Source organism: Leptosomus discolor, chromosome 1 (genome assembly GCF_034619465.1).
Source record: "Leptosomus discolor isolate bLepDis1 chromosome 1, bLepDis1.hap2, whole genome shotgun sequence".
NCBI lineage: Eukaryota > Metazoa > Chordata > Aves > Leptosomiformes > Leptosomidae > Leptosomus > Leptosomus discolor.
In genome coordinates, this window is record NC_141391.1 from 193,393,701 (window position 1) to 193,465,789 (window position 72,089).

The window sequence follows — 72,089 nt, forward strand, 5'->3', positions numbered from 1 at the left end:
AAACCTAACTGCTATTTCATCTCTTTCAACTTGTTTCCTTTCCTTCCTGTATTGTCACTGTGCATTTGAAAAGGGTCTGGATCCATCTTGTCTGTGCCTTCCAATCAGATATTTGTAGATAGAATTTAGGTGTCCTTTCAGCCTTTTCCGCTTAAGACTGAACAAACCCTGTTCTTTCATTTTCTTCTCATCATTATCCTGTCCTCCACCTCCCAATGACCTTGGTGGCCTTTTGCTGGACTTGCTCCAGTATGTCACTGCTTTTCTTGCACAGAGGACCCTAAAGCTGAACACAGTTCTCCAGATGTGATCTCACAAGTGCCAACAGAGGGGAATAACTATTCTCCTTGATCTGTTCACTATCTATTAAATAAAACTCAGTACTCAGTTGGGCCGTCTTCATGGAAAGGGACACCACTGCTCACTTATGTTAACCTTGTTGTCCACCACAATTTGCAGTTCTTTTTATGCAAAGCAATTTTCTACCCAGTTGGTGTCCAGCCTGTACTGTTGCGTGAGGTAGCTACTAGACATGAGACTCTGCACATGTGTTTGTTGAAACTGGAAGCTCTGCTCAATCACTTTCCATGAGACAAAGAAAACAGCAAACATGATTCTCAAATCTAGTTGTTTCGTTGTTCATTTAGAAGAAAGGACTCTTGCTCCCATTCTGGAGTGCAGGGAAAGCTTAAATATAAAAAAGACTTAAGGATTGGACTGAAAATCATCTCTTCTCTCTGTTAGGTGAATACTGTAACTGCTAGACTATAGAACTCTATTATCTGTATGGCTCAGTGAAACATGGGATGGGGCAGGAAGGAAAGAGAGAGTTTAATTCTAAGATACTTTATAACTTAAAGATGAAAGCTGTCTTACACAATAATCGGATTCAAAGCTGTTTAGGAAAAGGAAGAAATCAAACCTAATTCTACTATTACCTGGACAAAGTCAGCAGCCACTGAGCCACATGATAAGAATAGAATTATTCATCCTATAGTATTTTGTAAGAAAGGGCTGATTCACTCACTTATCTCCAGAAGAAGTTTGAAGACTATACACCATAATTCAAGATAGGCATATTTTTGTAATCAAGGTTCATGTGATTAATCCTGGTGGTTTTAGTGAGCTCCTCCCTTCACTGCTATTGATGTGCTTAGTTGCTAGCTTAGAGTCCTTCCGTTCAGCATGACAGGTTCTATGGAGTAATGTTTTATCTCACTCTCCTTGTCCATGTGTCAGGCAGCAACTTTATGTATAACTCCATTGTGGGCTCCATTAGGTACCAAAGTCCAGTTCCATGTCAGATACTTTTAGGATTTTAATTGTGATTCAGACTATCGGGATGCAACAGCCAATGGAGAGAAAGGTCCAGACAGTGGTTCTTCCCAGAAATCTTCTGGACAGCCCTTTGGAGGGTGCCTGGTTTTCCCCGTTGGCTGTCAAGGGAGCATACAATTCCTAGCTGTCTCAGGAAAATGTCTAAACTTAGCTGAGTTGATTCAGAGCCCTACTGTTCAAAGTCTCCTGTGTAGATGCAGCCCTAGTCTTAATGACTGGAATGGCTCATGGCAAGTGAGAAGGCCCTCAGGGAGGATGCAGACCATTTGGGGTTTTTGTGCTCAAAATTATTGTAGCTGAAAATAAATATTACAAATTGGATGACGTGGGACTTCTTTCATTTTGTGTGTTTAGAAAGATCCGTGTTGGATAAAAAAAGTTCCCAGCTGATGGACAATATGCAAAGCTGTATTTCAAAAGCACTACCCGTAAGACGCACAGTAACATTCTTAAGGTTCTTGGGACTTCAGAAGAAATGGTAGACAACATTACAAGAATCCTCTGATATAACTGTTGGGTGAGTTTACGTCAACCCAGTTTGCCTGTCTAAAATGCACTTTGATCACCACCCACATGGCAATAAAGAACACTAAAAATAATATACTTTTTATTCAGCAAATAAATCTATTTAAAATTGTGTTAAAGTGAGACCTGTTTCTTATAGAAAATAAAACATGGAAATGCACTAAGTGCATGTTATCCAAATTTTAATCCTGTGGAACTAGGGACCATCCTTTGACTCCAAGAGCAAGTGTTGTCATGCTGCTTGAATTCATGTAACTAAACAGTTGTGTACACTTTCCTTCCATAGCCAAGGTGGTCTCTTTCACACTTCCACTTCTGAACAGTCCCTGCCTTGTGCTAGTACTGTGCACAGCACCTGAAATGGATCACAGTTGTTCCCAGGAACACCAAGTAATTAAACCGTGTGGACAATCATCAGTAGAGCTCTTTACTTTAGTATGTATGGACTCCTCCATGGATTATTCAGAAATCCATTCCTTGAGCAAACTGGATCTGAGTCTTGACCTTATCTTGAATATTAATAATGAAAGTATTAAATTTAATATAAACATTAATAATACTTGCTAATATTTGGTACTGAGGGCAAGTGTCCCCTTAATTCAGGAAGACACCAGATAATAAACTTTTTCTCTTTTTCACAAATAGTTATTTGTGTCTTGTTTAGGACTGCTAAGTGCTAACGAGTCTCTGATCAGTGTTTTTGTGTTGAAAATAAGTAAATCTTTTTTACGGTTGTTTTAAGCAGTTTCCATCCTCCTTTTCCCCCTGCAGCTTATTCCTGTCCCATCAGCTAGAACAAGGCCATTTGATTCTGCACGGCTGAGAGGGTAGAGATTTCTGGAAATGAAGCAGTGCAGAATAAGGGATGGGAAATCCTATCAGTGACTGTCAGGTCCCTGAGATGTGCAGCTGAATGTCAAATCAACTGTCTGCCTGGCTGCCTTTTAATCTCTGGTTTGGGAGCGGTCAATAGGAAAAAGAGGTTTTTAATCTTTTTTTTATTCCATATCACTTTGCAACTGAGCTTTGCGGGCAAAATTAATAGTCACGTTTCAACTCACAGATGGAATTGTTGCTGAAGCTTTGGCTTATGTAGAGACCAGTTTTGATACCATGTTGGTAAAACTGTTGCTGGGAGAAAGATCAGGGTTGGCATGCTGCCTGGATCACACTGTCATCAGCAGAAAGGTTTCCATTCACACCAGCTGCACTAAAGCTCACCACAGAATCCTTAAAATTTCATGGTCTGAAAGTTATTATATACCTCTTTTTGTGAATAATTTATCTGTACTCAGAGTTCACTCAGCCTTCAGGACAGAAAAGTATATAGGAGCTAAGTGGGAGTTTAAGGCTCCAGGGCTATGATTTTGTATCACCAAAATCCAATTAAAAAGTCATTCTTGAGTAAAAGTGGCAAAGTAATCTTCCTTCTCAGGAAATTGGGACAGACAAGAGTGTTACATTAATTGAGGGTGAAGGTTAGAATTTCTTCACAATTTCAATACAGCAAATGCATCCCATTCTGCGAATGTTTGAATGTCAGCAACAGTATTGTGCTAAAGCACTTTAGAGATTAATAATTTCACTTTCCACACAGCACCCAGCCTCTAATACTTTTGCTCCATGTACCAGTAGTACAATGTTTATAAGAGTCTTAAGGAGCAGTTCATGTAAAAGATGTAGCTCACAGTGACAACATATTCCTGTTCTCATGCATGTGATGCTGCAGAGGTTTTTAAATCGTTCTTCTCTTGGTTTAGAGAAGTAAGTCCCAAAGAGGCTGGGAGCCTTTTCTTGCTCAGAACAGTGCTCTGTTTCTGCCTGTCACTGCTGGGTCTCTACATGACTACTTGTGCTGGGTGTCCATGGCAAGCATAGGAGCTGCTAAAAGTAAGGAGTAGCGTGTCTACATCAGGGAAAGGCCTGTGGCAGAGGAGCCTTGGTGTGCATGACCACAGCTCTGAGAAAGATTGACTTAGCTGGAGAGGGAGATTTCAGTTGCCCTCCAGCTTCTGATCGCCAAGGATGCATCCAAAGACACAGGATTGCCATATGTGCACTGCTCTGAGCCTCCTCTTTCAAAAGGATCTCCAACACACCATTTCATACTGCCAGTTGTGTTAAGGCTATTAACAATGTCATTTTCCAGAGCAGCAACATGCCTGCATCCAGAAGCAGTCCATCCCAGCGGAGTCAGCAAGTGGCAGCTGCCAGAGGCAATCTATATCCACCAGTGAACCATTGCATACCCCACTGTACATCCCACAGCTGACACCTACTACAGACAAAAACTACTTGTGGGTCTAAAAGTGGGTGGGCATGTTCTTCTGGTCACGACAAACTCCTACAGACCTGAGGTATAGTGGTTTAGTGCTGGCAAGTGTATGCTGATAATGGTGTATGCTGATTGCTGTGGTAACTAGGGGTCTTACTGTGCCCATATATGGCCAAGGTGTACATTGACACTCAGTGCCTTTGAGAGCAACGTTCTTATTGTAACCATAGGAGGGACTACCCAGCCCGTCCCAGCACATCCCAGGACCACACAAATTAGTATAGACAACAAATGTGGAATGGGATTAGTTGTGCCCATGCTGTATGCCAGGACAGGTGCCCTCAGCCTATCCCCCAGGAGTTTGTGCTGGCCCTGGTGAGACCTTTCTAGCGTTTGCACCACTGCTGACTTTTCTGCAGCTTCTACACTCTGTTATTTTACTGTGCAGTTGCACTTAATGGGTTGCACTGCATCTTGGTGCCTACCACGATCTCTCTGTGCCATTCTAACATGCTCTTACTTCTGATACTGAGACCATTGTGAGGACAAAAATGTGTTTATTTTGAGAGTAAAATATTCTATTTCCAGAAAAATATTTTTAAAATAATTGTTTGTTATTAGCAGATGATGGGAGTGAGACAAAAATTAATTTCAACCTTTGCTATTAAACTATATCATGAAACAAGAAATTTTTCTGATCCATTGAATGTAAGACAGCCACTGTTTACACATAGCTATGTACATGTATTTCTAAAAATCCTCATGGACATTTAATAGAATTAAAAAAAATGACTGAAGGAAGGAAACAATAAAGTCTTCAATCTATACAAAACAAATGAAGACGTATAAGGATCTTTGCAGGATAATTAGATGATGCTTGAGAAAATTAGCCATTATTCTGAGAGGTGCATTTGAAATAAAGATGTCAGCCTTATTCTGGGAGGTGTTGAATAGTAGCTGGACATCACACATCAGGATTTGATCAGGATAAAGCCCTAAATAATGATGTCAAGTTAGACGAACCTTCTTTAGTGTGCTGTTTGAATAAACATTGGCAAATAAAAGTATTACACTGTCTGGAACAACTAAGAAAACATACACTAGTGCAAATAAAGGAAGGGAGTGAGTAGCTGGTAAAACTACAGATTTGGGTCATCTGCTGAATTTTGGTCAGTCTAGAAGCATAAGAGGTTTGGACATCATCAGCAATGATTTACTCTTTTTAAACATTTTCTGAACCAGAATCTGGAATAATTTACCAGACATACCAGAAAGATTTTTTACAATGCAGATTCATTTTAGTTTGCAGTGAAATTCAGTATCTGTTGAAATATTGGTGACTGGATGTTGGCACAAAGAAAGCTGAAATAAATTATTCATAACAATTAGCATAGAAGTGCAAAATTTCACAGGAGGGATTAAACTGGAGTGACTCATTCAGTCTATTTTGCTGTTTACAGAGGTTTCAGTAATCTAGTGAGGGTGGAAAAATTGCCATGTGACTAAGGTCAGGTAAAGAGATGTTTTGAATAAGTTATGAGTAATGTTTTGTCTGAAATATTGTTGAAAGGTACTAACAACTTCCATGAAGTGGGTCTTTTGCTTAATGCAGAATAGAAGACTAATTTACAGATGGTGGATACGTTAGGTCAATGGAATGAACAATTACTCTCTATCCACAGAGTAACTCAAAACACCACTCAAGGCAACAGTCGTGAAAAGACCTGATCAGGATCACAACATTGCTGGATACCCACATGCATTTGAGGCAGAAGGCAGCAGTACAATCCATCAGAAAATGAAAAGGTTTCAAGAAGCAGCAAAAAATTAGATCTTTTCTGGCTCAGAACTGACAGAAGGTTCAGATACGGCACTTGAAAGCAAAGAAATTTCCTGTTTCTTATGTTCAAGAAAACACCTTCATGTACACCCCTTGTAAACAAGCAGAATTGCAGTGAAAGAAATCTACCTCTCACCATTTGTACACCTGTCACAGTTAATCTTGCAAGTGCCTGATCATGAATTCACAGCTCAGATTAATGGGGCAAAAATATATTTAGAAACAAAACAGATGATAAGAAAGATGACATGTTTTGTAGTTCTGTAAGGGCCTTAAACATGTGTCTGTATCTGCCTATGTTAGTCTGAGGTCCTTTCTGAGATCGTCTAATATCTTTCTGTGATGTCACATAGTTTTTTAGAGGAATTTGAAAGGATGGCAAGATTTTGACTGGAAGACAGTTGTGAAAGAACATTCTAGGACATAAGTCAAGCTGAAGAGCAAAGTTAAAGGGGAATTCATGTGATCGAAAGGCTATAGAAAGATGAAACTGCTAGTAAGTATTTGTAATTTGTCATGTAGCTGGAAGAGCATTCTCCCTGGAGCTGTGAAATAGCTCATAGTTAAAGTGCAATCTAATGAAGAGGTGACAAGAAAAATTAAATTTCTCCAAGACTTGATTCTTGGCTGTGATCTCTGTAAACATATGCTCATTTTTTAAATTAACATAATTAGAAGGGTGTTTTATGCAACAAATATATTTTGGTCATATCCTTTTAAAACTAGTAGGTAGTTTAAAATTAGTTGAATGTCTCTGTTGCATTCTCAGCATTCATTCATTGTCTTGGATGATTTCTGCTGGTTGCAATGATGTCAAACGATGAGTTTACTAAAGAGCAGCAGAGTAGCCATCTCTGTGTAAGCAAGTCCACTTGTCAATGGCACAGTGTTTGTAGGTCTTGAAGCGCAGTGAGATTCACGTGCAAATCTTCCAAGCCATAATTCTGCTATAAAGAGGAAGAGAGGAGGAATATGATTGGAGAACGAATTATAGGAAGTACAGTGCTGACATAATTAAACATAATTAAAATCTCTCACAGAAAATATAAAAAGGAAGAAAAAATATAAAAGGGAACAATGCAGCTTTTAATTTCCCCCGTATACAGTAGATCTATTGGCCTTAACAACTGAAATGAGTTCAGTTTTTCTTCAGCTCAAGTTTTTATGAGTTAGAGGAATTTCACCAGAATATGGAATTTTCTCTTGATTCCCGTTTCAAACATTATATTGCTGAAATACCAAAGAAAAAATGTAGCACCATGTATGTCTAGTTTTGAGCATTCAGCATTGGATCGTACTGATGTGTGAACATAAGCATTGTTTTTAACATGTAATAAGAGTTTGAAGTCTTATTTAAATCTCTTAGCACTGCTGAATCAGACTCATTTTATACGAGTCTCCTTTTGCTACATATGCAGGTTCTCCTGACATGCTTAAAATATTTTATTACAGAGTGTTCAGGCAACCCTTATCCTAACACTGCATACACGGGGAGGGAAAAAGATGTTGATGGTGTTTGAAGAGCTGAAATATTGAAAGTAGGAAAGCTCCTGTGACTCTGAAGTGACTTGTCTGAAACATGCTACAGCAGAAGCGGGATGGATAGAAAAGGCTTCTGATAACATCCATGTTAAGTGGACTCTTGAGTGCAAACTGGGGAAATGAAACTAATTAGGAGGTTGCATAGTATGCTCCTAACATTTATAATCTTCCAAGCAACTGTATCTATTTATCTTCTTGTACTGCAGAGAAAATCAAGGAAGAGGGTTGGTTTGGGAAGAGAGTAAGATTTTTGAAGAGCACGTTACCAGTGTGCATAAGGGATGATTTCAGCGGTGACTGTGGAACATCCTGCTCGCTTCTATGTGTCTGTGGGTCAGGGGAAGTCCTGAACATACTGTTCAGCTTTGCCTTCCCTTGGCTCCCTCCTACACTGTCTTACAGTAGAAGTGCACCCACACAGGAGATAATAACCTGTACTTAATCAACTGTCTTGTTAGTACTGTTCTAAATAGTGCAGAGCAGTTTAGGCTTCATAGAGAGAATGAGGTCCAGAATAATATTATTATTCTACTTAGTGAGGGCCTGAGTCTTCTTACCATTACAAAAATCTAGATCAATACAAATTAAATAAGTCATATCACCTGAGGCATGAGATTGGAGAGGAATACACTTTGTCCCACTGTTGAAGGACACCCTTAATCAGTTAGAGCTAGGTTGTGCTACCTAAACGTGTTTGCAGAGATGCTTACTCCCTCGGGTATTCTTGGCAGGACTGGACGTAACCAAGAAAGAAAGGGTGCTACAGTGCCTTAGCAGCACTGCTGAGTGTTACAGGATGAGAAGATGGCTTTTTGGTATTGCTTACCTGCCGCCTCCTCTCAGTTAACACTTTGACTATATCCCCACCTACACTGTTATCACATTGTGTAGACAATAAACCTGGCTGTTAACTTTTTGTCAGTATGAAAAACTAGCCCACGTTGATTATGTATGTGTTGAGAAACACAACACTTCTTGCCAGCTCTCAAGGTTCTGTGTACCTGTAGGCAGATTTTCACTGGGACTTCATGGGTACATTCCCAAGAATGAGTGAAACTCCAATTTTAATTACTTGTCCCAAAGCATTGGAATGCAGGCAATTTGCAGGTAAAAATGACATTACAGTTTTCTGAACTCACTTTTGGAAATGACTGAACCCCTCAAACTGACATTAGAAATAATCGCTTTAGGTAGCCGTCAGGACTGGACACATGCTTAAAGGTTTCAGATTTGGCAATTGGAGAAAGGATCATATAACCAAAAGCAGTAGTGTGAATTACAGGCATCATTAAGAGTGCTGCCTATAGTGAAACTGGACCATTCATTAAACTATAGTTCTTAGCCAATTACAGCTTTAAACATGGTGTATTATAAAAATTATAGCAATCACCATGATAATTAAATGAGTCGTCTATAATTACACATGAGCTTAATGTCATGCTTAAGGCAAGAGGTGCACTTTATGCTTTAAAATGTTAACTGGCCTTTAGGAAAAAAAAAAATAGATAGACTTAATATGAACCACTAGATGGTACCTTGGATTGTGTTCCTAAGTAGAAGAGTATAGGATAATAGCAACCTTCCCTATGTGTCTCCGTTACCTCCTTGGACTTATGTAAAGAAATTTTACATGTAGGCTTAAAAATCCATCAATTTTGAGACTTTTTGTATTAAACAAGACAATTGCTCCTTATTTTTCTGTTCCAATTTTCAGGAATTTAAATATTTTAATAATAACAGTGCTGACTTTGTTGGTGGACACTCCTGGAAGTGTCAACCATTACTGACTGGCATGCGAGCCTGTGGTATTTAAAGTTTCATGTTAACAGTAAAAACAAATTAATAAAGCACAGAGCTTTCAGGGAACAACAGATGTTAACTAGTACTTGGGAGTAACATAGCACTCCTGCATTGTACAGGGTGTACAGGATCAGGTTGCCTATATTCACAAGGCCTGCGCAGCCCAAAGGAGAGAGACTTGCAAAGCGTTGCACCCATCTGCCAATCAAAAGGTAAGTGAAATGTTTCATTTCATTCCTCCTCCTTCTGATGGCCCATGACTGCTGTGAAAGTGTCACTTCAGTGTTGTGTCCTCACCATCTGTAATATTCCCATATGTTCCCTTCAGCTCCTTATTTTTCTTCACCTCTAGCTCCCCATGCATGCAGAGCTAATGCTGGGATGTCTATGTGGCTAAAAGGGTTGTATTACAATAATGGGTGTTTTTACCTTGGAGCCTTTCATTCCTTTTTTTTTTTTTTTTTACTGTTTGTTACCTCATCTTACAAAGCACATTGAAAATATCTTTGGTTTCAGCCCTAAGTGCAGTTGTACTACCTAAGAGAGTCCTAATTTTTGTCAAAAATCTCTTTAACTCAAGCAAATAATTTGGTACACAGTGTTCTTTCCTTAGCTTCAGACTCCAGTATGAGGGTCACTAGGCCACTAAACTTGCTTGCAGGAAGAAGTGATGGGCACAAAGCACTCATTGTCTCCCTTCTTAAATCTGTGGTCTAAGTAGGCCTCATATGACATAAAAGAAGCAAATGAAACTAGCTTACTCCCCAGTCCTGTCTGCCCCATGGAGTAGAAAGACAACAAACTCCATGGGTTTGGTTCAGATGCCCACGTCACTCAAAATCACAAGCTATTTCAGATACTCTCTGGTAGCCCACATTGCCATTAGCTGATGATCCAGAAAGGCATGGATCTTTCACAGGTTTTCAGTAGCTGTGTTTTGCTCAAGTCTATTAAGCACCTCTCATCTGTTCCAGAGACAAGTATCTTACTGGTAATTTCAGGGAAAAAACCTGTGTTAGCTTTTCCCTCATGCACTTTTTCTTTTCTCTGATGGCAGAGGAATGTCGCTTTTCTGTAGAGACCAAAATTCCCCTAAGTCCATTAAGACAGGACCTGCAGCCACACCCCTCAGTGGCTGCTGAATGAGTCTCCTCCAAAATGCAGTCTTCTTCCTACAGAGAGTGAGGTGGGGACAGGACAGGGTTAGTGTTTGTAGGATTAGGAATTCTTCAGAAATGTGGATAAGCTTCCCTACCTTTGGAAAAGACTATCCAAATAAAAGACTGTCCAAATCTCATCATCTAAGGACCTGAATGAGGGCATTCATACTCAAATGACTCCAGACCAACTTGGAATTTAGATGAAAACCGTCTGCCAAGGGGAGCTGAAGATTGCTCCCACATCCCTCTTTTTCACTTGGGGAATTCTGGGAGACAGGATGCCTATACAGTTGGCAACCCTGAATGTCTCTTAAAGGAATCACCTTTTTAACACCCTCTTTCCCTCCTATGCTTTTGTTGCTTTGTAATTTTAGCAGCTGCTCAGAAAAGACTTCAGACTCACAGTCAGGTCACTCAAGTGGGTGTCCTTTAAGTTTACTTCCCTGTTCACCCTGAGCCAAATTAATTTTTTGCTCCGGCATTGTACTGTTTGCCTCTGGACTGAAAAAAACCTAGAAAGCTTAGTCAGAGAGGCAGAACATTAGTAAGAGAGAGATGGCTGACAAAAAAAAAAAATACTTCGGCAAACACTCTGCTCTTATCCACAGAGCTGTGCTGAGTAAGAAAGTGATAGACAGCAGCATTCACGTTAGGTGCTTTCAGGGTCAGGAATGTTAGAGAAGTGGTAAACAACACAAGCATGGATAATTTAGCACGCACAACATGAAGCAGAACCTCTGGGGAATAATACAGTTAAACCTGAATTTGTTCTCTGCTTCTAATATGTGCTGTGAGATCTGTCCTCCATTCCTCTGAGGAAATTGAACATTACAAGTAGCTATGCACAGACTTATGGCTATTTTTGCTGCAGTCTTAAGGCCCTCTAGGTCTTAGCTCTCTTAGGATCCCCTGTCCTGTACAATCGATGATGATCTGAAACTCTGACTATGTAGGAGCCAAGGAAACTGTATGACAGGTAGCAGTAAAAGGCACAAGTTCCAAAGATCCTCTTCAGCACCCTGATATGACACTGTATCAGGATACAAACATCAGCTATCACGGAGGCTGTTTGGAAGTTGCTCACATTTTCAATTATTCCTTGCTTAGCCTTCTTTTTGTTTCCATATTTCAACCTCTTGAGGGAATATACCAGTCCAGTTAATAGATCAGCTGCATCAGTTTCTACCTGTTTGTTTCTTGTTGTGGATTTCTGATCTCTCAAACCCAACATACTGTGAGGTGCAGGCTATGGACATGCAGCAAGCCCTACATCTGATTTTGCTGCCTTGACAGCCACAGAAACATTGTAGTCGCAGCTTACAAGGCTGGACTAGTGCCAGCTAAATATTGCTTTAATGGGATCACTTTCTCTGGTGACTGATGAGGTTTAGCTGCCATATGGTCTCTTTAGGCTTCTTTTCCACTAGTGCCATGGAAGTGAATTGCTCTGCCACAAGCTGTAGAAGGGGAGATCAAGAACCAATGTTAAGAAAGAGAAGGTGAAAGTACAAGATGTCAGGCAGGTTTAGTGGAGGAGTCATTCATCATGAAGACTAAGTCCTAGTGAAAGATGGCAGCAAATGAAGGGGCAGAAGACATGAAGTTCATTGTTGTGTAGGACATTTCCCTTCTAACGTGGAATCTGTCAGCAGGTTATCTGCTTGTGCTTCTTTAGTGTTTTCCAAACTCCTAAGAACTACTTGTTTTATATAACAAAGATGAGCCTGTAGAAAGTATCCAGCAGTGTTCAGATAACAGGCTTTGGCAACTCCATAGGAATACTGGGGAAAATAGTCCTAGCAAGGACCAGGGGTGTCCTGATGAAAATAGCTATTGACTTTTCAGCACATCCTTGAACTGATGATTAAACCAAATAAGATGAAGAACAAAGTAAGTGGTATTAAAATGTAATCAGAGAGTGATAAATGCAAATGTCAATAATTGAATTAGTGCTATTCTTGCTTGAGAGGCAGCAAGTAAAAAAAACAGGAAGATTACAGTCTAGGACCAAGTCTACATGTCAGGACTGCCTGCAGTATAGCAGAAACTCTGTTGCAAAAGCAGTTATACTCTTATAGCTGTCCTCCCGCCACCATGTCTATGTCTTCATGGGAGATGTGGTTTTACTCCAGTGATACAAAGCATACGAAGTACTGAGGCTGTTGGAGAAACTGACTGGCAAAGACCTCGTGCTTTGATACTGATGGGACAGACTTACCCTAAGTAACTCCACTGGCATAGTCTGAGCAACTAAGGCCCTTAGTTTTAGTTTGTTGTTGTTCAGAGTCAATATCCATACATCAGAGCTCTTTCTGACTGATCCCCCCGAGGAAAGCACAGGCAGTGCCCAGAGAAAGAGGTTTTTCCATGTTGAGTGAGACACACCATCATACTTAGTGATGTTAACCTTGCCAATGAAAGTACGCCTCCGTCAGCCTGTTTCCACATACATAAGCAGTTTTGCTGGCATAAACACGTGAAACAGAGGATTTGATTTGCTCACATTCCCTATGATGGCAATATTTAATGCAGCTGAACCCTCTGTCAGTGTAACTTGAGGATCTTAAGCCAAATGCATACAAGTTTTCACCAGGATAGCAAGTGCTGGCTAAGACAGCATCCTCCCCAAGCAATTTGATTACACCACCAAATACCACTTGCAGACCAGTCAAATGAAGAGTGGGGATTTTTTTCACTTTGTTTACCTCTTTGAGGAAAACTATGCAATCTGCATGATTAGAAAAAAACCCAACCTCCTACTGCTGCTCCACATTGCATCTCCACGAGAGGGCTCTGCTGGCATACCTACATGGGTCCAGCTGGAGCAGGATCCGGAGCCACCTCCCACAGGTTCCTCTGATCTTTATGAACTGCATGATCTCTCGAGCACAGTCCTTCGTAAACCTTCAGACTGGCTGAAAAAAAAAAAACATACAAAAAACTAAAAACCAAAAAAAAAAAATCAAATACACCAAATCAAATGTCCACCATTTTTTCAGCCAGTGATGGCAGTTACAAAGGTCTTGACCCAATGTGTCACGGACCTGTTCACAAGTTACGGGCCAAAGTTTGCAGTGAGAAGCTGAACACTGTCGTAGAACAAAAGACACACCCAATATGTCACGAACTTTGCTCTCCAGTGTTTTGAATTTTTCATACACCTTATAACATCGTTAGGCTTGATCTACTCTGTGGCTGCTGTGTTTCCCTCAGCAGTGTAAATCCAGGTAAACAGAGTTAATCTCTCTAATCTGGACAGTGCAGTGTTTACCCACTTTATATGAGGCCAAAACCAGTGAAATCATTTCTTGTTTGCCACCTTACAACTGACCTCATACTCCCTCATAAATGAAGAAGTTCGGTCTGTGTAGGGGAGCATGGGTGAAAGGAAAATCGAGGCTAGGGCTTTCACTAGTGTACTCCACATAAAATCTTCCTGAACTGAATGATGAGATTTCTAAAACAGAAGTTGACTCTGATGTGCACAATATCAGGAAAGCAGAACTAGGTCACTCTCACGTTTAGAAATAAATTGCATGTTTCACCATGGCAAGTGGTTGGCTTTATATATTGGAAAGTTGTGGAATATTATTAATTTTCTAATAATATAACTAATTTCTACTTTTCTAATTGCAGAGGTTTTACATGACTAAGACTGACAACATGTGAGGTTTTTCTCTATTTTTACATATATGTATGGAATACTGGCATATTCTGCAAACTGTGTTTTCAAGACATTCTTGCAAAAAGAGCTTCAGCAATGTGAAATATCTGCAAGTCTAAAATCACATTTTTTAAATGTCTTTTATGAATTTGAGACCTCTACAATTTTATTCAAGTCTCTTGGATATCACCCAGGTGAAGAAAGCTGTGAATATGGCTAAAGACATTTCTGCAGGGATCAGGAACAATAATGACGTAAAATACTCAACTCTGGTGGAGCTGACTACTGTCATCTTAGTTCATGGCCTGAGCTCTCATGTGAGCGTAGAGCCCACACACCAGTTCATACTCTGACCCACATCTGGAATGAGACAACTGGCTTTCTAGGCAAGTAAACTCATGCCCAGACTAGATCTGCCTCACACACTGGTTTTGCCCCTCTAGGCAGAATGGGTACATCCAGCTCAAACTCTAGCCCAGCAGACAGAGACAGTATGAAAGTAGCCACCGAATGTCTCTTATGCTTTAAATACACTGGGGAACAAAGCCGTTTTCCTGGCTCAGTGACTGTATTTGAAGGCTATTCACAAATTTCAGCTGGTTCAAAATGCAGAAGACTGCTGCCTGCTCTTTCCTCAGCATATCTCCAAAGACATGTAGCACACTGTATTGTGCAGAGCACCCTGGCTCCCAGGTTGTTTGTAACCCATTGTCAGCCATAGCCCATGGAGTGACACACGCCTTTGTCTCTGGTGGTTTTAGAATTTGTTGCTACTTGCTCTGAGGTTAATGATGAAGCTCATTTTGGCATCAGTGGTTGAACAATAGCTCTGAAAGAGGGACTCAAATTACAGTATAAAAGTCTCACATAAAATTGGATCAAAAATGTGTGCACTTTCCAACACACATAGGGCTTTTTGGTCTCCACTATAACTACTGAGTTCATCTGAGAGGCCTAACTGAACCCTACATCAGTTGAAACTTCTGAGTCTTGGTGGCATGGTGGCCTCAAGGAAGGGCATTTGATTAGCACTTGCCTTAACCCTTCATAAGTGGCCTCCAGCTCTTAATTTCCAGACCACGCTGAAACACTTTCCACTTCATTTGGCTCCTGATGAAGGATGTTGATGATGAAGAGCAACATTTTAGGCAAAGATGTTAAAATCTGATGTTTGGTTTTATAAAGTTTATGTTGTGTCACTCTGGATTTGATTGACTTTTAACATGCGTTTTGTCCCAAATGCTGAGAGGCATAATTTAATGAACTGTAAAATAAAGGAATTAATTGTCAGCATGACTGCTTAGAGATTGGATTGCTTAGTCACTCTCAAGTCTTTGACATTTTTAAAGGTTGCATGGGATTTTTGTTGCATGAGTTCTGCTAAAGTCCTATCAAATCAGACACCTTTACCTCTCCTCTCTCAGAAACTGATAGGAGGAGAGCAGTCATTAGAATTAAAAGACCACACATGAATTTGAAAAGGTAGTGCGTAAAGGTTTTTTGGAAAACCTAGAATGGATTAAAAACTTGGTAGTCAGTCTGAAACTGTGAAGTAATGCATTTTTCATTTTGCAGGCATCATTCCAGCACAAAGAGACTTGCCGCTAGAAACGAGTCTAGCCAACGTATCTATCAGTCTAGGTGTGTGTACTGCTTAGGGAATATCTGGAATTGTGTAAATCCTTTCTTTGTGCAGTTGTCTCACAGCTGTAATATATGCCTATTCCGTTCTTGTTTCAGACTGCAGTCTGAAGTCCATTTTTTCAGGATTTCAAACAGCTTTCTACAACCAGGTAGCGAGACACTGGAAAGTCCCACTTATTTGCTAGAGCAGTGTGCTTAGCTTTGAAATTATGATCTCTGTAACATAGCACGTGGGGTTTTGCCTACTCTCTGAAATTCCTAGGATAATTCTGCTATGGGTGCTGCTATAAAATTCAGCGTTGAGAATTGTGTCCCATTGTCTTAATGACTTGCTTTTCACATTCTTCTGCACCTAATTAGATTCAGATCAAATGAAGTCATAAGTGCCTAGGGATAAAGAGAAGCTCTTAAAGGGCAATTGGCTCAGACAATGCAAGCCTCTAAGGGGAGTTTGAAGCAGATGCAGTGATTAATTGGTTATTTGAACTTCGTGTGCTGAACTGTTCTGACAGGACAGGTATTTTCATGCCAACTGGCTGACTCCATTGCAAAAGCAGTTTGGTTATGTAAGAAAAGAGCATAAACGAAATGAAGAGATGGCCATTTTATGTGCACATGGGGAGTGTATCTTCAAAAGTAGCATATGGCGGCTGTGCTCAATATTTAATAAAGAGCTGTAATAATTAGTGTGGGGAGGCTAAAAGAATATTTCTAAGATCTAGAGTATGCTGAATATTTGCCCCAAAAGGAGTGTTGTTAGGAACAGTATGTCAAGGAATAAATATTTAGCTGAAAACACTGACATCAGTAATTTATAAGTCACTGTTGGAAAACGTAAATTCTTCTGTATTATGATGAAGAAGTCTTAAAGAATACACACTGAACCAGCAGAGCAATGGCACTGTGAGCAAATGCAAGGTCCATCAGGACCCATGCTATTATTGAGAAGCCATGCTCTAGCACTGGTACCTGTTGCCTACAGTTTTTTTATGGGGTTGACAGTGTCAGGATAATTTTCTGAAATGTCAGTCTAGTCCTGTTCTGCTCTGATTAGCCAGTCTTGAAAAGAGATTCCATACTCTTCAGCCTCCATTCAGTTTGCAATGCAAACTCTCAACTTTATTTATTTGTTTATTTTTATTTATTTATTTTAACAGAATACACACACAGGTTGCACAATGCCTGAACTAGTAAGACTCCTGGAGGAAAAGAAAAAGAAACATATTAACACATTATATTTTGGGTTTGTTTCCCTTCGTTCTTCCCATTCCTTGATTTTCGTCTTGATCTCTCACGAATAATCAAACCATATAAATACTTTGGAGTAGTATCTATATCCTTTATCAGTATAGCACTTAATAAACTTTTGGGTGCTATATAAAAGCTACAATATGTGGTTGAAAATATTTGCCTTAAAACTCAATGATGTAGCTACTTAACATTCATACTGGATTATCTTTCTTACATTAGGCAATTGGCTCTGGAGTAAGAACAGCAATAACAACATATGGAATTAGTTAGCTTGTATCATTCAAGGGATGGCTCTTAATTCATTTATAGCTTGTTTACACAGAAAAAAAAATCAAAGCACCTTTACTGTTTCTCTACAACTTCTGCCTGGCAGTAGAATACTTCTGCACTCAAGAATATACACTTAATTTATAGAGGAAGAAGAAGAGCAGAACAAAAGCTCGTAAGGTGCAAATACTGCTCAAACTACATGCTATATTTCTCTGTAAACACAGTTCAGTGCTTTGAATTTTCCTGTTTTCACATAGCATTTTGCTACTGTGCATGCCCAGCGATAAGCTACAGGAGCACCCCCAGTCACTGGATCCCTTCCCCAAGCAAACCCACTGCACTCACAGGCTCCCTTTTACCATATCCCGTGCATAGCACAGGAGACAGGAGACATAAGCCTTGCCCACAACTTGGTGGTTAGAAAACTCGCCTGGCATATTTGATCTGTGGGTTTGAGTCTCTTCAGGTGACTGTGCCAGGCCTGAAAGACAAGTCTCTTCCCACGCTTGCAGGAGTGCTGTGACCATTGGAATATTTGCAAGGCATGGAGAGTATTACAGCAGGCATGAAGGCTGAGTGGGACAACAGAGAAATCATACGACAACTGCAGTCTCTAATATATACCGAAGAGAGGCAGAACTTCAAACATAAGTTTCCCATTGGGTTTTCCTATGATATCCACCTACTTGGCATCAGATAAGTCTTAATTTCTATGCCACTAGTCCTCCATTCATTGTGTATGAAATTCAGTCAGGACTCTTAAGCACTGCCCAAAGAACTGGGTACGTAACTGTTAGCATGGCAAAATCAGAATCGTTCTTTCAAGTTGGTCTACAACTTTGTAACTGGAGCAATTAGACAGTGCATTAGACAATGCAAGAGTGAGGTCTTTTCAAACTGATTCATTGCCAGCTACTAATGGCATATTACCATTATTACTTAATTAAAGACATTGAAGTGTTGGAAGAAAGAAACAAGCCTGATTTTTTATTTAGTATCATGCTCTTAAAGGGTATGTTTAAGGCCTGTCCAATGCAAAATTAGTTTTAATGCATAACCTTTACAGCATTATGAATAATGCTACATTATTAAAATGAAACAGTCTGAAATATACAGTTTTGCACTCTTGCTGCTGGCAAAGTTTTTGCATTTTATTCATCTGTTGTGATGAGCATAGACCTTCAGGTTATCATTTTGTTTCAATCCAGATTTATATTTCACTTTGCAGACAAGATCAAGTTTTAGCAAGCACTGAAGGGAACGTGGCTAAACCCCCGTTCACTACTTTTTTTTTATATGACAGAAACATGTGAATGAATTTCCAGTATTGTAATTTTTCCCAATGCTAGACAACACAGCAAAGCTAGGGAAAGTAATCATCCCCTCTTCAGATATAAGGGCTTTGGATCCAAAATTACATCATGAAGCTTTTCAGTTAGGCTGGTGTTCCAAGAGCATTTCAGGACAGCACAGGTCAGCCATGATATATATAACGAAATATAACCACCTGTCTTACAGCATCCCTCATCTTGTCTGGCTGTGGGGTCAGTACATGGGATCAGGGAATCAATCTGATTAGAATTAAAGTAGAAACAGACAATCCAAACAATCAAACACATCCCCATCCTTCTATGTTGTGTGTCGTCATCCCGCCCCAAGAAAACAGTGTATGCAAAACCCCGGTTAGTTTTAACCCAGGTCAGTCCCCTGACCACATAGCAACATAGGATAGGTTTCAATTCAGATTCCTAAATATACTTGCCTCCAGTGTTGGAGTTGGAAGGTGAGCCCCTTGCAAGATGTCTGAATCTCCACTGCGGTCAAGAGAGACCTAGGCAATAACTCAGTGGGTACCAGCTAATATCTCAGATGCCCTAGGATACCTAAGGTACCTCCATGGAGCTTGCATGTCTGTTGCAAGACCTAAGGGAGACCCATGCCCTTCCAGAGTGGTAGCTGGGGGCAGATGGGTTAGTCTAGGGACATGCATGACACTAGATATTTATGGTTAGACAACTGAACATGAATGTAGACATTTAAAAAATTTAGCTGTCTTAATCTCTCAACTCTAAACTGTCTTAATCTACAGCAGAAATCCACTTACAAACATGCCAGGAAGCACCAGGAAGGGCAACGCAAGCTCTAGTTATTGCTCAAAGACAGTGGGAGTGAAAGTCTTCCTTCTTACTGCAGAAATACTTACTCCTCAGAGCTAGAAGTGTTAAAGTAACTAGTGTCAGAGAGTTAAAAGAGGCCACCAAAATGGTTAAAGAAGAATGATAAAACTCCTATCAATTGCTGATGGGCATTAAACTAGAATGTTATTTAGACATTAGAACTCCTTTACCTGTTCAAATCCTTCAGATACCCAGGGTAGCTTAGCTTTAGGTATGAACCCAACAATTTTAGTTTTACACTAAACACAGAGATACAAAGAGACCTCTGCAGCCAGTATCTTCAAGGAGACTTCACTGCATGGAAATCTCCTTGTGTAGTAGAACATGGGGGTGTTTTTTTATAATTATCATGCTATTAGTAATAGCAGTAACAATAACCTTTTACTTTTAGAACAGAAGAGGGCTTTAGTTCCCCTTTAGTCCTGCAAAGACCTCTGGGGAAAGAGATCCAGCCCAAGATGCATCTTCTCTTGACCTCAATGCATATTACATTATTCTGGAACATTTTCTGTAATTAAGTCAAGTTCCTTTCTCTACAGGTTAAAGCCTCTGACTCAAAGGGCTTCCGGACTTTCTGTGATGAAGGAAACCCTGAATGCTCAACTCCTGCAGGGGCCATGCTGTCTGGTAGTGACAGTGAACTCTGAGGAATGGTGCAGTAAGAAAGTCCCCTCCACTTCTAAAGCACTAAAATGACATAAGTTCAAAAAGCTGATTCAAGAGCTGGGAGCAGCCAGTCAGTCTCAAAAGGCATGGGAAGTGCTTCCTGGGAAGAGTTGCTGCAAATCAGAAAGTCACTGACTCGGCTAAAAGCAAACCTGGAAGCAAGGACTTGCCTGCAGGGACACCGTGGGTAGAAGGAGAATTGGATATAACTCCCATTTTTTTCTCCTGTTCTTCTTGACCTATTCATTTTGTATTTTCTCTGTGTAGTAAATTAGATCAGCTTGTATAATAAGTACTAGCTTTTGTATTTAAAAGTCCCTTTGGTCTTCTTTGGGATGCTTACTATGGAAGGAAAGTTCAAGCCAGGGGACCCAAAAGCTCATCATTTAAACTCTCCATAAAATTTTCAGGTAATAAAGTTTAAAATGTAAATTCTGAATGGATGAAGGAAACTGTCACTAAAATAACAGGACCAAAAACTGCTGGGCAATGTTCTACTGGCTTTAGAATCATAAAATACTATGTTGGAAGGGACCTCAAGGATCATCCTAGCCAAGCTTTATTGGCAAAAGCACGATTGGGTCAAGACGGCCCAGTACCCTGTCCAGCCAAATCTTAGAAGTGTCATATGGCAAGAATCTCACCAGGCATAGCAACAAGATTGTCAATCAAGAAGCACTTTTGAAATAATAAGATACTTTTAAAAGCCATAGAAGTATAATAAAACATGAAGATCAGAAACATGAAATATGACATTATATCTTCTCTGGAAATCACCCATGATTCTGTCCAAGAAGATGGAGCCTGTGCAGGTACGTTGGATTTAACTTCTAAGAATTACCTTCAGCTGCCTACAAGTGGGTAGGCCTAAGAAGGCGTAATGAGAGCTTCTGAAAGAGACCTCAAAAGGACTGAAAAAAAAAAGAAAGAATTAAGCTCCTCTTTAGTTCTCAGCGAGGCTGTACACCATTAGGGATGATAGACACTTCTGCTAAAAACTCTAGAATAGTTAAATATTTTACATAGAGAGGGCCAGTCTGTTCAGGAAAAGGCACTTAATTATCTTCGGAACATACAAACAGACCGGGGCTACAGATTTTTTTTTCTGTAACAGAAGCGTTTTAATGTTACGGGTCCAGCTACAATGTATTGAACTTCTACACAGAAGAGTTTCTGAGAAAATTCAGAGAGGGATGCTTGAATCTGCTTAATCAAACCTAGCAAAGATATTTAAAATTATTGATTTCAAAGTAGTTGACCTTAAAGCATTTCATGCACAGAAGGTCTCTAAAGTTGTTAAGGGTGTTGAAAATCTCATGACAAAGGTAACGGAAAAAAATAAAGGTAACAGAAATGCACATTCAAGATATTCTTCAGGTATGGTTTGAAATTCAGTCATTGCTATATTGTTACTCAATCTCATTTATTGCCAACCAAATGTCAGCTCACTGAATAATCACTAAGATCAGCTTAGCATATCTGTTTGCCAAGATCACCTAAATAATAGCTGCCTTTAGAAGCAGAGAAGATAATTGAAATGAAAGACTGCTAGTAGTGAGCATAGTGATGGTCCTGTGCCTAACACTAAAACATGGCTTTGACTTACAACAGGAGAATCAGAGCTGAAGTGGTCTAAGTTTTCTTATATAGAGAAACTAAGAGAACGATGCTTCAGAAGAGTACTATAAATAAATATAAAATATAGAACTTGTTTGAAACTTGTCTGAAATTTTCAAAATACCATTACTTTTGCTTTTATGGGGAAAAAAAAAAAAACCCAACAAAAAAACCAAAAAAAAACCAAAAAACCCAACCAAAGTCTTTGTAAGCGATTTCAAGCCTTGTATTTCTTTGTGAAAAGAAATTGTGTCCAACACTTCATTAGAAGCAGAGCAGTATTTCTTCCAGATTCTTTTTTTACTGTGCAGTCTCCTAGATGTCTTCAGCCAGGCTTTTCTCCACATAATATTACATTATCCATACAACTAAAATCGAAAGATCAGGTAGTCAAGGTAGTCATCCTCAAGGTTTTTCCACTTGTATTTTGTTGTATCAACAGAAATTTGATGAACCTGGAAAAGTCTTATGTTCCCAAGATGAAGAGAAACCTCTAGTTTATTTAAAAAGAAAAATTTGAAAGATGATCCTTAATGCTACGAAGAGCTTGCAAGCCTAAGCCTTGATACTCTGACAAGAGATTACAGAGTTTAAACATGTTTTTAATTCAATGCTCAATTTTTTACCTTGGAGCCCTTTATTTTCATGTCTAGCAGTGGACTTAGTTCATGATTTCTAATGTTAGTTTGGCAGAACTGGCTACCCAGCAATGAAGTTAAACTTGGTATCAAAAGGACTACTTTTAAAATAAGTCACATACTTAATGCAGATGTGAAGCCAGATTAGGGTTTAAGGAAAACAATAATGAACACTTGAGTACTACCTATCAGCCAGATGACTCTTAAAGGCCCTGATTCTTCAGGCATTTTCAACATGCAGTACTTTACATAGTCTGATTAGTCATGTTGAAAATAATGGGACCTTTTGTGTGCAGCAGTGTTTAAAAGACACGCTACTAAATCGGCAGGAGCTACTATATATATATATCTATTCTCGGTTAAATAGACTGAGAATCCTCAAGCCTTCTTCGAATCCTTGACAGTTTTGAATTTTTTTCCTTTACAGGTAGCGTTTTGGATGTCAGCTCAGTTCTCTGCTAAGTCAATTGTTTTGGTTGATTGTCTCTGCTAAACTGAAAACAGCAATTTTTTTTAATCTGACGCTTTTAAAATGTATTTCCCATAATTACCTGCTGTATGGTATTCCTCCCTGCGGTATCTGCTCTGTAATTTGCAATGGATTTCTAGCTGCTTTAGAATGATCTGCAACACCAATCCATTCAAATATTTTGGATGAATCTTCATGACTATTTGATTTGGTAGCAAGGCTGTAGATTTTTACAAGAAAATGTGTCTGGCCTCAATCAATTCCGTAGTTGTTCTTTATTATATTATATTTGATATGATATTTACGATATCATATATCTTTATGATATTATATTATATATATGATATATATTTTAATTCTATCCCTTATTGGATAACTAATACCTGTGGCAGTTGTTTGTCTTCCTTTAGGGCCACTTACTGAAAAATGGATACATTAAGTATCTCAAAGAGGAAAATGCATCAAAACATTTTGATTTTCTAACGTATAAAAATTCATGTGGTTTGCAAAGACACTAAGACAAACTGGTTCAACTTCCAGTTAGGAAAAAAAGGGACATATGATAGGGAATCTAACAAAACTCCTGAGAGAAATGGTATCGGCCTGGGTAAATCCAGCTACTTTCCACCATTGGTTACCTACCTCTGGAGGAGCCTAACTTCATTACATCCCTCACTACTTAGCATGAAAGCTCTTAGACATTCTAATACTTGTTCCTGGAAGGGGAATGCTTATTTCCCACCTGAGACTTTACTGCCTGGTAGTTCATTCAGATAGGTAGCATTTAAGTCCTGACAGCAGCCTGTAAAGTTATTTGTGCTCAAAGCTAATAGCAAACTTCTCCTGACCTACTGGAGCTCTTTTCACTTTGCCCACAGGTCTTTATAAGGGTGTTTGAGGGAGTCGTGGAAAAGGGACCGGTCTTGGTGCTGGTCCATCTTTATTTGCGAAATATAGCAAAAAATCACAAGTCATGGACATAGGGAAGCCATCTTCTTGCCTACTGGGGAGAGGCATCTCCTGCCTCCTGCCGCTGCAGTTCTGCATTTTCAAAGAGTCTAAACTTTACAGAGGACTGTTGCTGGGTGGAAACAAAACCAAGGCTGAAAGTAAGTGCCATAATCAAGAGGCCAGAGCCAGGCTTTTGCTTGGCTGCTTTCCTCTGGTTTTTGTTCCCAGCAGCATGAGGCTCAGCTTTGACAGAGTCCACGGAATGCCATGAATTCAGGTATTGAAGGGGGACCGAATGGCTCAATCCTCTTTAGACTGGGGGAGCACAGACCCATCACCTAAGTCATTCTGCTTTCAAGCAGTTTCATTAATCATCAGGATATTACATTAAAGATAAATATCACTGCTATCACACAGCTCCGTTAAAGTCACCAGCCTCAGAAGAGCAGGATTAGACTGCAACATGAGTGACAGGCAGCTAACATCAGCAATATGAATTATCCCTTAAAGTTGCCTAAATTCCCCTTAGAGTCAGAGGGAATTGCTTAAATTAAACATACAGTGTTCAACCAGCGTGGATTTTATGTGACTTTTTTAATGTCCTGGGTTCAGAACTCGGGGGAAGCAAGTTCCCATCTGGCCATGGAACAACCGAATTGACTAAGAAAGAACTGAGATGCTTATTTTGAAATACACATCATGATCAAACTATTCTGTGATTGCAAGAAGTCAAGTCAGATGACTTATCCCGGTGAAAAGACAGTCACATTTTGCTGGGAAGTTAGTTTTTTACATTATATTATGTAAGATGCTCCTGCAAAAAAATGACCGAGTGAAGAATCCTTTCTGGATAGCTTCTTGTTCTTCAGGTGTCCCTTTACCTTCATTTTCCACATTCTCTTACCTTTCTTTCAATTCAGACAGGGAAGATGGAAGTCTCACAACTGTTGTGCTTTGGCTAAACTCCGTGGCTAGTTGCAATCTAGAAGCTCTCTGCTGATTGCCATGCAGATGGTGAGTATCACACTGATTAATGTGCCATTAATCTCATAGATATGTTGCTGAATAGAATGTGAAAAGCTCAGGCAACTGTTTGGACAACACAGACTATAAATGGATTTCATTAGTACTGCACTAATAACTCAGTGCATTAGCAGAAAGAAAAACATATACGAAACATAGGACGGAAGCTGTTATCAGGGTACTTGTTTGTTTTCATTCTGCAGTAACAGAGCACAGAAGTTGATGCCTCAGTTACTGAAGTCAGTGTGCAAGAATAACATTATGAATATTAGCACAATATGAATCTATTTTTTGAATTCTGCAAAGCTATGCAACTTCCATTCACTCAGTTTAAGATCACTGAACAAAATGGATCCTGATTCATGTATTATTTGTCAAATTCCATTTTTATATTGAAGCTAGAATGCCATAAAATGAGGGACTACTGATGAGTGTCAAGGCAAATAAAACCATTTCCTACAATACACATTTCTTTTAAAAGGCAGGCAGCAGGAAGGAAAGACAGAAAGAAATTATTTTACAAGAAGAATTTTTCGGACAGCCACAGGGATAACTGTTGAATGCCCGCACTCTGAGTAGTCCCTTTACTTTAACAGAGAAATTATGGAATAATGCACAGAGAAACTGGCTTACTGATGGATTTCTCTTATACTTTTTTTTTTTTTCCCTCTTTTTAAAGCTGCTTTTCTTATGCAAGGCTAATGGGGAAAAGCAGTGCAGCTGTGGCTGTATTGTCACCAGGACAATGCTAATTCAGTGAAAGGGAAAGATGTTCTTTACAGTCTGGTGACAGATGCAAGAAGTTTACTTGGGGTCTAGGGGAGAGACAAGAACTTGCAGAGATCCATTCCAGACTACAAAATCTACTCAGGCAGCCTCCTGGACTGAAAATGATATGAGGCTAAGGGTGCTGGGAGAAGGGTACTGCAAAAGCCTGTCCTATTCTCACTTTTCCCTAGGTAGCTGCTCATAGCCACCACTGGAAACACAATACTGACTTAGAAGAGACAATTGAGCTTTTCTTGGTGGATTGAGATTTTAAAGAAAAATATATTTCTGCCTCATAATTAGGCAGAAGACTAGAAAAAATTCTGGATATCTCTAAGAAACATTTGGAGTCAGTCCATTTAGATAAAGATGTCAGTTAAATAAATTTTAACTCTGAAAAACTTACTAGGGAAGTCTTCCTCATCTCTGACTTTACCATTATAGTATATACCTACAGGTCTATAAGTCAGATCCCTCCTAACATATTTTCTCCTAGAAAGTTTCTTGTATTCCATTTGGTTTCTTCACAGAGATTTCAGAAGCTCAGTTAAGATCTTACAGTGTGAAACAGTTAAGCAGTGTATGTTTATATGAGCATTAATAGGTAAAACTACAACATTAATTTTATATACAAGCTTGTCTGTAGTATGTGAATGGTCCAAATTGTTATGCTGTGCAAATGAATATGAATAGTCAGCAGTGAGACTGGGCTGCTACATCACATCCAGGGAACTATTTAGCATGTTTTTATTTTAATCCTCAAAGAGTTTCATGAGCAGCCACTCATTCATCTCTGAAAGATGCCTCAAAGCCAAGCAGCTAACTATTGCCATATCTGTTTCTAAACATGAAAGACAGAAAGACAGAAAGAGTAGGGAAGTTAAATGACTCACCTAAAGGCAATCAATAAAAGAAAGTCAGTATCAGAGACATAATTATAAGCCGAGCACACCTAATTATACCTAGACTGTTTTTAGAGGAGGAGCCTGAGGCCATGCAAGTCTAAATACTTTTGTCAGCGTTGCAAACATGAGTTTGTGGTGACCTTTGGAAAAAGCCAGGGAAAGAAATTTTTGATCATGTTATCCCTTAGTGCAGCATGCTTGATCCAAACACCTCTGTAACTCCTTTCAGTAATTTTTCCACCATTCCTTTCAGCATGATGAATGCGTGCAGTATTACTCTGAGATCCCTGAACACCTCTGGCCTATGATGAGTGGGATTTGTTGACAAAATAAGAACTCCTACTGTCAGCAATATGAATTCATGAGATCAGTTAGTAATGGAGAGCAAGCTGGGCTGGACCTGATAATTTCCTACCCTGAAAGCATAAGGTGGGTGTTGATGCCACCTCTAGCTCTCATTATTTGACCATAAGATTACATTTTCCCAGCCCTGCGCCTTTTATCACTGTCACTTCGGTCATGTAGAATCTCTCCCCAAAGATCAGTCTTTGAAGCTACTCTTCCCTGTCTGCCCCACAGAAAAAAGAATCCTTTGTTCGTGTCCATACGAAATATAGCTTTGACTGTTGCCTGTTCACTCATGATGAGAGAATTCATCTCATTCTCTTAAAACCATCATCATCTCTTATCTCTAGTCCTCATTAGCTTCAACACACAAACTCTTTGGGAGTCTTACATTCTCCATAGCCCTTCTGCATAGCAACACAGTTCTACCTCATCTTTCACAAATTTTATTAACCAGTATTTTGAACTTTTCCTATGCCTTTTATCTCCAGTCACATCTGTGCAGTTCACATTGCCCTTCTCTCCCTTCTACATCTGCTCTTCTACAGAACAGCAAAAAAGCCCCTTGCATTCTCCTCTCCATCATTCCTTTCATGCAAGCTCTCTGCACTCCAACAAAACTTCCATCTCAGCACTCTTTCCCTGCTCACCAAAAGCTAAATACACCAAGGATACTGGCATAGTTGAGCAATTCAGATGACTACAATCAGCTGAAGGTTTGGGGTTTTGAAAAAACTTTACCCTGTTGTCTTTTGCCTTAACTTCAGCCTGTCCTCCTCCACCCACCCATGATCAATTCCTTGATGATTTATATCCATGGTTTTTCAGTCTATCAAACAACAAAAATTAGACTTTAGATGCTATAGGACAGAGTGCTTGCCTTACTTCTACTCATTTTTCTAGCACAGTGACTGGCTACACAAATAAGAGTTGCAGAGTTCCTTATAACTCTGTTCCTTCTAATTTACCATTCAAGGGTGGTGAAGCCTAAAGCATACAGTGAACTGAGTGAAGGGAGGATCTCCTTGCATTAGTGGACAAACATCCAGAGTTCAGACTACTCTTTTCCATAGGCAAGAAGGACAAGAATTGCCAAGCTGTGCCAGCTTACATATTCCCATTAAAACATAAGTTTTCAGGTGCTATTTCTTCCGGTTTTCTGTCCTTGTGGCCTGCACGTGGCCAACATCATGTGGCCAGAGCATAGCCAGCAGTGCACAAATACACAGTTAACCTCTCTAACCATTAGCAAGTCGATTTCAGTTGATTCATACTGTGTGCTTTGTGGAAAAAATGATACAGAAGAAGCAAGCTTAAAGGATTGGATTCCCTAGCCTTCAGAAGCATTCCTTGGTTTTGTTTGGTCTTCCTTTATTGTATTTCTTTTTCTTTCTTAGTTAATCAAGAATAGTGCAGCCTGGAAAGCTGAGCTTATCTCTGCTTTCAATGAAGATACCTTGTCAGTAGAATTTATAGATAAGTGAAAAAAGTGAGTGCACAGAGACCCACTGGTGGGATCCTTTTCTGAGATGAGTCTTTTCTGTTTGCAGATATTTCCAACAGTTAAAGCAATTCACTGCGGAGAGCCAGCATGAATGGTTGTAAAACACTTTGCAACCCTGCAGATACATACAGGAGACAGTATCTCCAGTACTGTAAATGAACATATCACTCTCAACTTAAAAAGAACTAAAATGTTTTGCACCAGGTGAAGACCCAATCCCGTAGGAATTTACTGTTGTGGCAGTGCTCAATTGGTGTCACATGTCTGGCTTCAGCTGAATGGATCAAAAAGGTTCCTAGTCCCAGCTGCTTCTCACTGTCTTCTCTGAAGATTATTCCCCCTGTTCCCCATGCTTCCCCCTCTGTTATGTGTACATAATTGTTCCCTAACCCAGTTCAATCAAAATGAAACAGGTTAGGAAAAAACCCCTACTATTTAAAGTGTGTGAGCTAACCTGGATCATTTTGACTGAACTGGGTCAGGGAGTGATTACACGTGCAGTTATACCAGCTGATTGAAAAGGAAGGGGACAATCTATTTGCTTGGCTTAGTAACAGTCAAAACAAGCCATAGGACTGCAGCTTTGTGTGAACAATATTCATAGACTGGCTTTGGATGGTAGAAATTGGCTTGTGGTCGAAGAGATGTCTCACTGTGCACAGCCACCTGCCTTTTGATGTAGTTTCTGCACATCCAAAATGCCCCAGCAAATCCTCCTGAAACTGTAATGGAGGAGGCAGGTGGGCATTTTAGATATCGCAACATGCCAATGCCTTGGGAAGTTCTGCCACACACGCTAAGTACCGTCAAAAACCTGCAACCAAAATGGTTTAGAACAGTGCAGGGGGAGATTCAGGGCAAAAGCTAACATGTATGTCTTTTGAAATCAGCCCAACGGTTTTATTCTGGCAGATAGAGGCAGCCTCCTTTTATTTGCTCTGAAGAGGAGAAAGGATTTGCTATCATCATCAGCATGTAAATGTTACTGTGTCCTGTCTGAGAGATTTAACTGTTCTTCAAGTGAGGACAGTTAATGTAGACATTTGGGTTTAACAGAAGCACAGTCCTTGTCAACAGCTCGTTTTATATAACAAGCTTGTACTCTGCCTGACCTTTTATTGAGCAGAAGGGAAAACCATGGCAGACCCTGTGTGGCCTTGAATGTGCTTCTTCTGGATACACAGAAAGCTAGGCCTTTCCAGAGCTGGGGCTAATATTATTACTCTGAAGCTTATTTCCTTCTTAGAAGGAAAAAAAAAGAAAAAAAAAAAAAAAAAAAAAGAAAAAGAAACCTTTCGCGATTTTGGTTGGTTGGTCTGTTACATAGAAACATTCTTCACTACAACTCCTCTTCCCTCAGTTATCTATTATCCCTGTACTGACAAGAGTACAGGAAACTTTGTCCCAAATAAATCAACATTCTGGGAACCATTTGGGTAACAACAAAATGGAATCCCAGAGGAGTAATAGTCCTGCTTTACCTAATTCTCTTCAGTGTCTGCTTCTTATCAGACTCAGGGCAGGAAACCATCTTGTCTTACAGACAACATCACCTGGATTCAAGCACTACAAGGCACTTTGAAAAAGGTCCCTGTGTCACCAGTTCAGTGGCTGCCTCCCCATACAACACTAGTCATTTAACTTTTCTGTATCTCTTTTGTAAAACACTCTGAAGCATATCATAGAATCATAGAATAATCAAATCATAGAACAGTTTGGGTTGGAAGGGACATTTAAAGGTCATCTGGTTCAACCTCCTGCAGTGAGCAGGGATGTCTTTAGCTGGATCAGGTTGCTCAGAGCCCCGTCCAACCTGATCTTGAATGTTGCCAGGGATGGGAGTTCTACCACCTCTTTGGGCAACCTGTTCTAGTGTTTCACCACACTCAGTGTAAAAAATTTCTTCCTTATATCTACTCTAAATCTGTCCTCTTTTAGTTTAAAACCATTACCCCTAGTCCTATCATAACAGGCCCTGCTAAAAAGATTGTCCCTATCTTTCTTATTGGCCCCCTTTAAGTGCTGGAAGGCTTCTATAAGGTCTTCCTGGAGCCTTCTTTTCTCAAGGCTGAGCAACCCCAGCTATCTCGGCCTATCCTCATAGGGGAGGTGCTCCAGCCCCCTGATCATTTTTGTGGCCCTCCTCTGGACCTGTTCCAACAGCTCTATGTCTTTCTTGTGCTGAGGACCCCAGAGCTGGATTCAGCACTGCAGGTGGGGTCTCACCAGAGCAGAGTAGAGGGGGAGAATCACCTCCCTCGACATGCTGGCCACACTTCTTTTCATGCAGCCCAGGATACGGTTGGCTTTCTGGGCTGTGAGCACATGTTGACGAGTCACGTCCAGCTTTTCATCCTCCAGTACACCCAAGTCCTTCTCAGCAGGGCTGCTCTCAATCCCTTCATCTCCTAGCCTGTGTTGATACTGGGGATTGCCCTGACCCAGGTACAGGACCTTGCACTTGGCCTTGTTGAACTTCATGAGGTTCACACAGGCCCACCTCTCATGGTCTCAGGTGAATCAAGAGGCTGAACTAGAGGCAATTCTAAGCATTCAATACAGATGCCCAGAAAATATTAATAAACATTAAGGGCAGCTGCCAATTACTGCTGTTTGAAAATCCTGCCTGAGAGCTTTGGTTCACAATCCCTCTCAAATTCAGCACCTCTTCAGATGCGAGGGTTAACTCCAGCTGATGGCAGTTTATATGGGTACACTTGGCCGGGAGCTGTGGAGTGCGAGCAGCAGACGTGCTGTGTGCCGTACAGACTCTGCAGTGGGTTGTTAATCTTTCCCGCAGGAAAAGGATGGACAGCTGGAGGCAGTAACCTCTTTTGCCGTTGTAGTTAAATCCATCAGAGACTGTGAATCAGAGCCCTTATTATTTTCCACATGAGTGTTCCCCATTTATGCTCCGATGAAATGACGCATTCAACAGAAAACTAAATGAAGTGCTGAAACCATTAAATGCCTTAATAACAGAAGACACTAAGTTTTTGTCATTAATCTGCCTTAATTAGGGGCTGCTGTTAATGTCTTTCAAAATATGGAATACTGAAACATTATTATGGGAAATGTTATCATGGAATGATATGGCGGGATACAGAATCTCATCTACACCCTGTCTTGAACTCCTGCCTTTGTTGTGAATTAATGTAGGAATAACACAAACATACGACTAAAATAATATGGTTTGAAATTAAAGTTTAAGCTCCAGAATTCTGGTGGGTTCTTCTCTGAAAAGAAACTTTTCAAAATATACGGTGTGTGAGGGGAAGATCACCTGATTAACTGAGATGAAAAAATGTCAGGTTTTGACTTCAAGTTAGGATGAAGTGAAATTTCAAAGCTAATCATAAAGCAAAACTTTGGAGTTTCAGCTTGCACCTGAAATCATGCAAGAAAAGTCGTAAGAAAATGTGGCATACGTACATGGAAAGAGGACACGATTTTAGGCTGCATAAGCTGGACAGACTTGGCTATCTCTATCATCGCATAGAATTTTTTTTTAATTTATACTGTCTGAAGCAGCACTACATGTATATGCGTGTGTCTGTGTGTATACATGTATTGTATATATTTACATAGGCATACGTATTTAGACAGGCATGGACAACAATTCAACAAAGAAAAAAAAATATTAACTCTTAAATACACATATTTTTATAGTGTCTGCAAGAATGACAGCAAAAGATAAGATCTCTCCTTTCCAGAGCAGAGCCTGTTAGATTTAACAGGCAAATGCAAAACCAACCCTGATTTGCACAGAGATAAAAAAAAAAAATAGATAAGGACTTTTAAAAAATCCAGTCAGAAGAGAATAGCAACCTCCCTTCCCAATATTTGTCATGATTTCCAGAAAAAAAAAAAAACAAAAAACCAAAAAACAAAAAAAACACACTTGTAGGCAAAACTGAAAGTTTCATCTTCCATGTAGGTTATGAAACTGAAAAGCCCAGAAAGCTGATTTTTCCTTCTTTTCCCTCACCAACATAACTCATGCTGCTGGCTCTTTTTGGAGCCAGGGTATTCAAGCTCCCTGCCATACCCACAAGAAACAGAGGGACAAGGGAGAGGTAGGGAAGGCACTAAGGCTTTCCTGTCTGTGGGTCCCCAAGTGGAAGTCTCTTTTCCGCTCTCTTTTATTGCTGGGTAAAAGCAAAAATGGCGAGAGCCTGCCAGGCCGAGAGCTGTGATTTTTGTTTCGTGAGATGTAGATACTGATGACTATGCAAAAGGATGAAAAAATCTCTGTCAACCCTATGTAGAACCTGCTTTTCAGATGTGTCACAAGAAATGGGATTAGTAAATGGTGTGAGGAGAGGAAACAAAGTGAACACAACCTCATGTTTATTCTAAATTGTGTGCATCTTGATGGTTTCCCTCAAGATGATTTTTTAATGGCAAACTGAGTTTTCTTTTTTCAGATAGAGTGGAAGTAGCATTAGGCATATGTTATCTTCTATTTAATTGCAAGATCTGTTTCATTCTGCAAGAATATAAGACCACTCACAACCAATTATCCTGTAAAATCACATTCAAGCACAGAATGTGGCAGCCACAGTGAAATTCTGGGAGATTGTTATTTATCATTTTTATTTATGGAAGCCTTTGATATTCTTGGCACTGTACAAAATAGAAAAAGCCAGAAACGGTCTCTCCCCTATGGACCCTGCAATCTATGGCTTATGCTGTGCAATTTAAGACCAGCCTGAGCCTAGAGCAGTGGAGAACTGCATCATTTTCTGGAGTGGGAGCAGGCCAGCTGCTGCCCTCCTTGCGAAGATAAAGCTTGCACATCTGGTGTGCTAAGCCAGCTTTGCCCTTTCCTTTGGGTCAATACCATCCCCAGGGATGCAGTAAAAATATAGGATACAACAGACCTTTGAGAGAAAAGCAAAGCCACCTTGAGGCACAGGCTGTGCAGGCAGTTGTTTAGAGTAGCAGATTCTAGGCTTGCAAAATGGCCAAGGTTTCATCTGCTGTGTGCAGGGCAGTTTCAATTTGCTGCTGCTGGTAGTATTGCTGAGAAAGGGGTCAAGGTGGATGGAACAATAGTTACAGCAACACAGGAGCAACTTCAGTGCAACACCTTTTTCCAAGTCTCCCATTCCCACATCAGGGGTGGCCTGTCCCTGGCATCCCACTTCTGAACAACGAAACTTAGATTTTCCTAAGCTGGCTCTGAAAAGAAGACTACTCTGTATACCTGTACAGTTTATGCAGTGCTGTGTAGACAGACCCACACTAGGGCTGGATAAACAAATATATTTAAATAGTACAGTGCATTGCATTGTCTTGCACAGATATTAGCTTGGTTCCCAGAAGCATAAATTAATAGTTTTCCACTGGGGCAAGTTTGGATGATGTATCATTCTGACATGGCTATAACCCTTGCAGTTTTCGAGCCAGTTCATTTGCAGACAGTTTGGATATGCTACACGCTGCTACACTGCCTGATGTGGATTTATCCTTTGTGATCTCCCTGCCCTCACAGCCTCAGTAGCTGAGTAATGACCCACCCCAGGCAGGTCCTGAATTTGCTAGAGCAGCTCAGACACTGAATATACTGAGTAAGCAGATGGTGTACCCAACTCAGGGTGGTTTAGATGTCATTTTATGATTAAAAACTGTGTAGCGAGCATAATACTTGCAACAGGCTACTCCTGGTAGGCATTTATAAATCTGTATCTAAGGTGAAGAGATAATGCATGTGGGTGGTCATTAGGCAGGAGCTCAACTATAGGTGGCCTTGGAGAATGTGGGAAAACAAGACTGGGACACTATGTGGCACTTAGAAGTGGCATCAGACAGTGGAAGAGGAGGCAGTGAGAAAAGATTTGCACACAGAGTGAGGAGTCTGCTGAGCATTCAGTACAGGTTTGAATGTGAGTAGAAAGGCTCAAGTAAGTTAGTGTATGAATTTGGAACTTTCAAAGAGGAAGAGAGGAGATCTGCCCCTGCTGGGAATGCTGCAAATTGTCCACTCTACTCCACCAGAGAGATCATTCAGTGAGAGACTCCTCGGGTTTGTTTGCTGGGGAGGCATACAGCAGAAAAGAAGCCAAATTAATTTTATGAATATTACTTTTCCCTAAAAGGTAGAATGTTAAGTCATTTTGGACAGATTTTTAAGTAATAATTTCATGGACGGAAAATAAATAGGCTTGTTCTGCATATTTAGTACAGTCATGTTTTATTCTATTATTCTGACTGGAGGTAGAGAGGACTAAAGACAGGAAACCAGGGTTCTTCCACACTCCTCCCATCCTTGCTGGCACAGCTCATGTTCCCAGTCATACAACGGTGAAGTGCAGCAGCATGCGTGTGCCTACTGCCTCTTCTGCTCAACTGTCTGGAGCAAGCCACCAGCCTTATGCCTCTCCTCCTGTGACACAGGAGAAAATGTCAACCAAGAAGGAGGAGCCACCAATTAATCAATTTGAAGGGAAGATATCTTCCATTACTAGTGTTTTAACTGTTGCGTACTGACTGCACGAGTAACAGGTTATTTCTTCCCTATAGCGACACAGTGCATGGGAGGACACATACTTTTGTCATGCTCTTCCAGTCCCACAAATGCAGCTATATATCCCATGGTACATACTGGACAGGAAAAGCTGTTCACCAGTTATCTAGCTCTTGTTTACTAGAGAAGCTTGGATTTATCTTTATCAAACTCAAAACCCCACTGCGCTTCCAGGAGCTGCATAAAGGGAAACTGGATAAAAATGGTTCACACTACACATATGTATATGTGCTGATATGTATTTTGGTTCTCTTGCCATAACGAAATTTTGCTTTTTTTACAGGAAGTCATGGTCAATACAAGCAATAAAGTCCCATACTTCGCTCCGCGTGAAGACATGCCAACTTACAATTCTTTAAAGGGCCCCTATGGCAGATAGATGCTTTGTCTCAGTTCCTAGATTCTCCAAATACAAACAATAACTTAGTATGACTTGAGTCATCCAGGAGCTAAGCTTTTTCTGAAAGTTGGGGCTCATGTAGTTTTCCCTAAAATTGGCATAACCTGAATACTAAGTAATTTTAAAAATGTTCTTGGTCTTTCTTTTCTCTGAAAGTTTTTCCTAAATGCCCTCTCATACAGGTGTCCTTCAGGATCCTCCCCACAATAAGCACACCTAAAATAGATAGTATTCAAACAAATGCATAACCAGTATCACTGAAGATGCCTGGGGCTGCTCTACATAGAATTTCACACTGGTCAGGCCCTCATCCATAGATGTTCTTTATTTCCCTTGACTTGAGAGCATTCAAACATACAGAGCCCAGATCCCAAGAAAATAGTCATCAGACTATTATCACCTTCCATCCTTTTTAGATTAAGCTGAAGTCACAATAAAGAAAAAAAAATTCAGGATAATAGAGGAATGGGAGTCAGATTCTGTAGCAGTTTGCTCCACATAATGAAATTCAATAAATCAGAGAAACAAACAAGATTATTTAAGGAGTTTTGATGTTGAAAATTCATTAGTATATGTAAAAATCATGCTACCATTAATAATGTAACTGTCTCAGAGATGCTGCTTTAGAGCAGCAAAAATACTGGTTACTTTCATGCTTTTTTTTCTCTTTCATAATATACATACTACAGAAATCCACTACCGAAATTATTATTAAATCGTATGCTGATGAATGAGCACAAAACTATTAATGGCACATAATTTGCAGTGCACATGTCCGCTAGAGTATCTAGCAATCCATGCAAATCTTATAGTATGCCCTATGTGCATCTCTGTTAGATGATTGAAAAATATTCATTAAGAGATTTCTCTAATGAGCTGTGTTCAAGTGTAAAATAGGCCACTCCTTTTATAATTTAAGTGTGGTTTTTGGAATATAAATATCCTCCAATTCCCTATAGGAACTGACTTCAAATAGGGATTTTGTCTTAACACAGATTTCAGGATCTTTGAAGGGTCTTTGAAGTCTATAATTGGGTCCAAGCTGAAATGTGATGTCATTCACTCAAATACTGGAGTTTGCACTGCTTATGGTTTGTGGAAAAGATACACTTCATTTTTTGAGATATATTCCCAAAATTCTTTGGATACACACTTAGGCAGAAAGTTGGGAGAATATTCACATTACGGCATCAGTACAGCACTCCTTGAGCCTCTGGTCAGTTAATCCTGAATCCCATTCATAGAATTACATCAACCTTACTGTCTTTGTTTTCCATTAAGTTGTTAAAGAGGGGACTTTTTGTGTTATTATTTATTCTGTTTTCATTTGCAAGGCACTGAAAATGCTTAAGCAGAGCAATAGGCAGTTTTTAAGAATATACATAAAGGCCAAATCTGATGAAAAAAAAATAGTCTTTTCTCATCTACACAGGTGAAAAGCACAGAGTGAAACTGCCCTCTGAAATACCAGACTGCATTGCTGTTGTGCCTTTCTGAAGTCTGTTAAAAGTAGAAGCCTTCACAACATGTTCTGAGAGTGAAACAGATCTGAACTTCTGGCCTTCTTGGGGAGGTAAGCCTAGCTGAGGACACCGCTTGTCAGAAGTGGCATTTCTGAGCTGGATGAGCTCACTGTGTTTCGCTATCCCTTTCGGAGTTGAACAGAGTGACAGACCAGGAGCATTCTGCTTCAGTGAAGTAAAATAGCTAGTTATGGGATGAAGTGAGGGGACTGAAACTCCTTTCCTTTGCTATTTCATCTTTAGTCACGAACAATTCACAGCTGATGTTAAATTGAAAGCTCACTTTAGCTTCAAGCTCCACCACAGCTGTCCAGCTAGGCTGCAAGCTGAGCTGCTGCACTCATCACTGCTTTGGCTTTCCCAAGTAGAGACAAAGGAGAATTCGAATGTTGACAAATCAAAAAAGTACTCACAGAGACAGAGAATAGACCCTGGCGCAGAGGTTTGGCAGATATGACACTGGGTGATGGTGCATGATAAGCAACATGCTGTGTCTTCAAATGGCTCTGGGTTTGAGCACAGAACAAGAGGTCCCATTAGAAATGGACTGTAACTTGTAACTTTGGAATAAGTGGAAGGCAGATCCATTGTCCACTGCAGCTACTGAGCCACCTAACACAGGTAAAGGCAACTGCTCGGGAGGGACATGCATGTAAAGGCTCTGCTCCCACGAAAGTGCTCTAACCATTAGGTTATAATTGCATTTCCCCATGCCTCATCTTCTTTTGGCTCTGTGATGACTGGCCTCCTGGTGCACATTCACGTCCTCCTGAAATATGGGACATATGGTTTCAAATGAGTCTGTCAAAGTGAGATTTCTTCCTTCCTAGGCGAGCACCCAAAATGGTAGGCTTTACGGTAAAGGATAAAACTGCTGCCACCAGCTTCAAGTCAGCCATGACTGTAGGTAGCCATCCAAATGGCATATGAAAAAAAAACTCACTTTTTTGTAATATATGCAGGATATCAAGATGATCAATGTCTAATATCAAGCTCAGCAACTTTCTTCTTTTTCTCAGCCAAAGGACTCTGGGGACACTCCTGAGACTGAGTACAGGTGTACTGTCACATCATAATTTAATCACTTCTTCCTTTTCTTTTGCTGGAAAGTCATCTTGGATGGTGTCTTCTGTACTGAATGCTACACAATCAAAATCCCATTAGTTATACTGTCAAAACCAAATTCATTAAACTTCCCAACCGAATTTAGGCAATTGTTCTTCCATGTCATCGGTGCGGTCAGAATACTTTTTCAATTAAATTTCAGTACAGAAAAATTGCAGCTGGGATTGAGCAGCAGTTTCTTCTCCTGTAAGTCACACTTGCTTTTCATTGCCTCAATTTTATTGTAAAAGGTTCAAAGACAAAGTTTTCAATTCCTGTAAACTGGCATTCTATTCACTAAGGCACACGAACAAGCCAGGTAATTAGGCTAATCTTGACAGCTTTAAATCACCTGTGCCTTCAAACCTGAAACCAGTATGAAAGCTTGTTTCTCAGACCAGAATTCAAAGAGACAAAACAGCCATTTTCAACACCATAGCCAGCTCATTCTCTTTTGAAGACACTTTTGATGACTGCTTTCTATTTTTCTCACATCACTGAAAATAAGCATGAATTCAGTGCCCATACCTTAATAAAACTGACAGCTTTACAGCCTGACGAATCCACAGCCATTTCCAAGATAACCAGCAATTTTTAAGATGTAGTTTGCTGCAGTAAATACCACAGTGACTGATTTTCTGTTTGTTCATTAATTCTCATCACTCAGCTAGGGCTTTCCAGTTGCTGCTCACAGTCCTGTGTGTGTTACCAACATCCACTATTCATTGTGAGAAATTCATTGTACTTCTTTAACTATCGTTCATTCTGGCACAGCTTTGTGCTTTGAGACTACTCTGTGATTAATCCACTCGGATCCAAGCCTCCTTATGGAAGGGGCTGAAAAATGGTTGTGAAATGGGGACTTCTATTTGCAGAGACCTAAACATTTTGTGAGGTTTTTCCAGTGCTTGAGAAACCATGCTGGAAATAATTTTCTACAAATACCTGTCTGATAAAGAAACAATGGCATTTGGCAGCATTATCACATAAGCCTTATATTTCAAGTGGTAGATGGAGAGATAAAACTGTGCAGTGTGACTGGCCAAACATGCCAAAAAAAGACACAGTAGCCTCCCTTTTCTACCTATGCTCTTCTCTGCAGAAAATCTGTGTTTGAGGGCCCCTCTTAGTTGTTATACCCATGATCAAGAGTGCTATCAACTCAAGTCACTACTAATCAGCCAATGTCGGTTTATATGCTCAATGGAAAGAAGCACATGCAACGACAAGGTTAGAAGGACTTCAGTTTCTAGTTGTACAGATTTTATGTATACGCCATTGAACCAATAGCTTGGGGCTAATACATGAAAAGCAGGTGAAACAAACTTCTCCCAGTTCTCTCTACTCTTGATACCATACTGAATTACTAAGATGGCATGCCTCCATATTGGCTGAATATGGCTTATATTCTGTTTCTGCACAAAGTAGGAGAATCTCATCCATTCTGGATAATCTCACTCTGGGCAGTGTTTCAGTGTCTATGGCACATGTATACATTTGTTCATTCTCCTTAGCACTCAAAGGCAGTTCATAGGACAAGTGGTATGGGGTTGCACCTCCTAATGAGTTGGCAGAATTTATTGCTTACTACAGAAAGCGTATCCAGTTGTGCCTAAAAGCTTTCCAAGTTCTTCTGCTCAAGTCTATCACTCATCTGACCAGACCTTCACTGTGTTTCTATGTGTTCTCTTTTGAAGATGACTACTTATCTGCAACTGAGGATCGCAGTCACATCCACAAATGTAAGCCATCTCTTACATATCTAAATGAGAGGCAAGAGAAGGTTTCTAAAGGTGTGTGAAGGCCAGAGTTGCACCAGGACATGGGAACTTCTCCTTAGTCTCATGTAGTCATGAAGGTCTGTTAAAGGTGGCCTGGTTGGCAAAGATCTGCCTGTGACAAATTCAGCAAGAGCAGGGCTTGGTAGGGAGAGATTGAATGGGAGAATGAGATTTGAGGGAAGATATTCTGACCCAGACATGGGAGGAGTGTAAGGGTTTGCATCTGCGTAAGGCAATCCTATGGGCAGGAGCAGAACCCTTGGGAAAATACACAAAATTTCATTTGGGCATCAGGCATCTTCAACTCCTGCAGGCATTTTGCCTCTCACCAGCTATGGAGCAATTACCACAATGATGGGCAGACCGCATAGAGGTTGTAGAGAGGCTCCAGCTGCAGTCAGCCACACACTCTGTCCGTTGGACCTCACCAATGGACCCAGTCTGTTTCTCCATGGAGACTGGACAGGATTCATTATTTCCCCCCTGCTGTTACATAATAAAGGCTGGTAGTGTAAAGGTAGTATATGTACTGCAGCTATGTGTTGTGTAGATTCTCTGTGATCTGAAATGACCTGGAAAATGCATTTTGCTTTTCAGATATGTTCTGGCATGCTCCAAAGCACGCACAAATAGTCTCTTGCAAACTGAAAGTCTTTTTGGCATACCACTTCAAACAAGCTTATCAAAGAAATACCTGTGGTGGATATGTCTCCGGGCAAAAACCCCACAGCACAAAGAATTAAAGTAATGACCATCCTCTGCATTCCCATGTATTTTACCACCTTGGAACTCATGGTGTTTTAGGAACTCTAAGTTGAACACTCCAGCAAGCCAGAGAAGTATTATTCTCCACTTTGACAGGTGAAGAAGCTAAAGCTCAGGCTCGCCAGATGACTCACCAATGTAGTTAGGAGTATAAAACATCCCTGGAGTATCTGAGTTACAAAGCAAGCCTAACAAAGAGCTTCATATGTATATATGACATATCTCCTGCCAGTCACTTTCACCTGGAGAACATTTCTCCTTTGCCCTTTTTATTGTTGTCATTCATCCTGTAGTTTCTCTAAGTCCACATAAACTGTACTAATGGTTCAGTCCAGTCATTTGCTGGTTTTGTCACACATAATATTTTGTACCTGAGGAACATCAGTTGAATTCACAAGTGAATCTCAATGCAGGTGGTCTTGCAGAGGGCATCCATTGGCTTTCTTGAGTATTAGTTCATAAATTCTTCTACTCTTCTATTGTGTAGAAGCCAAGTACACAGGGAAAACCATTTTTAGTTAGCATTCCGGTTATTTCACATTCTTTGTAGGATTCTCCCTGAATAGTCTACCAGTCCAACTGTTTTCAAAGAAATGTTGTGCTATAAATCTATTTCATTTGCAGCTTCCTGAACACCTTTGTGGCAAAGCAGACTGTAAAAACTGTACCTTGATTCACTAGAATTTCCCATGGCAGCCCAGCTCTGAAAAACCTTTCTTTAAAGGCTAGCACAATATGTTAAATGTCCAAAGAGTTCAATGCTGTTGCCTTTGGATACCACATAACATGGTACGAAAATACGAGGAAGATATAGAACCAGAAACGCTGCACAGAAATGAACTAATTAGATCATTGCTTATTCAAGGGAAGAGATCTTTCATCTCCAGGAACTCAGGCAATTAGGTGAGGTCCCTCACAGTACACCACAGGGGCAGTCAGCTGATACTAATGAGTTTTGTGCAGTAGTTGAGTAAACAACCGGTCATCACGGTCTCATTAAGGCTCTTCCATTTCCATGTTTTCTTCCCAGATGCTGGGCTCTGTGGTCTGGTAGCGTGTAAAGGCCTTGTCATTACTTTGTGCCTGCACATATCACTTCTGCTTGTTCCTTCTACTCTGTGCCCACACTGTTTTGTCTGCAGTGTGGGACTGGTGCTGACCCCGTCCATTCAGCCCTCACCCCATCCACATCACTCTTTTCACATCCTAGCACAGCTTCCACTGAATGCGCAAACCTGCTTATAGACATGCCTCTTTCTTGACCTCCTTTTGCCAGCGATGAAACTTCCAGTTACAATGACTAACTCTTTCAGTTCTGGTCAACTATGATGCTAGTCAGGATAACAGTCATCAGAACTGGCTGAGTTTTAGGCTAATTTATAATGATAATTTATGACAAATGAAGAAATTCTTAAGTTACACTGACAGCTCTTCTACTTCAAGCTGCCCAAATACTTCAACATAGCTAGTTTTCATTGTACCTCTTGAGCCTGTTGATTTTTTCTCACGTATCAATTAATATTTTCTGAGGGTTTTTTTTTCCAAAATAGAAGTATCTGCACACAAGAAATAACTAAAGTCTAAATGTAAATCAGCTTTGCCATTTGAATTCATAGAGAGACTAAGGACTGGCTTTAAAAGCAGATACACAAAGTAATTTGTGGACTCTGGGCCAGGTTGTGCTCTCCAGGGTATATCGATGTTAACTTTTGTAAATGACAACAGATGTGTGATGTGAGAAGCTATAAGAGGCCAGAATTTGAACAGCAGAGCTGATCAGAGAAATTTGGGTGGCACTAGAGACTGATGGAATCAGCCGTTCTGCCAAAATCTAAGGTCTCATCAAAGTGGATCAATATCGCTTGAAAACAGGACTACATCAATACACTGATTTACGTACTTTAATTTTTTATTTAGAATATTTCAACATAGCTTTCTTTACATAAAAAGAAATAAAAATATCTGCAATGAAATCAAAGACGGAATTCAGTCACTTAAACAGGGGTATCTATTGCCATTTGAGATGCAATGGCTGCCAGATGCTTCTCCAGAAATGAGAAGGTGTCCCATAGGTCCTGTGCACAATTAATATAACAACGATAGACAGATATAGATGCAGTTACAAATATATGCATTAGATATTTGTATTTAGGCAACTAAATCCCAGCACTAGTGATTGTCAATAACTGGGTTGAATGCCTGGATACATTTCAGCATCAAGGTTAAGATTTTTAGATTTCTCCTACAATTAAAGATAAAAATGAACTCACTTGGTATATGGTCCTTGAATCTATCCCATAACATCTTCCTTAAAACACATTTGCTCCACCTTTTGTATATACTGCTCACTCTGATACTTCTTGAGCTATAGTGCATAATATTCTATTGTTTCTAATCAAGAAAATATTATTTTCATAAACAGGTATCTATAATGTCTGTCTATGTAGACTTTATTTGGGACTGCTTACCTTAAAAAAAATTCTAAATTAAGACACTTATTCCAGGAGGAGAGTGTTTTGGAAGTAAACAATGCCAGGAAAATGTGGTCTCATTCTGAATAAGATCTATGCTTAGACATATACTGAATTCTGTAGTCCTGAATATATATACATATATATGTATGCGTATCCCATCTTAATCCAGGGTAATTTTCAGACGCATGCAAAGCCTTGATTATTTGCACTTAGTTATATGAAACAAGCTTTTTCTTGTCATATGCTTTTCTTTCCCAACCTTTTCTTTCTTGAAGTAGCCTAACCCTTTTCAAACAGAATCCTGCCAGACCACAGACTTTTTTGTCACTGAGAAAACCCTGGGGTATCACTGAACAGGCACAAAGAGCATAACAATGCCCAAGAAGTAAAGTATGCTTTATACAAGCATATTTAAGCAGCAGAGCTTGTCTCATCTCTCAGCTTGAACATATTTCACAATAAGTGAAGGAAAACTTGAAAGGGTGGGGAAAGAAAATACTGCCTGTTTTAATGCTCTCTGAAATGGTAATTTGCTACAAAATTAACATTAATGTGAAGAGATCCACTCACAAAGTACACCTAAAACATAGTGAGCCACCAAAGTTTTAAGAAAGAGGAGGGTTTGTATTTCTTTATGAAACAGAGGGCTCATGAGGTGGAAAAAAATGCAAAATTTTGAGTGCAGATTCACCTCTTGGTTTAAGTTTCTGCTTTACCAGAAGATTTTAAAAAATTGGAGAAGTCACCCAGGGAGTAGACTCATAAAAGGAGCCTTTACATTGACCCTTAGGCTTCTATAACCCATAGGTATGTGCTGGATGTCGACACAGGTCTCATCCTGGCTGCAGATGTGCAGAGGAGATTTCCATCTGTTTCACTCTCAAGAGACAGGTTCGCCAGGATCAGATAAAACACTCCTGCACTCAACTGGCAAGTGAAACCCTACATAAATTGCTGAACCAGCTGATTTCTGGGCATGGGAACTCCTAGCAGGCAGACAGCTGAACGTCGGGTCTTCCCCAGTCGAAAAACCTCTACACTTGCAGAGGATGTGTAACTGCATGTAGAGAAAGGCACCGATGACTGAAAAACATTGCTTCCCTTGGCTCATTTATATAGGCAGCCCATCGCTATAGCAGAGCAATTATATTCAGTTTTACGTTCTGAAGTAGGGTTTGTCTACACTGGTTTTAATGGAGTTGACAATGCAATGTCAAAGAAAGAGTCAAGCCCCATCTTGTTTATGTGGCTATTTTTTTCCAGAGACTGAGGCTGCCAATTAATTTTGCTCAGATAACCAAAAAGCTGTTATAGTGAGGAACTGTTTTGTTCCTACTGACCTGGGCTAACACAAAAATCATTGTCCTGGAAGTGAGATGGCCACATAGCTTTATCCATCCTTGGATAAATTATCAGTTTTTAAACTACCGTTTGCTGAAGAGTGACCAGGATTTGATATTCAGGTTTTGAAAATTATTAAAGGTTGAATTTCCCTTCTCATTTACACCAGTGTGAATAACATCATTGAAGAATCTGATTCACAAACTAACAGCAAATGTTTTCTCTGACATGAATGCATTCTTCTGTTATGTAACTTGAACAGATTTTTAGCTTTGTTTTTCTTTGAGAGGTTTTTTTTTTTTTTTCCTATAGCTTGAACACAAAAACAGATGGGAGTTCTTGTCAATACAGATACTCATGAGAGAGAGAAATTTAATGTAGTGGGTATAGCTAGTACATAAACGAATGACTGTCCTTCTGTTCTTTGTCTTTTGGGTATTTTTCTCTTTGTGGTTTACAAATGAACTCTTCTTTCTTTAGTAGAAAAGGTCATTGTGTTCCCGTAATTTTCATGTTACGTTTATGAGACACATCCTTTTTATTATATCCAGTCATCCTTAACACAAGCATCAAAAATTAAAATTACAGCACTGCTTCGTGCACATGTGGAACACAATGAGGAACAATCTACTATACATTAGGAATATTAGATAGTGTTACAAAGGCAAGAAACTTTCTATTTGTTACTATAAATGTATTCCAGAAGGACATTTAGATACTTTAGTTGATATAAAGGAAAATACAGATGCTTATCCAATTACAGCTAAGATACTATTACAATCACATAGCTTCCTTAAGTGCCTTGTTCTTGCATGCAATGTCTAAATAGACATTGTAACACTATATTGAATAGCACTCTATAATGCAATATGGAATAAAATAAAACCCCACTGTGTTTATCACGGAAAAAGACGTACAAACAGAAAAGACTTACATTTTCCACTGAATATTCCATCTATAAACATTCTTTAGCTATAGTTAAGTTTCCAAAATGATTTCCATGTTAAACTTGTTCTTAATTGTTTATAATGTTTTAAAAGATTCTACTTTTGGAGTAAACATCTCTGTGTTTTGCCTCAAATAAATAATATAAAGTTTGTCTTCTTTACGATCTGTTTTTCTTACATCTCTTTGTGCATTCTTTCTCTTTTCTGACCTCAGCAGAAGTGAGTATAAGTACTGTGACCTAAAATTACATTCAACAGCAAATCTTTGTGCTGCAAAACTGTAAATATGTGCACTGACCTTTAAAGATTATGAACAATGCACTCTAAACACACCTGTGATGTTCTGTAAGCCACAAATGAAGAGAAGTTTTTCTGAATAATTGTGTGCAGTGATGAGTGTACTTCTGCAAAGGCAAAACCTCTAAGTCCAAATACTGTTACAATTCTTAAGCTGAAAAATGTTTTTATAAATATAGAAGGGAGTACATTCTATATTTCAGTGTTGATACTCTACCTACCATTCTGGTATCTGAAGCTGCATGTTTACTGGTAAATAAAATGGAGCAGGTCCCATTCTTAGGGCGCAAGGGCAATTTTCACCATACAGCTAGTATCTGTACAGCTAAATTATGTTTCTGTCACCCACTTCTGAAAGACAATGGCCTTCCCTATACTCCTTAATGGAACCAGCTGCTGGCCTGTCCTATTCCATATGCTGGGAGTGTTTGCTGGTTTAGCCCAAACCCATGCCAATGTAAGTGTGCTAGCAATGCGGAGTGCTCAATGCTGTGCTTTGGCTTTGTTTAGTATAGTATTATAGCCAGCTCACATGATTTCTGGCACTTGCTCAACTGGCATTTGATACTCAGCCTTTCTGCCTTGCAACTGTAGTTTGTCTCTGTCCAATATATTACATCATAGATAACTTTTCCAAGATGTTCAGTATACTTCCTTAGGTCATAAGAGTTCCGGAGGAATGCAAATCCTATGGCATTCGTCCATTTTCTATCTTTATCTTCTGATGTGTCTTTCCAGAAAGTAGGTTTATCCAGATATATCTGCTTTCAGAATTATCTAGTGCTTCTGGAGAGACTCTAGACTTTCAGGATGGATGTGATGCTTCTTCCCCCAGTGTCTTGGATATAAGAGAAATATTGTATGATAGTTCACAGCAGTTCCACCTTCCTGTCTGACTGCATATTGTCTGGAGCAAAGATTAAGAACCTGAATCTGCTTTTACTCCCCACTCTCAGACCTGAGTAAGTCCTGTGTTGTATCAAAAGTACAGCATTGAAGAACATTTGAATAATTTTCCTTCCTTTTTTCATCTTCTTGTGAACTGTCTAATCCAAATATCAATGACGTTAAAGATAACTAATCATCAGTATGCAGTAAGTAATGCAGTGGCATTTAAATGTGATGCTGAAGTGCCACGAAGCAAATGACTCTTGATTGTTAACATGATATAGTTATCTCCTCATGCCATGTGATTTTTATAACAGGTAATGAAAAGCATTTTCCGTAAAACATAACAACTGCTTCCACTAAAACTAATGGCCGAATCTACATAGAGATACCACCAGGGGGAGAGGGAATACAAAACCTCTTTCTTTCCCATAGTCTCTAAAGGGAGGCCTGATTTTGAAATCTTTACATCAATATCAATGACCTTCAACAACATAATTTGATTAACATTCTGGATGACTGATACTGGTTTGGTTATTAGACCAGAATTTACTTTGTACCTTTCTACCTAGAGTACCTGGGACTCCTCAAGTATCAAAAAGTCTGTCAAAATATTTCCACAGCTCAGTGCGATATGCTGCCATCACACAGAATTACAAATCTGGGAATGATGCCTCTGATTAAATAACATATCAGTGTTCAACATAAGTCATGTGTGCTCTTAAGTTTTCTTGGTATGAAGAGAATGAAGCATTTTATGTTTCCTTACCCAAGACTCCCACTCAGGGTTTATTCTTGAGCACACCATGATAATTGAAAGTAAGCAGACACAAGACTCTACAGGGTTTCCAAAACATGATTATATTCTGTTTATCATAAACATACACAGATCTAGAAAAAATAACAACACACCTGTCAGAATTTCCCCACCTCAGTTGCCTTCTTTTCAACATTCATTGGATACGCTTCAGACTCCTCAGAAAAATCCAGGATCCTCCAAACTGCATGTGAAAGCTCTCACCACACTCATAGCCTCTTTCTCTCTCAAGCAAGCAATTTTATCCCTTCTTTGGTTTGTCTCACCTGCTACGGCTAACTATGTGAGATTGGAGCTTAGTGATGTGATGTAAACTTTGGGCATAGAAAATCTGCTAATGGCAAACCCTCCTGAAATATATCTGGCTGCAGTACCAGGGGTTTATAAAAACATGTTATGAATCATTTCAGAAGGAGCTGCAAAACCTGAAACAGAGAAAGAAAAGAGATTCAGGTAGTTCAGTCTGCATAAGGATGATTTTGAATATAACTGTAGACATAAACTTGTGCTGTATGAATTCATGTCTCTTCTCTGCTGTCAGCATTTCTCCATCAGTGTTAGTTCTCCTCTTTTTGACTGCCTTTCAGCTGTGGTGGTTTTCAAGTGCAGCTGTTCTGCCCTTGGAGAAATCCAGCAGCCTCAGATGCTGGTTTGCTGCAGAACAATTGGAGAAAGCCGTTTTTCTCTTGAATTCATCCATCTTGGGCCAAAGAGTTTTCTTTGAACTGTATCACCAACCCTTTGGATTTTGGTCTGGTACACAAGCAAAAAAAACGCCCACATTCAAGCCAAGGTTGCAATTTGGACATGGCACTCATGGGAAGTCCCAAATTCACATCAGTGTTATAATCTGCATTTAGACATATTCCACAGATTATTACATGTAGATTAGCAATTAAGGCTTATGGTTTTAGTTTTTAAATCCCTTAACCCAATAGTTTCTTCTGAATAATTAAAGAGGTGTTTTCATGACAATAAACATAGGCAGTGATTGCTTGCATATTTATCACAAGATTTACCACCAGATATCTTGATAACCACATTTCATTTATTGTTTTAAGGAAGAGTTAAGAAGGGTAGCTGTGTTACATGCTTTTCCAAAAGCTTCCGTAATAAACCAGGAACATCCACATTAACACCTTTGCTATCAGCAACCAACATACGCTTTTTCATACACATCAGCATTTTCTGTCTGTTTCTGCTAAAGACAAACCAAATGAGACTTTCTTTTAAGAAATTAATAAGTAATGGGCAATCCTGCACTGTCTTTAGAATGCCTGTCAGAAAATAATTTGCTTTTGCAGATGATAGTAGCCATTTATTTCTTTCATCTGGGACAGCTGAATACTTCTAATATTTCAAATGTTCATAATGGAGTTAAGGTGTAACCTTTGTCCTGTTTAAGTCAAGACTGACTCTTTCTGCCTTTTTTTTTTATACTTTCACAGAATGAGAGAATCTTGAGGTTGGGAGAGGTATCTGGATGTCATCTGGTCCAATGTTCCTGCTCAAGCAGGGTCACCTAGAGCAGCCTGCCCAGGACCATATCCAGATGGCTTTTGAATATCTCCAGGGAGGGACACTTCACAACCTCTCTGGCCAACCTGTGCCAGTGCTCAGTCATAGAGCACTGGACACCCAGGTCCTTTTCTGCAAAGTTGCCTTCCAGCCAGGCAGCCCCCAGCATGTACTGGTGCCCGAGCTTGTTCCTCCCCAGGTGCAGGACTTCGCATTTTCCCTTGTTGAAGTTCATGAGGTCCCTGTCAGCTCAGTCTGTTGAGGTTACTCTGAATGGAAGCACGACCTTCTGGTGTATATCAGCCATTTCTTCCAGTTTTGTATCATCAGCAAAACTGTTGTGGGTACACTCTGTCCCATCATCCAGATCATTAATGAAGATGTTGAGGAGTATTGCAACCAATATCGACCCCTGACGTACATCACTAGTTACTGGCCTCCAATTAGACTTCATACTACTGATCACTACCCTCTAGGCTCAGCCATTCAGGCAGTGTTTAGTAACGTTACTGTCAGATCATCCAGTCCATATTTCTTCAGCTTTTCTGTGAGGAACTTATGGAAGAGAGTATTGAAAGCATATTGAAGTCAAGGTAGACAGTGTCCACTGCTCTCCACTCATCTACCAAGACAGTCATTTCACCATAGACAGTTACAGGGTTGGTTTGGGTATTCTGGTTGAGTCAGCAACAGGGAATTGCTCTGCAAGGGCTAACTGACCAGCGTCTCATGCTGAAGCTACTTCAGGGCTTCTGAAGTTACTGAAGATTTAGAAAAGATTGGAGACAGAGTCCTAGAGATAGCTGAGTTTGAGCACTTACAAAGGAGTGTAAGTTACCTTCTGTACAAATACCTCTACAAACATGAATGTAGTGGTGCAGGAAGGGACAAATCTATCTTTTTTTTTTTTTTTTTTACTGACCAAAATAAGGTCTAAGAAGATTTCAGTCTTCTTCCTTTTCAGTTATAACAATGGAGATGCTGAAAGAGGACATCTGATTCTGTCTTAACCAACAGTAGGGTTAATGCTAGACGGAAGCTATCCTGAATCAACACAGTAAGTAATGGCGTAGGGTTCTTGAACTGGCAGGAGACACTGCCTGAACTAACACTGCCCCTGCTAAAAAATCTAATACACAGAAAAAAGAAAAGATCAACTGGATCCTAGAAAATACCCATCTTCAAAGAGATCTGAAGGAACTGAGACTACATTGCCCGTGTGTCTACATGGGTCGCATTAGGTCACAGGCAGGCATGGAGAGGTGGCTGTGTGTTTCTGACTCATTATACGTTCATTTTACAAATCTGAAGATCTTTTTCTGTTGCTTCATTTCAGTTTACCACAGTTTAAAAATTGTTTGCTACTAGAAAATGAATTCTAATGGTGACCTTTGCCACCATTTTGTATCAAACTGCTTACTGAATTATAATGACTTCATATGTTAGACAGAAAATGCTTGCAGGTGGTATAGCACTGCCTAGGTTGAATTGCTCAGGGAGTCATCTGGGAGCAATGTGAAAAAATCATAAAAATAACAGGGTTTCATGTATTTCAGCTAATATGTCAAAGATGGTGAGATTCCCTTTCAGAAAATACATGTTGACTTCTTACTGGCTTCTGTTGATGTTGTTTTAAAAAAATAACCTCAAGAATCTAGTGAGAGGTTCATTGTATGTTCTTACATAATCTTCCGCATCGTTATATTCTACTTGAAAACTGGTTAAGAACATTCTATGATTCTAACAGAAGACATGCCTGTAGTAAGGCAATATGATCTTTTTGGCATGAAGTACTTACAGTAACATCTGTGGTATTTTTATACTAAAAGGTAGTTATAGAGAGGTTGAAAACTGTCATTTACCATCTTTTTTTTTGTAAACTCCCTATTCTGTACGATGAAAGACAGTTCAGCTATTAGAAAGACAATACAAAAATAGGTCAGTGGTGGATTACTGTGCTGCTGTGGAGAGCACGGGTTTGTAAATGTCAGTCTACAGGGGTCCTTTGAGAAGCTAGCACAACAGTGATTTTACTGAGCCAAACTGGATACACAGACTTTCTCAGTTCAATGTTTCATACTAAACATACCCAAGAAACACAGAGCAACTAATTGGAGTGACTGAAGTCCACACGAATATAATGTAACGACAACTCATCTTTCACTGGTTTTGGCTAAAGCCAGGTACAAGAGCTGAACAAAGATGTACATACACAATCATGCATATTCATTAAAAACAGCAAATTGAAACTGCTTTGCCTGATTGTCATTTTATTTATTCCCCATGAATAAGGTTTCAAACAGGAATGATCAGCTAATACATTTCTAATGAAGCATTAGCAAATAAATGTATGTTTTTCTCCTTGTGAAGGAAGCTATTTCCAAGTTTTACTCATGCAACTTGGGGAAGAGAGGAACGTCATGTGATCAGCGTGTTCTAGCACAGTTCGGATTTTGCATATTCCTGCCAGTAGAATCTACATAAAAAAAAAACCTATTTACAAGAAATATCTAGTGAATAAATTTGAATTGCAAAAATGCTTTATTTTTAAATTGGAAAAAACCAAATAATTTTCAGGTGATTTGACTGTTAGACAAAGCTAAAATAACCAAATTATTAACTACTACTGCAATAGTTAGCTACTTATCTTTATCTGAGATATTTTTATAATTCTAAATAGGATTGCAGTTTGCTTTTTGAGAATACCACAGACATCACAGGAAAAATTCAGTTATTTCAGGTAGTTAGATGATGGCATTGATTTCTTTCTTAACAAAGTACGTGTGTGAATAAAAAAAAAATTATTGATATTTTTTAGTTGCTTATCACTTGATTATAGGCATGATCACTTTTAAAGCTAATGTTTGCATTAAAAGGTAAATAATTACTTATCAGATCCTTTTCTGCAAGAATTGCTTTCTCTCTGTAAGCCCAGGCAAGCTATACTGATAAACAGCACACCCATAATCTGCCCAAGCAACTTTCCTATTTTGTTTTTAAAGGATGATCTACAGGTTTTCCTGGGTTGGGCTGTTTTTGTTTCAGCATGTCTTGTATAAAGTGTTGACTTCTGTCTTATGTAATGTGCTTGATTGATTCTTTTTCTTCAACAAGCAAATCTTGCAATACCACATGATAAATATATTATTTTCCAGGTGATCAAAATCAGTATTTCTTATCGTAATTTTTATAGCGTGACATGTTACAACTGTGGCATTTTTATCAATCATTTGAAACTCTTCACTGGCTACTATGAGAGAAAATACATTTCTTCTTTGAAAACCTCACCTCCCTTACTTCTACAGAAGTTGTAGTTAATTATTCTAACCAGTGACAATTTATTTCTTCCTTTGTAGAGCTCTCCCTCAAATTTTTCTAGAATCTAACCATATTTCCATGCAGCGACTGTCTTGTGGATTGCTCTTCTCTCATTTAACAGCATAGTCTGGCTGTAAAATTCCAGCAATGTCCAATAATGAATATAAGTAATATTAAGAAAGCATTTATGCAATGGTAGCTGCCTTTCAAGCTTTTCAGTGAAAGAAAAAAAAAAGTCACTAACTTGCATAAACATTAACACAGAAATGTAGATTTATTTTCAGTATTCAGAAAAACTTCCAGTAATGTACTTAATGTTACACGTGTACACTCAGGAACTTTTCCACAGTCAGGAAAAGAATGCCACAGGTGTATATAACATCCCTGGCCCAAGCACTCAGTATATTTCATAACAGGTGTAAATCCCTGAGGCTGTAGGGTAGTGTCGATCATGCTAGGTGAGGACTCATTATTTCTTCACGGCGTCTTTCAGCATTCATGTAGAAGATATTGGCCTGAGCAATTTGAAAACATCCAAGAAGAAATCGAGAGTGAGATTTGTCTCTCCTAACTTCAGATATTTAAATTTACTACTGAGATTCATTTTGCCTAGCCTGTGATGTCTACATGTGTGCTAGACACACATGTAGATGTGTAATCTGAATTGCTCTGTAGTGACTACTGAACGCATCTAATCAGGACTCCAGCTGTCGAATATTTGGGCAACTGAAGTCTTAGAACAGTTTGTAGTCAATACAGAGATACATTATCTGTCTTAATGGTGGCTATTCTCTCCATTCCTCTCTAAAATGCAACAAATTGGTTCTGAAGATGAAGTTTTGTCTCTGTTAACTAGAAATACAGGCTAAATGAACCTCTGTTAGCTTTAATTGTCAAGACCTTAGAGGTCAAATCATTTGCTCAGACTTCAGTGTGTAGGGCCATTTGAGACTCTCTGGGACATGTGAGAGTATATGTATTTATCTTGGCAGATGTGGCAAAGGATCTATGGGAAATTTTATGGAGCAGCATCTAGGAGGTAGGCAGGGCATCTTTGGGCAGCTCAGATGGCATTGGATCCCCATGTGGAGACAGTAGAATCAAGATCCTGACTTTTACACATATATGTATATGTATGTGAGGTGAACAACATTTAAGTCCATCCTTTAGTTCTGCATTATTTCATGGCACCAAACTCTTGCACTGGGTAAAACTGTTGGCTTAGCAAACTAAGTCAACTGACTGTTGGGTTGTAGAGAATCTCTAAGGCCTTGGTGAAACGTGTAGCAGCCTGGATGTCAACATGCTCTTCTAATACTGTCAGCTGTTTGCATCCTTCTCAGAAAACAAGGTCTTTGAAGATGCTGCTTTATTCATCACTAACTCCTGGTGGAATTGCCATTAAAACCATTAAAGCCATTAGAACTTTTATTGGATACATTTAGTTTGTATCACCTACGTTTCAAGATTGCTACCACAAGCAGAAGATTTAGACATTTGACCTTCTTTTCTCTTTCCTCTTTTTTTTTTTTTTTTTTCAGGCAACCTTGGTTCCTTTTTCAATTTTTCAATGTCTCAAATTGGATTGTAAGGAGGAACGGACAAATCAAAATTGATGTGGACTTCCTGGGCCTGCCACAGCCAGCTTTTGTTGCAGTCACGCAGTATACCATTGTGACATGCAAGAAGAAGTCTGGAAGGCACGTCTGTGAGGATATTTGTGCATGTTTGCTTTGAGTTGTAATGCACAGGAAAAGAGTTGCCACAGAGAAAATGTTCAACTGAGGATTGCACTGATCCTCTAGCTTTTTCAGGAATAGAACCTGAATGGTTTGCACAGCCTCTGTATAAAATCCACATTCACAGGTCCTCATGATTACCGCTCTACTTCACTTAGTTCTTGTTATCTTCTTCCTTCTCTTTTTTCACACCTTCTCACCTGACAGCCTAAGTTTTTAACTGTGAAAAAGAGCCAATATGAATATATAACCACATTAGCAGAAACAGAAGTTATTATCAAGTTGAATAAGGAAAAAAAATATTTTCTCTGTGCATGTGTAATTATTCTCACAGGCAAAGGAGAGCAAGAAGAGGTAACGTTTTGGAGAATGTTTCATTTGGAAAGTGCTTTGTTAGCTTTCAAGTAGGTTACACCTCATGTGATTTGGTAGAATTACTTTCCTTTTCCTTTTCATCCTGGGTAAGAGTAAAGATTTGAACACTGTAAAGCATGTGTACTACAGAAAGTAGGTTAGAGGGATTCTGTGATTATAGAAGTTCACTCAACTTTTTTCCCAAATTAATTTTCAAAGGTTTTCAACAACCGTTGCTGGCTTGTAAATTCTTGTTCTCTCATTATTTACTCTGCCCTGCATATATAACCTGCAATATATGTACAGACTCTGACATACTAGGCTTACTTCCCATCTCAGCTGAATCAGTCTCAAGCCAGTGATTTTGGTGGAGTCATCCTTGTTTCAGGCCAGCGATGAATAGAGATCAAGCCTTTGTATACAGAATATTTGTACAAAAATGCATAATTGAGGAAAGAGGCCAATGTATTAACAGCTGATTGCTTTCTAGTACTTTTGCTTTCCCAGTGAGAGCAGTGACAGCGAAGCTTATGAACATCTTGTTCAGTTACACTTACTACAGGGATGGAAAGCTTTGGCATGGGTCAAAGCAGAGCTCTGATATAAGACCTTGCCCAGCTGTCTCCTTCTGCAAACCTAAATCTGAGTCCTCAGGCACAGAGATTAAAAACTAAATGTTTCTATTTTGGTGCTTTATCATAACTACCCAGGTTTGAAAACATTAGCCTACTTTCCTTACCCATATTGACAAAGGATTTTCCTAAGTCCTAGGTCTTGTTCTTTTTTCCCCCCTCTGTATCCCCACACAGCTTTTTAATTTTTTTACATATAAAATAACATTAAAACATTCCTTTTTGTGGAAAAGTATCTCTAAGATGTATACTAATTCTCTATTTATAGTCACATTTCTTTACTAGTACTAACGTTTTCTAAAAAATAGTACAAATATTCATCTTTTTGGCATCTTTACACATAAAGCCCTTTAGAGAAGCAACGACCTCAATTTTCAAACAAAAGACAGATTTTCAGAATGTCATTGCTTTGCACTTCTACTTACTGGGCTCTTACAGGAAGCCTCCATTTAACGTCAAGCCATGAAACAGGTTTGCAAATTGCTTTGGAAAATCGTAGTCCCTTTAATGAAATTTTATCTGTATGGAGCACCTGAAATAGGACATCTGAATGACTTTCTAAAGGTCTGTTTTCAAAGAGCATGATTTTTGTACCAGGACCTAAACCCCATCTATTTTTAACACCAAAGCAGTAAGTCTTTTTCAGTACATTACTTAAGAAAGTCTAGCTTCCATGCGAATTCACGTTCTTCATATGGTTTCATTTACTTTGCACCTGAAAAAGTGCAAGAAATTCTGATTGGTTGCCAAGTGATGTTGGTGCTGGTGGCACTTTGGAAACACAGGGAAATGTGATTCTTGTCTTAAGGCTCAGTTCAGCCACAGAAAATGGTTTGGACATGTCTAAATGTATGAAAATATGAAGATATTTATTTGTAGGCTTAGTATAATAAGTATGCTCAAAGGAATGGTTTGGTTGCAAGTTGGGAGCAATTCCGTGCACAAAGAAGATGTTTCCACTTCTCTAAGAAAGGATGGAAAAAGTTACCTGCTACAAAGCTGAAGTCCCAGCCTCTTAAAAAAATTCATTGTTTCCAATAAACAGCTTTAGGAAGCCAAATCTGGTGAAGAACAGTTTTTTCCCACAAGGACAGTTTCTCAACTCAGCCAAGTTCTAATCTGGGGGATAGCATTTTTCCCTGAAATCACTCACTAAGATGAGCAGTGAGCCACCAGGCTCATTTAATTTAATTTTGGTGCATGTCCATGAGAGAACTTAATAGTTCTTCCAGCACAGAAAGGGAAATACCACCAGCAGTTGCAGAGAGCCAGAGGCTATGTGGCTTTTGGAGTAGCAAGGAGAAGTTAAATAGACTGGGAGCTGGCTGCAGAAAGAGGGCTTGGTGGCTTGGATATTGGGATGAAAGGCTCAGAGCTGGCACAAGAAACAATATGTTTCTGGCAAAGTGGGCTATAATAGCCATGAAAAAGCCTTGTGGGTGGCCCATTAAAAAGGGAGGTTACAACTTGGTCTCAAGGAGGCTGGCAGAAGAGGGTTCCTGGCTGTTGAATTTGCCAGCCTGAGTATGCTTGTAGCAAGGCAATGACCAACAGGGAGTTGGCTGGACAAACTCCATCTCTATATCCAGCAATTGGGTTGTCTTTAGGGCTGAATGAAGTACGGTGATTTTACATTGGTTGGTAACAATTTGTACACACAGAACACGAAAAGAATATTCCTCAGAAATAAAGGCTGAGAATGGGTACCTTTATTACAATAGGATCAAGTGAACATGGAGCATTCCTCAGAAAGGCTTATTTAAACACTAGGTACCTAGAGGTTAATCCTCTAGGTACTAAGATTGCACAACCCCCTTGGACTATCTTTTCTAATTCTTTACTTAACTTAAATTTATAAACTATTTCCAAATTTAAAAAAAAAAAAAATGGTAGCAAACTAAGGGATTCACCTGTTGCCCTCCCCTAAGTGGACTTTCAGTACAAAAGTGAATTACTCTGCTAACAAAAAAACCCCAACCAACTGTTACAGGATTGGAAGGCTTTCCATGTCTTTCCTCCTTGTTTAGTTTGTTTATATGTATGTTAAATACAACCATATCTTTCCAAACTGTTTAGTGGGTCCTGTTTTCCAAAGCTCTCTTTTTGCTGTCTTTCTCTAGATTTTTTTTTTACTACATCTTTCTTAAAATGTGACGGCCCAGCTAAATATAGCACTCCAGCTAAGTCCCCACCAGTGCCAGATACAACAGAACAATGACCTTCCAGACAGCACAGAATGACATATGCCTTTTTACAACAGCATGATATAGCTGATTCAGAGTTAGTCTGTGAAGCTTTCTAACTTCTAGGTCCTTTCTGTGTTATTGCTGCCAATCAGTTAGTGCTCTCTTCTGTGTTAAATCCCCATATGCGGTATATTGAATTTCACCTTTATTGAAATTCATCTTTTTTATATCAAATGGTTCTTCAGACTGTCAAGATCATCTTCAGTGAAGCTTACCTGCCATCTTCACTCAGCCAGTTTTTAATGAAAGTTCTTTCATCCAAGCTATTAAAAAATATTGAAGAATATTGAGCACAGGATAGAGGCCTAGAGAACCTGATGTAATAAGAAATGGTTGACAAATAGCTATGGAGCAGATGTGTTTTTTTAGCTCTGAACCTGCCAAAACCATCATCTATACAAGACTTCCTTGAGAGAGTGCCTTGAGGAAAGATCTCAAAGGCCAAAAGTCAAGATACGTCCTCCTGCTGCCTCTCTCTGTACTTGACACGATTTTCTCTGGAGAAGAAAGGAATTGTAGTGGATGAATATGTTTAATTATTGACAAATGAGTTGTCTTTTTTTCTTTTTACATAATTATCCTTTAGATACTTACAAACTGCTTTTAATAATTTGCTTTTGATTCTTCCTAGCCATCAAAATGGCCAATTTTTATAATTCTATTCTACCCTTTTCAGAATTGAAAATATCTTTGCCATCAGGTTCCCTTGGCCTCCATGATCTCTTGAAGAAAGTTGCTGCTATAATACACTCCATCAGGACTCCCAAATTTGAGAAAATCTAAAATATTCAAAGGGTTTTGAGCCTAGGTTCTTACTTCTGTTTTTCATTACTATTTTAATCATATAGGAGAATTAATTTTTCATTATACTTGAAATAAAAAAAGACTTTGAATTCCTCAGCCTTTTTTCACCCATTGCTTTCTCCCCTTTCCCGGTAAGCACTGGGGTCATACTTCTTTTCCTTTCATTTACTTCTAAGATACAACTAGAAGCTTTTCTTCTTGTCTATTTTCTCTTGTTAGTCATCTAAACTGAAACATTCCATTGTATACTCTCAATCAGCTCATTTTTTAATAATAATTTTAACAGTAATAATGTGTCTCAACTAGCTCAGGCTCCTGGCTCAGTTGCATTGTTTCAGCTTGCTTCTACTTTTATCCTTCCCCAGAGTCTTTCAACAGATTTCTTCTGGTTTCTTGGAATCCATGACATTAAGCATATTCATTTTTGATATATTACATTGCTATATACATTGTGTTTTCAGCCTTTACTACTTAATCTATTGCTGTTACTTATACGAAGGGGATCTAAGGAACAGGAGATTCTTGTGTCATAAGAAGGTGATCCCATAGATTATGGTGATTAATCATCATGAAAAGATAAGTATACTAAAAATGTAAATAGCAAAGTGTGTACTGCTTTGCAACTTGCTTCTTAAATGAAAAGAGAACTCCAGCTACGTTGAACATCTCTCAGCACACACTGGAGAATTACATTCACTGTAAGCTAAAGTAACTTCCTGCACAGTGAACTGATCCTCTGTCTCTTCTGTTGAGATTCCCATTCCCATGAGGAAGGAGAGCTGAGTGTCTTTTGTATTTCCCTGTGTCCTGTGCTGAACAGAAAGCCTAAGGTCTTGCCTGGCATAAAGGAACTGGAATAAGTAGACAGTGTATGCAACGGTGGCTTCTGGGAATGGTTTCAGGACTTTGTATTTCCTAGTTATTTTGTGCTTTTTTGTCAAAGGGTAAACATTTCAAGCTAAATTATTCAGAAGGGATTTAGGAGGTGTTTTCTTTAAGTTCTGCTGAATACAAATGTGTGGAGAGAAAGAGAAATCAAGCATTCTGCTTTGGTTTTGTGTTTTTGTTCACTGGTTACACTGAGATCTTTGAGGACAAGAATTGTATAGATGTGTGGGGTAATCCAGTTCGCCCTTTTCCTGAGTAGGGTTTTCATACAAAGCCACTCCAAACCATTGCTTGAAGAGGGGTATCTCAAGCCTACTGAAGGAGAGAAAAGAAAAATCCTGGCAAATGAAGAGCCACGATAAAATCTGAGGTAACTCTGCTACCAAGACCAGTATGCTAGCAACATTTCTTCAGCAAAGAGAAGACACTGAGTACTTCCCAGGAGATGGTATTATGGAAAGGGGTGGCATATTTTAGCAGTGCAATCCCAGCACAAGGCCTCGGAGTGCAGAGTGAATTCACCTTCCTGAAAAAAATATTTTCTTTACATGTGGTTGGAGGGAAGTAGCTCCTTAAAGTATAAGGTAGAAATTTAAGTAGGAGCCATGTGCTTCTGGATTATCACACTGACAATACAATGTGTGTATACACGTAGATGCTTGTAATTTAAAAAAACCCAGCATCAGTTATTACTAGAACCATGACATGCCCCAGCACATATATTCTGCACGAAGCCAGAAAAAAGCCATTTGACCCCACTACAGCGAAGCTTGCCCCAAGAGCATCTGGAAATGCCATCTTCCAGACTAGTGCTTCCTGCAGTACATGGGAACAGATGGCCAGCCAGCACCCTGGGATATGACTGACTGTAAACTAGGGCCTTGACTGTGTTTCATTATTGTAAAGACTCAGAATTTTAAATATATGTGTTTTCACAAACTTGTGAGGCATTTTATATGGGAGGTAAGTAAGAGGGAAACAAAAGTTGTTTCTTGACATCTCAGAAAGAAGACAAAATTACAAGATATTGTGCTCTCTAGAGATACTGAGGACTTAAGGCTTGGTTATGATAAGTAACCTGCTGAGTCTACATGTCTTGATTAGGTTGAATAAGACCAAATGCTTTTTAGTAGGTTCACTGTCTTCCTTCAATATGCCCATAGTGTATTTTGGGTAGAGGAAGAAATAGTAGCCCCAGAAAGTTATGCTCCCCCTGACACACTATCCCCAGGAGAACAGTGGGCTCCCTCCTTTTGAGATTGGGCCTTTTGGTATACTGGCATTCATCCATGCTGACCATTATTCCTCTCACCTGTTATGGGTTTGGCCTAATTCCATGTGATACAGAAGCACGTGTTTACTTTTAAACAATTGAACCATTATGCTGACTGCAGTACAATTACTCTATAGCAACTAACTTGAGGACAACAATTTTGTTCCAAAGCAACACACTGTTTCAGATATTTTTATAATTTTATTCTTTCATAGTTCACAAAGTTGTAGGTGGCAAGGTGCAGGCATGCACATTGGCTTTCAACACATGAGGTCCAGGTTTACATCCCTGTCTTCTGTCTCAGCATGATCTGTGATGTTTTAGGGCAGAGTTTTCAAGCTAGGACAGCTGTTTCTGGCTAAGTTTCAGGTATGCAACTATGAGAGATTTGTTTGAAACCTTCTTGACATTAACTCCATTAAAATAAATTTCAGTACTGCAAGGGAGCACTACTCAAGGGAGCACACTACTTGTGCTTAAAATCAAGTACATGCTTAAGAACCTCACTTATCTGGAGCTTGTGAATGAGAGTCACCCAAACTAATAAAAAATGGAGGGAACTACTTATGACAGAGCTCCAATACCAAATGTAGCATTGCAAGATAAGGATGAGCTTGGTGTACAAGAATGAAAATACAATTAATTCTCTTTATGAGATATCCTTTGTGGATTTTTGTCATAGGCTTGAAATGTTGCAGCAACCTTGGAAGAATTTTAAGGATGTCCCCAAAGAAGACATTAATTTCTAATTCGCATAGAAAGGGAGAGAGGTAAGATGAGAGGAAGGCCTGGTTGCTATGCAATACTTTTGATTCTTGAAATTCCTCTCCAAAAGTCAATGGTGAGAGATGTCAGATGCAAAAGCTTTGTTGGAGGTGAGTTAGAATTACATTTTGCTGTTTTTCCCTTTGCCACTTTGTTTCCAACCCTGACATTAAGCATTCAAGATTTTCCTTTGCTTGAATAAGCTTTCGTTAATTTTCCCAATCATCTTTCCAGTGCTATAGTTGAGGCCAAGGGAAGCTGACAAATTCAGCTCACGTTCTGTCACTGGAGATGAAGTATGCAAGCATCAGTCTAATGCTCCCCCCATGAGGTGCACCCTGACAGCAGGCTGAATGATCTCAGCCAGGCTGGAAGGGTCAGCTGGGGCCTGGGAGTGCCAAGTGCTGTATTGAGAGAGTTGTTCCTGGCAGGCACAGAGAACACCCCTTCTTCCAGGAGCAGGTAACAAAGAAGGACCCCTCACAGCAGACCCCCAGGGAATCTTTCAAACCAGTCCATGGCTTCAAGGGAAAATGAGCAGCTTTCAGCACAGGAGAGAAGGTTGAAACTAAATTAACCACAGAAAGTGTGGACCATACTGATTTGTGAGGTTATGTTTGAAAAAACATTTACAAACCCTTTCTGCAAAGTTGCTACTACTGTAAAATATTCAGTAGAAGGTGTTTGTATCAGAATTAAGAAAAGAGGCAGCTCCTTTAATCTAATAATCTCCAGGGATTTAGTTCTCTAGTCAACCCTTTGGCCTGAGAACCCCACTGAAAATACTAGTCTGTTCTACCTATTCTGAAAGATATCTAGTAGTTTGCTCACTCCAGTAGGCATTGCAACCGTGCTGGTTTTTTTATCATTTCAGTCTCTCTGTGCTGTCAGACTGAGAAAGTCACCAGGAAACTACTTGGAAGACTACTTATAACCCAGACCCAGGCTTTGGAGTAGGTCATTAATGCTAAGGAGCTGGCTAACAGGGTATGATGTTTTCATGGAGATTCTCCATAAAAGAACATAATACAGACCATAAAAAATGTATTACAAATGCTAAAGTAAGGAGTCTGTTATCTGACATTCATGCCTAGACTCAGCTTACTTTCTCCATACATGTCCAAGATAGACAATAAACCCACCTGTGCTCAAATTATGATTTAATTTGTTATTTGACTGTTATATCTCTTTCCCCTTCCCCGCATAATCCTCTCCCAGTTACAAGTCATTCAGCAGGGTTTTGTGTATTTTTCTAAGATACAAAATGCCTCATACAATTTCTTTGCCTAACAAGCGCAGGACAGTGTGTTTGTGAAATGCCACGTCTTCTCTGTTCCACATGGAGAAAAATAAAAAGCTCAAACTCAACCTACAAGGCTATTTGTGTAATAAGATGAAGTAGGTAAGAATCATGACACCTGAGAAATAAAAGCAAGAAACTAAGTAATGCTAAATGTAGAGAGACATTTGTTTGAAATGTTTGGAACAGCCAATTCTTACTCGTATTTCACTATAGACTGCAAGCAGCTCCTGGAATAAATTATGAACGTGAAAGCCTGTGAAGGAGTATTTACTGCAACCTAAAACCTGATACTCTTCTCAGATTTAAAAGGCAAACAAGATCTGGGGAGAGCTACTGTTTTTTCCTGCAAAATAGGTGACAATTACACTGACTGTTGGATTCTTTTTTAGGTTAATAACAAAACAATAGATGCAAAAGATACGAATATATTGGAAGAGACTAATACATGAATGCATAGCTCCTCATGTTCCCAGGTCCTTTAAAATGTTTATCCTCCACTCTAATGGGAATAAAAATGTACAGGAGAGTGCATTTCATTACAAGGAACTGAAGGGAACTGTCTGGGTATTCAGCCCCATGTTAAGGCAGTGTTAAAACAGAAACATGAACAACGTATTTTCTAAGTACAATAGAGTGAAATGCTTTCACTTGGGATAGTCTCAGACCAGATATCACCAATAATACCAAAAGGAGAATCTCCTGAAGAGCTTATCTGTTATTTTGTGTTTGTACTCATGTACTCTTCTCTTTTCAATCCTTTAGCCCAATTTAGGCAAGGCATTTAAATTAGAAAGTGGCATATGAAAAAGTGCACATTGTGTAGTAAAATAAACACTGTCACCATTCTAAATCATGGGGACAAAGGTGGAAACCAGTCTGCAGAAAACTGCAGAGTGCATTGAAAGCACTTTTAAGTAAACTCTTTCAGAGATACTAAGAACTGCCAAAACAAGCAAACCAACTTTATTTGGAAGAAACGGAAATCAACAGTTCAAAAAGAAATGTATGCTCTTCTGTAGAAGAGATTCAAGTGCAGAACATAGGACTGAAGTGATGGTAATTCCAGCTTGAAATGGGAAGTATAACAAGTGAAAAGGCTTAGCTTAAAACAATAGTGGCCAAGGTACAGGTCTTCCTAAAGGTCCTAATTAGGCAAAAAAGACTGCCCAAGAATATTAGTGTCAGGAAATGGCTCCAGTAACCTGAGTACACTGACAATGTGATTGATAAAATATTAATCTGTTCTTTTTAATCCAACAGCAGCCCAGGTTAAGTCATGAACTTGTGAGTTAAGCATGTGTTAGTGAAACATCAGAACCTAAATTTTACTCATAAAATATACACTCACAGAGGGGTTATCGTACACAGAGCAAGCACACACCTACTGAAAGTAGGCAGCCGTGCATACAAAATTACCTCCTGTCTGTGCAGTGCAAAGGAGCTACTTAGATCCCTTCTGTGTTTAATAATGGGGCTCAAAGGAGAGACAGCTTGGATACTGTGTATTGCTAATAATTGAAAAAGGGGCACTGAAGCCTTCATAACTAACCGTACAGAAAGGGTTATAGCAATGCCTGTGAGCAACTACAGCAATAAAAAAATGAGAACACTGAGCTGTGAAAAATAGTTCATACTCCTTTAAGGCTTTTTCTTACAATCCTAATTAGTCATGTTCAAATAATTGATTTTTCAGTTTGGTGGCTGAACCTAAAAAACACTTTCCAATTTGTTTCAGGTCATCCCCAATCTGATTTCTTTTCTTTTTGCCAACACAAAAAGCGGCAGCAACAATATTTGGTTTTCAAGCACTTTTTACATTTATGAAAATGATTTTGTAGTTGTTTTTTTTTTTCCTAAATTAGATAGGATTTGACTTCTGCAAGGAATAATCATTAAAACTTGTATCTAAAAAAAAAAAAAAAAATTGGAATTTGATCCCAAAGTCAACAAATTATTTTGGTAGATCTAAAACCTCTCTTAGGTGATGTTTTTCCCCATTCTAATTTGAATGCAGGCACAATCTCCATTGTGAAAAGGTTTTACATTTTTTTTCCTAATTTCACATTATTAGATTTAATTCTGCCCTCATATAAATGGAGCAATATAGCTTTCACAATCACAGGGTCCTGAATCAGCAAAGCACTTGTGTATGTCCTTAATGATAAAGAACCTGAGAAGGCATTTCTAGTTCTTTCTTGAAAACTGTGTCAACTAAAAAACCCCAAACCTAGCCAAACATCATTTCAGCAGCTTGCTCCTGCATTTGTGTGTCCCCCCATCGGTGTCTGTGATAAGTATAGTAACCCTTCTTCCAGATTTTCCAAAATTTTGTCTGTCCTGTTGGGGGTCTCCACAACATACACTAAGGGAGTCTATAAGCTCCCAATCCATGCTGCTGATTTCTGAACTGAGGAGCTCTTGGGGTGCTTCTGATCTCCAAGGTCTAGATCCATGCTTTTGCTACAAGCTGGTTTTATCTTGGGGTGATCCTTGGCTGTGTAAAGTGCTCCCCACACTGATTATTGTGTGGAGGAGATCCAGGTATATGGGCTAGATGAGACCCAAGGAAGGTCAAGCTCTCAGCCCTTATAACTGGGTGAACCAGGATCCCCAAGTTTTCCCACAGTGCAAACCTTCAGCAGTTGAGGAGTTGTGGACCATTCCCATCCCTTTATAGCCCCAGTAGATAACCGCTTACAAGTAAAATAGGAGGTGCACAATAAGACAGTAATTGATCATATCAGCAAATGAGGAAAATCGATTTTGTCACTTGGGTAAAATCAACAAACTGAAGAACAAGGAAAACAAAAAAAGAAAAAAATCAAATTTCTTTAGCAATCTTGGTTGCACTTGTATCAACAGCTCCCAGGACTTTTTAAGAGGGATAGTGATTGCCATACTGCTTCAACATCTTGCCCAAACAACTTCATATTCTTTCAGTTTCTTTATACTTTTATTGTCCTTATTTCATTTATACGTGAACTGCAGCTAAAGACAAGAGTAAAAACATTTCCTCCTATTTAGGGTGTGCTAGAGGAAGCTCAATTCAGGACATTGAAATCACAGTGAGATCCAGAGCTCTTTGTTAAAACCTGCTTTTGAAGAATCCTGACCCCTGCTGCTGCCTCTTTTCTGAGAGCTGTGCCACTGCTCTTGGCAAACTGGGCCTCCTCTCCTCTTCAGAGGATCCTCATTGGATTCAGACTAGAAAATCCTTGTTCCTGAGTGGGGAATGAGGCAGTCCTCACCATCTGCTCTGCCAGCTCTGTGGGTAGCTCCTGTTCCTCCTTTCTGTCTGTTCAGGCTTGGGCCTAGAAGTCCCTGCTCCTAAGCTGAGAGGGTCCCAGCAGCTGTCTTGTGCTTAGGTCCAGCTCTGGTTCCTGGTCCCAGATCTAGTTGCTATTCAAATGACAGTATATGCCTTACCATTCTCAGTCCCAACTGAAGTACAGATTTTGCCCCTTCCTTCCAACTCTTTACTAATTTCCCCCCCAGGCATTTAAAATTTGGGGATCCCACTGATGCACAAATCATTAAAATCCCAGAAAAAGGGTCAATCCATCAAGTGGAGATTTTGCTGTGTGTGCACCCATCTCTTTTTATGTGCAATCATGAGGGAGTGGAACAAACAATGCTGCAGTGCCCATGCATGCTTAAATGTTCTCAAAGTTTGAAGGTGATGCAATATTTCGGGAACTGGCTTGGCTGCAGAAAAGAGACCAATCCAGCTGAGTCATACTGGCTTATTGCGAAGCTACAGATTTCCTTTGGTTCTGTCACATCACTTACACTGCAAGAAGTGTGGGTCTGTGCTCCATGACAAAAATTTTCACAGCACCGAGACTTTGCTTCCCACAGTACGAGAGTCTGCATGCATTTGCAGCCGAAGTTTATTACCTATTTGGTACTGGCCTCCACATCTTCTGCCAAAACAGTTTTTCAAAGTATGCACTTACAATGTGTTTAAACAGGCTGGTTACAGCCTAATAGCCTAACCTGGGTTGACCACTGTCTGCACCAGCTGTTGCAGTGGAGAACTATGTGGAAAACACACTGGAACACAAAGTAAATCCCAGGTAGAGGTAGCCTGACTCTGGTGAAGTCAGGGAAGTATTTAGGAGGGAGAGAATCCTAGAAATTAGTCTCTGCTCCCAACATTGCTTGCACATTTAATCCAATAAATGTTAAGTGCAACTCAGTGCAGGCAGTAGCAGCATGTAGCACAGCAACAAGGGCACAGGACTTGCTCTCCTTGTCCTCTATACCACAGGACCACACAGTCAGGTCATCTCTCAATTAGTCTCTTTTCCACACAGGTTCCTCTAAGTGGTAAATGTCTACATATACATGTCTACTTGTGAGCTAATATCTGAGATCCCATTATAGTCACCTCTATTCATTAGCCTGAAAATAGGCACCTACTGCCATTTGAGACACCCTTGGGTCTCTGAGATGCCTGCATAAGCCAGCAGATGTGGATCAGAACTTATGGTAGTTTGGTGCTGAGCACTCCACAACACCCAAAATAAACACCCAAATGTGTTTAGACCACTGAATCCCATCCTAGGCATCAAGATGACATGGACAGTGGAAAACAGAAAGGATCTCAACTAAGTATAGGTTAGCTTAAAATCACTATAGTCTCTATGAGCCGTTGACTGAATCTTCACTGACTCTTTCAGGAGCTTCAACACCTAGTTAAGGTTTATAAGTGGACACCTAGGTTTCAGAGTCACACTGAGAGCTGTGACTTGACCCTATGAATCTTTGGCCTTTTTTCCACAACAGCTTTACTCTGGCAGGTAGGACAGCCCAAGCGCTTAAACTCTATGACTGAAAGTACATTGGCAATTTAATTTAGAGCCATGCAGGCTTAGATCTGAACTACTACCTAATTTAGGCAAGTTAGACTGTCAGAATCTAGCCATTATTTCTGCTGCAAAATCTAAAATTGTTTATCTGATTTATAGTAAATCTATTCAGATGATTTTCGAGCAAATGCAAAGAGTGCTTGTGAGACTTCTGACTGAGGAAAAGGCTGGACGCCAACATTTAAATGAAGTTTCTTGCAGAAGTACAAAGACCTGTATTTATATCAAAGACACTCATTCAAAACTATCACATTATAACCAGCTGCTGTTACTGTCTCATGGCCATTCAGTAGTGCCCATATAAAATGATCCCAGTCTAGTTGCTGCACAAGGAGGTTCTATCCTTGCAAAGGGTCCATTCAGCTCCCTCACACATAGTTTGTGAAAGGAGGCCAAAGAGAGACTTGTCACTAATGCTTTTACTCAGCCTTGCAAGTAAGACCTGAGTCACATTCACTGGACATTGTGCAAGGACAACAAATTGTATCTTCCCAAGGTGTTTAATATATTTCTCCAACTTCTAGATTGTCAGTCTGATGGCCTTCACTGGAAAACCGATGCACATAAAATGAATACCTAAATGAATGGCAGCAGCATTAAAAGAAGCAGTCTTAAGAGACTCTGAGAGAAATCGTAGATTATTTCTGACAAAAATATCTGTAAGTGCTAAAATGGCAGTTGAAAAGACATCAGAGGGGCAGGGAAAGTAAAATCTTCTCTATCAGTTCTGACTACAACTGTAGTAAGAAAATTTTCCTTGACATGTAATGATCTTGGAAAAAAATTGGCTCTAGATATCTAAGCAGTTGTACCTTGGACTCTTTTCATATGATGGCAAGAACTTTTTCATGTAAAGTTGCAAGGTAGAAAAGTGAAAACTTTTATCATGAAAATCTGTGGCTTGTTGCAAACAGACAGACATTGTAGGAGAAAAGTATAATTAATTTGCAGGATTCTTTCCAAAACAGAAAGATTTTATTCTACAAGTGAAATCTTCATACACTAAGTGGTTCATCTTGCTATCCGTAAATTCAGCTATCTGTAAATTCAACTCCCACTCCCTCCTCAAAGGGCTTAAATCTCAAAAATGTAGAACTGAAATTAACACATAAAAACTGAGATTGGGAGAAATTACAGGGAAAAAAGTGATAAGATTAAAAGGGTAAATGAACCACGCAAATCATCAACAAAATACAGTTTCTTAAGCACAGATTACTCAGACAGCTATATGGGACTTGGGGAGTTCACTGTAGGGTGGGTTCAGCCTTGTGCTGTCCCCCAGAGTGGGGAGGTAACTGATGATGTTCAAGGCCTGCTGAGAGCAAAGGCAGCACCTCCAGGTAAGCTTGAACCCTAGGTCTACACACTGAAGGGCACTTGTGATGGTCCAGGCTGGTTGCTGTCAGACTCCCCCAGCCTGTGTCTGTGTCTCCTGGAAAGAACTCCCTTGGCAAGGGAGAGGCCTTTTTCACTGAAGCAAGGAGAGGCCCTCTTCACTAAAGCTGTCAGAAGTTATGAGCTCTGGGGAAGCAAGGTAAGGGTGACAATGGAAGTCAAAAATTCTAGTGAAAAAATATCTATGAGCCAGGTAAACTGGAGAGGAGATGGGAGAACTGGATAATGAATTCTAAATAAGAGACAGACAACTTAACTGCTTAAGATTCAAGGACAAACACCAGCTTTAGAGCACAAAAATGTTTTGAGGACAGGAGCACTCCTGTAAGTCATGGGTCAATGCTGGATGTGACAGGAAAGAAGAGTGATTCTTGTTCCAAAACCTTGTCCTCTTCATGGCATAACAGTAGGAAAGAGTTGTTAAGTGTATGAAACAGCTGCTGCTCTGCTTTCTGCTGTCTCACAGAGTCCTTTGATCACCAAAAAATATAAGCAGAGGCCCAGGTTCATTGCTAAGCAACAGAGTGCTTAAACACATGCCTAAATTCAAGTGTGTGACAAAGTTCTGTTCATGTTAGTAGGACATAAGCTTGTAACTCAGTTTAAATCCATGTGAGTGTTTGGCTTCAAGAGTGGTGGGGTATGGAGGTGGTAGTGTGAACCCTCTGCCCAGCACCACCAATGTCAGAGGAGAGGTCACCTGAAGCTGCAGAGACATCAGACTTTAGCTGCTTTCTCAATGCTGCTTTCGGACTCAATGATCTTAAAGGTCTTTTCCAACCTAAACCATTCTATGATTCAATCTCAGCCATTTTTGCAGTTTCTGCCTGTTCATTCATTTTCTGCAGCAGTTCCTGAGCTACCCCTTCTCATGAATTAGGGAGAGGTGGACCATGAGTGAAACATGAGAACATAACACCTGAAGGTGTCCCTGGATCATCAATCCCATTACCACCATTGTGGGACGCAATGTACTAGTCTTTCATCATCAGGAAGGCTCTACAGAACATCCTCTCCCATGCCATAGTGCTGGTTTATACGTCAGAATGTAATATCTTCCCCTTGCCCAATCTAGAACAGAATCACTGCTTTGTCTCTGCTGCAATTCAACTCAAGTCAGCAGTTGGTGGGTTGGTTTAGGCTGACAAAGGTTCCTCAAGGAACACCTGGGAAGTTCTGTTGGCATTCTGTTATGAAATTACAGCCCATAAAAAAGAGGGGGGAATTGATAATGCTGTTCCCTGGCTGACTGACCCATGGGATTATTGACACAGATGAGAACAGTGTTAAAATGCTTCTCCTACTAATAAAAAGAGTGGATCAGACAGAATGTACTTGGAGCCTTCTTGCAGTCTTATCACAGAAGAATAAAAGCAGTGTGAAAGCCACAATCTGAAAGGCTGAGGATTCATTTAAGGGCAAGTACATGATACTTTTTCATCCTCCTCTAAACATTGCCTTGGCTATCAGTTTCTTTCCAACATCAGTTTTGTTCACTAAAAACATTTTTTTTCTGCATTTAGATTCCTTCTTCAGGTCTCCTTCTTCTGCAAGATGGACGAATGACACAATCATTATATATAAGTATGTATGTATATATGTGTGTGTGTGCATACATATATATATATAAATAATTTATACACAAATGTATGCGTGTACACAGCTACTTACTTTCGAACCAGACATCTGAGGAAAGGAAATATGGGATCTTGCTGCTGTAGGATTTATTCTTCCTTGCCCAGTATTCTCCCTACTATTTGCTACATTCACTTCTCACAGCACTGTGAAAATGAGTTTATAAGCATTTGGGACCCGAGAAGTGCCTTTCTGTTAAATCTCTCAAATCAATAGTTTTAGTTGCTGCTTAAAATCTGTAAAGAAACTAGTTGCTATAACAGTCACTGAAATGGTGTTAGAAACTTTGAGAAAAACTAACTGACCCTTGATATACACATTCACAGTTATTCTATTCATTTTTACTAAAATGTGCTAGGGAAATATATAAAGTCTCTTAAGAGGCAGCAAGGTGATGGCACTGACAGCCAGCTGGATTCTGGGCAAGCACCTTCATGGTTGGGAATGACACCAAGGCTTTGCCAGCTCTTCTTCAGGAGACAGGAAGAAGAGCAAGAAATGCAAAATCTCCCACAGATGGGATTCCTCACACCTCACTTCAGATGTCTGATGTCTATAATTTAAATGCCTGTGATTGAGGTAGCTACCCCCAAGTAATTTTACCTGGAGGTGAAACGAGTTTCCATTGCCAGATCCAGGGATCTGCCTGACTCATCATATGCAAGCAATGTGTAATTATATAGGCTAATTGTGGTTGCAATTTTCTCCAGTTGTACCTTTGTTGTTTTAAAGTTCGGAGATCAGTTCGCTTTGCTTGAACCACACCTGCTCAGAGAGCAATTCTAAAATTTTGCCTCATGTTTTTTTTACTGACATAATGATTATAATTATCACCCCCCTTCAGTTAGCAATGTTTTTGATGTGGCTTCTGAGGCCTGAAGTTCACTGTACAGTGAACAATATTCCTTCCAAAAAATGCTGATTTTGACTTACGTAAAATATTTCACATAAATGTGAATGTCATTCTGGAACCATTACTCTCTTCTTGCAAGTAGAAGATACATCCAAGCAATCTCAATAAAAAGAACAGAGAAGCTCTGATGGAAGCTGACCACAATGTAGCAGAAACAATTTTTCCCTCTACTTTCAACACAATTCCAATATGATCTAATACTCACTTCAACAGGTCTGAAATATATTTTGCCTTGATCAAAGAAAAAAAAATTATTTTCGTGTCATCTTTTCAATTATTATCTTATACTAAATATTAATGTATATTCTATCATAAAGTTAAAAACAATTATGTTTTCTTGAAAGTACATGTGGGATTGGAAGTAAGCAGTTTAATCTTATTCAAACAGATAATTTTGTATGTTTGAAGATGAAACACCTCAAGAAGATTAATCCAAATTATTCATTTTTCTAGAGTTTTGAAATATTTGGCTTCTTATCTTGTTTCATATCTCAGAGTTCCTTAAGAAAGGGAAATTAAGATGAAGCCTGGTGAAGTTTCATGGGTGAAAGTAATATTCCAGTACACTGAAGCTTGCTCAAATTCAGCTACAACCTTTTGGATGAATCATGAAGAATTATTCTTTCTAAAAACTGGAAGAATTCTTTAATTTGTGTGACTGTGGCAGTCCATTAAAAAGTCCACAAGTTACAAACCAAACAGAGTCCTTGAATCATTATTACTGAGAAGACATAAAAAATCCTGTGCTTTTTGCACAGAAATAAATGAAAAGATAGTGCTTCATTCAGTTCTTCTCTCTGAGTCTCTCAATATGACTTGGAAAGCTAAAATTTAAGCCTCAGAAAGATCAACCCGTTATTGGTATTTTCAGTAATCTTAGAAAATGGTAATGAAAAATCAATTAAATGGAAGGACTCAAAACAAAGTACTTAGATGTTATCTCAGACTCCAATTATAAAGACCAAAGAGCAAAACCTTCCAGCAATCATTAGCATCATAGGAGATCTTTTTACTGAACCCATTTAAAACCTAGATGTGCACCTAAATCCCTTCTCATGAAAAACATCTTCCTTCTGTCTAAAATTTCCCAGAAGTATAAATGTTGAGGCAGTGGTGTGCAAATGGAGCAATTAAAAGGAAGATTAAAAGAAATTTAAAGAATATATTTCCTTCATAACTGCTCTTATAACTGCTCTG